We start from the raw sequence: 72,089 nt of genomic DNA on the forward strand, positions 1-72,089 counted from the left end.
AGCAGGGAAGAAGAATGATCAAATTTCCTGAATTATCCCTTGTTTGGACTCCAGACAGGTGTGTTTAAATACAAAATAATTATAGGCCATGATGACAATAATTAAAACTGTGTTTGCCCTATATAAGCATGTTTGAATTCCAGTCTAACATTTTATACCAAGATCAGTTAACACTGTCAGATATAAATCTTTCTGTGCAAATAGCAAAATATGACTTCAACTAATATCTATGGCCTTTGGAATCTAAAGAAAAAAGGAAGAATAATTCGTGAGTTTATTAATGGTTCTTTCCTACTGAAGACATTACCCATTTTTTCCCTAAAATCATAACAAAAACACAGCCAGTCTTAACCTTTGAAATTTTTCACCTTGTGATCAAAGTAATTTAATTAATGATCTTAAAGCAATCCCATATGCTTATTGCTATGTTTCGTGACATTGTTGAAACTTTACATTTTTAGTCACTTTTATTATAGAGCTTCACTATTTATCTTGAGATATGTTGTCTGTAAAAGATGTCATTTGATGTTTGGATGATAAAATAATTTTTTTATGAATATGTTTTAGGAGTGAAGTAAGATTTAGCTTTTCTGCAGTGTTCCTCATCTCTTGAGAACCTGGGATCTACCTCCTTTTGTCCACAAGATGGTGTCTAAAGCAATTTGTATCAGAAGACATGAACAGACTTGCAGAAACACAAGGCTGGAGACAGTTGAGTGGACAACAACTAAGTCAGACTCTTTGCTTTTACACTTACTCTTTTTTACTTTGGTAAATAATTTCTTTCTTGCTAATTTATGTTTTGTTGTTCTGTTTCGTTAATTTACACTTTTCCTCATTTTAAGTATCTTTATGAAGCCGGCACAATAACCTTTGATCTGTTGGCTGTTTCGATTTTATTTCTTCAGTGGATCTGCATGCCTCGTTAACTTGCGAATTTACTGTTTGTAACTTTGTGCTACCCTCGTATTTTAGGGGCTAACATGGAAACCCTTGAGCAATCTTCCTACCTTCTAAACAGGATAGCAAAGTCTCTTTTGACAAATAAAAAGAATTTAGCTTCCCACAAGTAGATCATTTATAGAATTAGACAATGTCCAAATCCCCATATTGTTCAAAGTACTTAAAATTTTACAATTAGATTTGTATAATTTATATCTTTCTAGAAATGTGTCAGTATTCAAAATACCATTTAAATTTTCTTAACATTGGTAACAATATCCTGATACTGAGAATTTCTAGGTTAAGTTTGATGCTTAACTTTTTGCAATTAATTCACAGAATAGCTTTGCAGATTTGTTCATTGCTCTTGTTTTTAAGTTATTTTTCACATTTGTCCATGTCCACCTTCTTAAGACATACAAAGGTTTATTGTCACTGTTTCCCAGTGTTCTCTCTTAATACTCTGGTGTGGACGACTGGACCCCCTTTTATCCCACTGTCTCTCACACAGATTACACAGCCGTCTAGGAGGGAGATGCAGACAGAAATTGAACTTGTGTCTTGGATGCCTGTTAGCTCAAAGCAACTTAGCCTGTTGAGCTGCACTCACTCATTAGTTGGCTGGTAAAGGCAGCAGTCATGACATTAAATTTGTTTAACTTCTGGGAATCTCAGGAACCAAGACATATGGATGACTTCAGTTTCCTCATGTGGTGTAGCTGGAGCTGTAACTCAAACATTTCACTCAACAAAATCACGCCAGAGGAATGGGTCTGTTTAGTCAGACTGAATGGAGAACCAGATGGACCCAGACAAAACTCATCCAGAGAAGCAGACCCAGAAGAGCAAACATTCACCTCCAGGATCAGGCAGGCTCATAAAACCGAGCCAAGCCTAAGAAAATCTGAATGGAAAAACTGTCGTGTTCAGATCCAACAGTGAGTGATGTGGGTTACAACCCCAGGAGTTAGTGACTTGCTTCCTGAATTTGTCAAAAGTGAATATTAATGAAGTAGGAGTCACTACATGTAGGGGGAGGTTCAGTAAGATTGAAGATTCTCGGAAGGGTGTGCATTGTCCAAGCATAATAAGCATATGGGTGTAAAGATGCTAACACGTTACAACGTTTGATTTTGCTGCATTATTTAAAATACATTTTAGGGTTAAATATTTTTCAGTGCATGGATGTATTTAAATTCAGATTATTTTATGGCATATTTTATAACTATTTATTTTAAAAATAGCATTTAGGATGCATTTTTCGGCCCATTCTGTTTGTTCTCTGGCCTCATCGAGCTACTTAAGATTGAATTCAGCATATTCATGCTAAGTGGAGTGGCACTGGTTTTATTCAAAATCGCATGTGGATATAATGCTCTGAGGCCTTGATTCCTATGTTTTTGATGCATAATGAGCTTGTCACATATCTCAGCAGTAAAGGATTTGATCCTAAATCAGGGAATTCTGAGGTGCAGCTGTTAACAGCCTTTCTTCTTTGGAAGCGCCACACTGCGGTCCATTGCGGTGGGTCCCAACCACAGGGAGGCTCCAAACACACTCACACACCAGGGACACCACGCGTGAGCCACACCCGTGTTTGAGGAACATGCAGCTTGGCCTGTTGCAGGGTTTATGTTTATACCATGCTGGCCATTTATACTTTTGTTTATCACATGAACCAGTGCTTAGCTCGAAATATTGAAGTTTATAACCCGTCTCTGTGGCAGCTTATAAAAAGCCTGGTCTGATGATTGGGGATGAGAATTAAAAGCAGAAACAAAAGTCAGAGAGCAGCCAGTCCTTTGTGACTTGTGTCCCACAAAGTGATCTTCTCACTAAACCACGTGGCCTGAGCAAGAAATATTACAAGGAACTTATCTCAAATATAAGCCCTTCCATCGCTAGCGATAAGGCAATAGGCATTGGGTCATTAAATCCATCGCTTTTTTCCTTAACTGACATGAATCACATCGAAACACGCCAGTGGATTTACATGTCTGCTCAGACCAGGAAACGATTTACGTGGTTCTTAACTATTCTCATCCTGGGGTCCCCTTAGGACATAGCGAGTGAGCTGTGTGCTCTCTAGGGAATATTCTGAAGTCTTTTCACACAGAAACTTTCAACTTGGAGGCCAAAGACAAATTCAAATAAGTCTTAGAAAGAGAGTTAGATTCTCGGAATGAAAAGCAAGACGTGAAGGCACGTGCAGGGGAAGGTTAGCCCGGATGCCTGTTTATCAAGATCGAAACTAGGGTCAGTCAGTATCCTCTTTCTGGTAACCAGGTCTAACAAGCACATTATACTCCCTTTAGTTAAAGAGCATTTGAGCACACGTATTTATAGTCTTGTATTCTTATAGTTAACCAATTTTGATTTACAACTTACTGAGCCATATACATTAATACTGCCATGTCCTGGGTCACACGCTCACTAAAAAAGACCAAGCATGCGACTGAAAAGTGTTTCTTTTACTCTATGAAAAGAAAGAGACACCTATATTTACTAAATGCAAATGCTTTTTCTAAAAAGATATTTTCAATAATGTATGTCCATTCCCTGTCTGTAAACAGCAAGATGACTAGTTTGGGAATATTTTTTTCCTTATTGTTGCTTTTTCATGCCTTTTTCCAGGGCCATCAGAAAATGTTAAAAAGCAATTTTCTGGATATTCGGTATGTTGTATGTATTTCTAGTGATCTTCCCTCTGTATTGGTCTGTTTTTAAACTCAGAGACGTTAGACATCAGAGATGCTGTAATAGCCTAATAATAAAATAATAAAATAATAATAATAATACAATCAGAGGTGATCTTCCAAAGCAGGGATTTACACGAAGCTTGATTCAGGTTGCAGATAAATCAGATTTTATGTATGATGTTGAAGAATAACAGTATTTGTTTAGTCAGCTTGAAATATAGTGTCCACAAATGATCAAATCAGTCATGTCACTGATATGACGACTCATTCGTACTCTTCTGCTAGACAAAGTCAATTAGGCCAAACTATGATGGAGAATTTATGTGCTCAGTCATGCTGGGATGTGATTTCCATAATTCTTAACCAATCTGTCAGACATTCGGGATGAAAATCGTATCATGATACCATCGAAGCACTGATTAGAAATAACTCAGAACTCCCTTGCCCTGGAGGAAGTAACCTGCACGTGTCTCGCCACCTGGGGTTGCCCGCCCACCCCTCTGTAGGTGACCTTTCATCCACCTTTGAGAAGTAGCTCAGAGGTTTTGGAGATTTCTGTCTTGCTAAAGAGAGCTATTTGGTCTCATTCAAAATCCACCAGCCCTCTTTCCTGGAGATTTGCGGGCTACTTGTCCTTGCAGTTTCTCAGTCCAGAATTTACTGCTTCTATAAACGACTTCAGCTAACTGGATTTATAACAGATCGTTCCCACCGTCTGGAATCTGCTCATTTTGCACAATCCATTTGTAAGTGGTCGTTTCCAGGATTGCTGTATCTGTAGGAGCCATTGTACTTCCTTTTGTCTCTCAAGTTTGTAAAACAGACAAAGGAACTTTTTCTTTGAAATTTAATTTTTTTTAAATTTTCTTATGAGTCGGATATTACAGAACCGAGAAACATGTATTTGGTTATTGAATAATTTCTCTTCTGTCGTATTTGATTGTGTCACTCCAGTTAAAATAAAACCACCCTGGTGAAATGACAAGGCAGTTTCTTTGCATCTGTTTGTCTGTCACAGGACCTGGAAAGGTCTGCCACCTCCTCTAAAGACCCTTTTAAGCAGTTGTAACAGATACCTCTATTTCAAGGATCATCTCTTCCACGCGCAGGAAGAGCGCCCTTCCCGGTGGTGAATGGCGCTGATCTGTGCGGTCAGGCTGCGCGCGTTCCCCTTAAACACAGTCCACGCCAGAAGCACAGGCCCAGATGCCGGGAGCGGTTTTAAAGAAACCCAAATATATATTATGAAATGATTGATTTGACCAAACAAATGGGACTAAAAATTTTAAATGTGTAGAAAGTACACATGAGGAAAAAAAACACCAAAAACCCTCCCTTCCTTTGACTTGAGAGAACGGAGTTCCCTGAACTCACGGAAGATGCCGACTACTCTGAGCAACGCGCTCTGGCCCAGGACAAGTCACAGGCACCGCGACACAAAATTCATCTATTAAGTCTGATCGACAGTTAATGTAGATGTTGATAAAACAGCAAGCCGACGTGACTGTGTAAACGGTAATGAAGGGCTTTGAGTGGCCAGGCGATACCCATCTTATTGGTAAGAATGCGGCGCTCCAGCTGAGCTGCCTTTATAAGAAAAATGGCAGAAGATAAATCATTTCGCAGCAGTGAAGTTCTAAATAGGAGGGCACTAACACAGCATTGAAATGAAGACTGTGGTTTCTCACCTAGAAACCAAGCAAGGCTAGGCTGAGGGGGTCCATGAGACCTCAGACATCACATGCAAACATATTTATGCATATGCACTTGTGCATTTTTGTGGGATACAGGTTCATATTCCATATGTTAGATTTCATATCCCATGTTTGTTAGATTTCAAAAAAGTCCATGCAGGCCTCCCCATCACCCCGAGCCCCCACTCTCCAACCCCCACCACACACACACACACACATATAAAGAACTTCTGTCATGGTAACACCCTCCCAGGAACAGTAAGGGCTTTTTAATTTCTCCATAGAAAAACAGTATTAATATTACAAGCATGCCTACAGAAATACCAGTAATTGAAAAAATTCTAATGTCTCTAAATCAGCTCAGACTTCTTTTCATTGAATATGACTAAGAAAACATGCAAGGTTAAGAAATCGTATTTATTGCTTCTTTGGTACAACCAGAGATGCTACCTCAAACCTTTAAAATAAATAGTCTCATCAATAAAACTTATGAATGGTAGGATATTAAAATTCCTTCTTTGCTTTCACATAGAAGAGCCCAAAATATTAACAGGTTGGAGATGCAGTACAGTTCAAAAAAATCCACGCCGACTGTGAAAACCACCACAGCTGTAAGGAAGTCACTCCATGTGGTCCAGCCTTCCCTGCAACTCCCGAGCGCGCACACTGATGGGGAGTTTGAGCACCGATTCTATCATCCGTAGTGGGGTCTCTTGGTACCTAGTCCGGTAATCCTCTACAGCGCCGGAACAACATCCAAATACAAAAGGAAAGTAACCACCGCAGTTGAGGTATCCAAACCGTTGTTCTTGCTTCCTGGCGCAGTGGCCCACAACGTGTATGCACGCTAAGGCCTAAGGTCCTGGGGACAGGACTGTAAATTTACTACAAGGGAGGGGTTTTGTTTGTGCCACTGACGGCTCTGCTGGCTCCCGTCCACAGGAAAGGAAAGAGGATTTCTGATTGTCAGGTGGGTCTTCAGAATAAACCTGAAGGTGAGGCACCGTCCCCTTGCCCTCGCTTCGGGCAGTGCTTCTCTCCCAAGCTTCCTCTCCAAGCGTGGTTTACGCCGACAGCGGTGCAGCGCTAAGCCTTTCACTAGTCAGGACCTTTGCTAAATGCCTGCTGACCAGCCTGCATGGTGCAGGAGGCTGGCTCGCAGAAAGCAGGAGGGCCAGGAGGTCCTGGGGAGCCAGGCACACCAGGGATGCCCGCCACCCCTGAGGGGCCTCGCTCACCATCCCGGCCATTCCTCCCATAGCTGGCAGGACCCGGGTCACCTGAAACACACAAAAGGTTGCACACATGAGCAGGACACCCCTCGTGGCTGCAGACTGGCAGGAGGCACTGGACCTCCCACTGTCCAGCAGCGTGTACAAATGGCCTTAATAAATGTTTTTGCAGAGGGCAGGGCATAGCTCAAGTGGTAGAGCACGTGCTTAGCACGCACAAGGTCCTGGGTTCAATCCCAGGTAACTCCTCCAAAAAATAAATAAGAAACCTAGTTACCTCCTCCCCTCCAAAATAATTTTTTTAATGCTTTCGTAAATGATAGAGGATGACTAAAGATGATGATGAAGGTGATGATCCTTAAAGCTATTTGTCTGAGGTTTTGCCCTGTAAAAGTGGCCAGAGGGAAAAACTAGCCTTCCCATAACAGCTTATCAGCTTCTGGTGAGCCCTGACCTGGGCTCCAAGGTGCTCAGAGACTATTCTGTGGGAACCTAATTTTGGGGTGACACTAAGTCACATTCAAGTTACTCAAGAACTCCATTAACAAATATCTAAAAACTGCTTTTCAACTCTTGCGAAGAGAATGCCCAGATCCAGAGTGTTCTCATTCTGCCTTGCTGGCCTCATGGGTGTGTTAGCTACACTAACTGCCTGATGATTTTACAGTTTTCCAAAATTTCAAGGACCTATAAAATGTTATTGCCAAACATTTCGTTTTTCTTAAAGTGAACATCGGTGTCATTCTCTGTACTAACACTAGAGGGCAGTCGCGTTACACTGATGGAGGCTCAACGTGCCAGGACCCTTCCGAGGGCTCTAATGACGCTGCGGAATCACAGGGACTGTGCATACAGGCTTAAAAAGAACATGGATACATTTCCAGCATTAATTAGAGAATTTCTTACATGTCTCACTTTGTCCTGCGCTACCTTTTGTGGTGTTAGACAAAGCACACATGTTTAAGGAATTGGTGTATTTAGTGGTTTGCTCACTTAAGATCCCCAGGACTGAATAAAACAGTGGAAATTGGACAGCTGTGGAAATAGGATAAATGACTACTGCTAGACTTAAGCTTCAGAGGTGCCCTTTGCATTGGGGGATTTTTTTTCCCACTCAACATTCACAAGCAAAGCTCACCTACCTGCAGATTTTGCGCAAGAAATCTGGTCTCGTGGCCTGGTGTGGTGAGCACCACGTTCCTGGTGGTCCACACACGACTGTCATTTCTGACTCCTCTCCCCGGTGTGTTTAAATGCACAAAGAGAAGTCAAGACCCATCCTTAAATATGTTTTCCTAAAATCCCCAGAGTGCCAATGAACTGGTCCCCAGTGGACAAGTTTGGGGCAGCAGGCAAAGAGTAACTCTTGATGGACAGCTCGGTCAAGTGACGCCACGAAGGGTTCTGGTGAGAGATGGAAGGTAGGGGCAGGGATCGGGGTCTAAAGCCCCACAGATCCCGCTCTGTGTGATCTGCACAGCTCTGTGAGAGACAGAAGAGGAATCAAGACACTGAGAAGCTATGGGACACGCCAGTCAGATGATGCCTCGGAGGCAAGACCAGCTCATCATATACCCGCCCAGCCTACCCATCCTTTCATCCACAACGTGAACCTGGGCATACGCACATCTGCCTCTGTCACTCACCTGAGTTCTTTGTTGGGGCCTGGGACCTGCGTTACGTCTGTCTCTCTTCAAATATAAAAGGAGGAATGACAATAGCGGTAAGAGCTAAATTCGCAGAACGTCTGCTACAAGCCAGGCACCATTCTAAGTGCTCTACAGGTACGAACACATCCACAGGTCCTCCCGAATGAGGCCGGACGGTAGATGTGGTTATTCTCTCCCCCATGCAGAGAAGATGCTAGCGCACCGAGAGGCAGCGCAGCTGAAAGTAAGTAAAAGGGCAGTGTGTACACCCGGGCAGCCGGGCTCGAGCCCGCACTTCTCACCTGTCTGCCCTCCTCCCTCTGGCCGCGAGGAACTCACTGATGGTTTCTGTGACTTTAACACAGCAGAGCACGAAGGCCAAAATGACAGTCCACAAAATGGTGATAACAATGACCTGTGGTCCGTATTCGGCAACGGACCAGCACAACCCCAAAGGGCACGTAATCTTTAACACTGAACCAACTAAGGGGTAAGGAGGAGAGACAGAGAACTAAAACTGTCCAGAAAGGATGAAGGAATTCTGACCACTGGATAGACAGTAAAGGTGTCAGTGCCGTTTCTTCAAATCCATCAGCTGTATTAGCACCAAGAAGGACCAAATGGTCTTCTCACTCAACAGGCTGAGTCCCAAATCTAACAACAGGGACAACAAAGGTCGCAGAATACTCTGTTCTGCAGGCTCTTTCCTTTACATGAGATGTATATGTATCTAGAATGTTCTGGACAAGGTCCCGAACAGGGCCCTGCTGAGGGTTCCCTCAGGTCCTGAAGTCCCACCCCTGTTAGGTTTGGGAGAGACCAGAAACCACATTGTAATCCCATTTCAAGCTCTAACAAGGAAATTAAGAATGGCCCAGCCTCTCTGAGGACAGTGAGCTGGTGACACGATCTGCTGTGACCTAGCACTGTGCATTCGTGGTGCGGAGCTGGAGATTTCACGGAGGGAAGGTCTGAGGGGTCAGGAGTAGCAGCATCTTCCTGCTGAGCGACAGCCAGGAAGAGGCCACCAGGGCCGAACCAGGGCCCAGCTCTGCCCCCCACCCACCTCCACACACAGAAGTGGGTTTGCTACGTTTCTAGCAGTACCACGCATGAACCCGGACTGAGCACAGACGGTGGCCAGAAACCGCCCTAAGCACGTCAGGTGGACTGCTTCTTTCCCTTTCATTCTCAGAATTACGCTCTCCAGGAGATGGGACTGTTGATTATCATCTTTGGTAAGTGGGGAAGCTGAGGCACTGAGCAGTTAAGAACTTGTCCGGTGTCGTGAAGCCAGTTAGTGACCGTCAAGATGTGAGCCAGGCGTCTGGACTGTGGGGCCCAAGCTCCCAGCAGCCCCGTTTCAGAGCACTCGCTTTAGGGGAGAAATGGCCCCCAAAACTCTTGCTCAGGGACTTGATGGATTGGGAAACTGACAGCTGAGCATGTTTACGTGCAGACAAGGGGATGTGAGCTGACGGAACACCAAAGCCCCAGCTGGGGCCTCCGGAGAAGTGAGAAATACCCTGTGAGCCAGTGTGCCAAAGCCCTGGGGAAGTGGCATGCTTTGGAAAGCTAGCCTTAATTTAAAAAAATAATAGTAATAATCTGTAATCTGGGGCAGGGGAGGGTACACTCAGTGATAGAGTGCATGCTTAGTGGGGTTCAATCTTTAGTGCCTTCAAAAAAAAAATCTGCTACTCTGATTTTTCACTAAGTGATGTCAAATATCCTCTCAATGAAAATGTAACCAAAACCCCCAAAAGGAAGACCAGATTTCCTAGTGGTACCAGGAAGAGAGGGGCACGGGCTGGTAAAAGGCAGAAAGGAAACCCAAAAGGGAAGGTGTACGAGTCCTGAGATGGGGAGTCCATGGAACTTTTTAACAAATCAGATTTAAGTATTAACTCCAAGAGCGGCCATAACAAATTTTTTTTTTCATCAAGGAGACAAGATTAGGGCCAGGAAGAGCTGCCAGTGACAAGCTTGTCCTACCTTACCGTCTGCCCACACACGGATGGACTGATGTGCTAAAAGGCTCATCAGCGGAGCCCCCTCCCGTCACCGCACAAACCCCAGGTGAGTTACCGCAGGTGGGAAATAGCGCCCCTCGTGGCGGCCAGGGGCACTGCGCACATGCGAGAGGCTCTTTAATCTCCGCATTCTTAAACTTATAATGTGGCTCATCCACAGGTTTTTTTAAAGTAAGGGTCACCAGAAACAATCATATGTTTTTGATAAAGTAAAACCTTGCCAACCGTGCACGTTGCTGGTCCAAGAACAGTTAAGTGATTTGTTAACAAAACGGGAGGAGAAATTGTAAGGCTCTTATGGGATTTATAACCCACAGATAATTAAGTAAATTGCAGTGATGCTATTGCATCAGCTTTAAAACCTCCTATTCCTACTATTGATAAAGGAGAGGAGCACTCAGTAAAGTCTCTTTTCCTCTTCTCTCTTCGAAACGTCCATCAATGAATCCAGACTCTATATTAAAATCTTCTCTTGGCCTCATTTAACTCCAACCAGATTTTCTTTCCTTTTCCAATCATAAAAGCCTCCCTTCCCAATCACAATCATCGATTTGTGAAAACGTCTCGACAGGCCCATGAATCAGTCTTAGAAAAGCAGTGTTTGAGCTCTCTCCAAATGTATTTGTATTAAAAAAAAAATCTTTTAAATGAGAAAATCCCAAGGTGCAATGAAATGGATAATCAGAAAGCAATGATGTTTGGGGTGGCAATTAAACCCATGATTGAATATGCAAGCCACCGGCAGAATTAGAGAACCATCTTTTCTTTCTCTAGATTTCCTTTGACCGAGTTTTCCAAATCCACTGTGGGAGTGTGTACCACCCTCCTCCCTCCTTCAGCACAAGCCCCCTCCCCTGATTTGCCTCCCCGGGGCTTCGGGGACCTTCCTGAGGCATGGCCCCACAGCGATCGGGGAGTTTGCTGGGAGGCTGCATGCCATTCACACTCTTAGGTTTCTTCTGTGTTGGACCTGGAAGTCATCCCCCAGTGGACGAGCAAGCGGCCATCGAGACTACGGCCACAGAGCAACCAGTGTGGAAAGAGAACAGACGCCCAAGGTGAGAATCTGGGCCCTTCACACAGAGGCTACTCTGTCACCTCAGTTGACCCAGCTGGGTATGTACCTGTGTGTGGCTTCTGGTGGCCAGGGTTAGAAATGTCCAGGTTTATTTATTTTTGCATGTGGACTTCTGGACCTTCTGTATGTTTGAAGGAGAAGCTTTTAAAATAACATTTCAGTTAACTCCCTGGGCAACACAAACAATTGAAACTTGGTTTCATTTTCCTGTGGCTCTTTTTAAACAAAGAGGAAATGAGCAGCTGGGGTAGAAATTCACTCAGAATTTTGTTAAGTGCCTTGTGGCTGGACTTTGACACTATTTTTTTCAGTATTTATTCAAGAAAGTTATGTGTCAGGTGGGCAGAGGGTATAGATAGCTCAGTGGTAGAGCATGTGCTTAGCATGCATGAGGTCCTAGGTTCAATCCCCAGTACTCCATTTTAAAATAAAATAAAATAAATAAGTAAATAAGCAAGCCTAATTACCCCTAAAAAATAAAGTGCTGTTTCAAGCCCTGACATGTATTCTCAAAGAATTCAGACATGATTTACAGATTATCTAACTCTTCATTGAAGGTGGTCTTGAAAAATCGATGCTAGCCATTATTGTTATGTGATAAACTCAAGTAATCAAAGAGCAATTCTGTGAAATATTATTCTATTCAGACTACCCACTTGCTACCAATTTCCCCACCTCATACTTACTTGGGAGACCTGTAGCTCTGGGCCCATCTTTGGGACCTCTTCCTGGAAGGCCACGATCACCCCTTTCTCCCATGTCACCTGGATTTCATTAGAGAAATGTCATTTTTCTATGTATCTATAAAAATAAAGTTCCATATTTTTAAACTTAAAGCAAAGCCTACATTCAGAAATCAAAAAGTTACGATGTTGCTACAAACTAGATTGTAGTAAGTATGTAGAAAGGCAAAAATCAAGTTAATTATTTTAAGAGGTCTAAGGGGAAAAAATCAAATGATTATATGCCTAGATGCTGAAAAGACACCTGACAATTAAACATGCATTCCTGATACAACATTCAATAAAATAGGAATCTAGCTACTTCCTCAGCATGATAAAGTATATCTGTCTCAAACCCTAGCTGGCGTGATGCTTGATGCGAAACACAAGGAGCAGCTCCACTCCAGTCAGGATGTTACAAAGATGTCTACTTTCTTACTATTATTTATTATTTGGTATAAGTTACCCTTGTTCTTGGTGAGGCGGGAAGCCCCATAAAAAGACCGGCAGGACCCCCAGGCAGGGCCACTACTCTCCTGCCAACACCATCCCGTCCCCTGGCCCAGAGGCTCTATCTCACTTTTTGCCTCTGAAACGGCTTACTTACCCCTAAAATTCTATTGCTTCCCTGAGCTCACTTCTGATTGGTTATTTCCTTCACTCCTGTTTGGTTATTACTCTCACTTCTGATTGATTCACTTCCCTAACTTCTGATTGGTCCACTTGTAGTACTTCATTTGCATGGAGCTCACTCCTGATTGGTTATTTCTCTCACTCCTGATTGGTCTATTTCCACAAAGCTTGTTCCTGGTTAGCCAACTTCTGTTATACTTTATTTGCATATGATGTTGCAAAGTGTAAAACTGGCAGCCTATAAAGGCCTGTGTAAACCTACAGACAGGGTCCAGAGCTTGGAGTGTTAACTCTTCTGGGTCTGCTGGCGTAATAAACCTGAGTTCTCCAACTCTCCGAGTGCTGCTTGGTCTCTTCCCCGGATCCAGGTTGCTGTCACAACTGAGCTGTAACACTGAGCTATAACACATTTTTCTGCAACATCGGATGATATGACTGTTTATCTTACACCCTAGAAAATCAACTCAAAATCTTCTAGGAACAATAAGGGAATTCAGTAAAGGAGCAAGGTACAAAATTAATATATGAAAATCAATAATTTTCACATATACAAACAATCAGTAATAAGATGTAGTGAAAAAAAGATCCCATTTGTAATAGCAACTAAATTATTAAATAACCAGGAGTAAGTTTAATCAGAAATATGCAAATCCAACCTGGAAAAAAATTTAACAGAAGATTAAAAACAATCTAAATATCCATTGAAGGGTTAAATATATGGTGGTATTTTTTTATAGAGTAGAATACTATGCACCTGTGAAGAAGAACCAGGAAGCTCTTTGACATGATCCCCAAGACATTGTTAAGTGAAAAAAGCAAGGGCCAGACCACTTACTAAAGGACAATACGATTTGTTATTAAAAGGATGTAAGAAAATATATACATTCATTGATCATCACGGATATGGATATTTAGGAAGCTAATAATAGTGATTACTTAATAGGATAAAGGAATTGAGGCAGATGGGAGACAGGGCTGGGAGAGACACGCTTCACTGAATATCTTTTTATACACTTTAAAATTCGTGAACAGTGTAAATTTAGTATTACCAAAAATGAATTAATGAATTTTTGAAATTTAGAGGGTGCTGTCACAAGGGAGTACATTTCAATTCTGCCTCATTATTTACAGGGAATAAAGGAAATCTGGATTGCAACCAACCATGTGTCTTTGCAAGACAGCTGACAATTCGGGGATCCAGCAGCCACAGAACAAAGTTGTGTTAATTAAACTGGCCCCTGCAGAGACCAAACCCAGAATCTTGGCCTCATTAACAAAGTGCCTCAATACCTTAGTTAACTGGTCCTAAATGACTTCTACTGCTCCTAGTAGGAGGCATTACCTGTTTTCCCACCAGTATAGTATTATATTGTTATTTTACTACATTGTTAGAAGGTGCAATGGCATTTTGCAACAAATTCTATACATAATCATTTTTTCCAAATATTCACATCAGCTCAACCTCATCCAGTGTTATCAGGTTCGTTATAATTTTAAAAACTAAGTCACGTACACAACAAAAATAGAGTATCTGTACAACCATCTGCGCATTTGTCAGTCAAAAATCTCAAATTATGAAATGAATCTTTAAATAGTAACCATACTTCAATTTTTAGCTGTGAATTTCCTTGTGTGAAGATTTTTTACGATGAGTCAACCACCTTTTCAAAACAAAGTTTTATAAGTATTGTGTAAGGATTTACAGCTCAGCTCGAACTCACACAAACTAGTTATTTTTTACACTCATCACCAATACGGCCTTACTGCATTAGGAAGCTAGGACAATTAGCATTTTTAAAACTAACAGCTTAAGCTCTCTAGTTAACTTAGCAATTTAAATGTCGTATCACTGCAATTCTCAAGGCTGGCCATAGACTGTGCCTCATTTTCTGAAGCAGTGAGATGAACAGAATAAGTTAAAATGCAGCTTTCACAGGGATGGTGTAATAGGGAAGAACAAACCTGACTCCATATGAGATCTGTTCCCTTAGCTCTAGCCCCTCTGCTCTGGGTCCTGGGCTGAGTCATGCTGGTTCTGCACCTTTTGTAAAAGAATGTTGCCTAGAGCCTGAAATAGACAGGAGAGCCCATTCTCCAGGCTCTGACCTTTAAGGATGTAACACTCTTCCATTCAGATAGAGATAAAAAGTTGCAGAACAGAGAATAACATTTGTCAGAGGCTTGAGACAAGGCATAGTGACATATCTACTTGATTCACACTAAAAAAATCTAAACATACACACAGCCTCACTCAGAGACTGAAAACTACCCCAAACCATGAACATTTAAAAAGTACTTATGACATGAAAGACTGACGTGATCCTAAGCAAGGTGAACACTGGGCCAGTCGGGGGTCTCTCGTGTTTCTGCTCGAGCGTCACATGACATGAACACACATGAAACAGACACACAACAAGGCTGTGGCTCCAACGCGTTTGTGTAAAAGTGTGTCAAGCATGGTGATGAAAGCCAAAACACACATCAACACGACTTAAGCTTTGAGTATGATCTGAGGCCTGTTTCTACGAGTTCCTATTAAAAATGTTCTGCTGTATTTTTCAGAGTAATTTTTTAGAAAGAAAACTGATTTGATTAAGACATAGCCTGAACTATTAGTAAAACTTATTTTAATAAAACTTATCTATGTAGTAATGTCTCTGGAAAAAGGCTCTCAAAGCATCTCCATGGAAACCAGCACCTACACCATTCCTTCTTTATTAAGTGGGGGGAAAAAAGGCAACAAGGGACAATGAAACACATCTCTGATCAGAAGAACAGTTTAGTTTCAAATGATGGAGTGTTTATTCTCAAGAAAAATTTGATCTGTAACCTTTGGGTAGTAGAACACTACGTGTTTTCAACTAAGTAGGACTTTTAGTGTATGTGATGGACAAGAAAGATTCAGTCCACTTATCTAGAATCTTACATTTCCAAATTGTGACAGTATTGACTGATAAGAGTCAATCTGATTATTCCTTTCTGTCCACGCCCGCATTTTAAGAAGTAAAACTGAGAGAAGATGCTGTTTTAAAGGAACCCAATGCCAAGAAAGGTATGGAGGAGGGTGGGGAGAGAAAGTTCTTTAGGGAAAAAAAAACTCTATCACATCCAGATTCTAGGCTATGTCACAAATACTGCAGGAAAAAACAGTCCCTTATATGATCAAACTATGCCTGATGAATGAACTTACTGCTAGAGATCTTTTCCAGGTTCCAAATACAGAAACAGATTTTTCTTCTTTTCAAAATAAGGTTCACCTGCTAGGGCCAACCCAGCCCAACCCAGACACAACTCCATGCTCCAGTTCCAAGCATCCCAGGAAGTTTCCAGAACAGGTCCCCTTTATTTCCAGTGCTTCTCAGCCCTGGCTGCACACTGAAATCACCTGGGGAATACTGTGAAAGCCCAATGTAAATCAAAATCTCTGGGAAGGGGACCCAGACATGGATGTAGCCCAGGCTGGATAGGCAGCCCTCTGCAGACTCTTCCAGGGAAGCAGGTAGACAGACACTTTCCTTTCTTAGGGAATAAGATGGGGCTTCAGGAGCGGTCTTTACTAAGTCAAAGTTAAGCTCTGTCCCAAATATGGAGACTTCGCTTTAGCCAGAGAGGGCTGGCAGCCCTACAAGATGCTCCTTCTCAGTGGGAAGACGGGTGACGCCCCCCACGGACACTGCTGCCCTCACTCCAGGGTTTCTGATTCAGTGAGTCTGGGCCAGCAGGAGAACCTGCTTTCCTAACAGGTCTCTGATGATGCAGACACAGCGGGGGCCACTCTTTGGGAACCACGGCTCAGCAGTGAACTCAGGAAGGCGTGGGCTCCAGCACAACACAGACAACTAAGCCAGCAGTCCGCCCGCGGCGGTGGAGTTTCCTCAAAGAGTTGACACAGGAAACAGGGTCCGACCATGGGGAGAGCACCTCTGGTCAGAATTCCTGAACTGAAGGTAAAAGCAGGACCAAGATGAGTGGCCATGGGATTCTTTCAAACACCCGGTTCTCTTTAAGATGCACTCTGAGCTCGCTCCATATTTGATTGTGTTCAGCCTCTGAAAACTTGGAAATCTGCCAGGTTGACCCGGGGCCCCATTAGGGCTCATTTTTTGTTTAACACACCGCTCTGTGCATGCCAAATAGGAAATAATGAACAACACTGTTCCAGCTGAGGGTGCAGTGAGCCGAACGTGTCAGCAATTCACAGACAGATCCCAAAATGCAGCTGGCTTGACTTCTGACCACTCACACCATAGTATTTATCCCTAATTGGGGCACCCCTGTTTAAAAAACACACATCCTCTCTTGATTTTGGTGCCATGTCTTTCTGAAGTTCCCCGGAGAGCTGTCAGTCACTCATCGTGATACATAAACTCCTCGCTCTCAGTTCTCTCTGTAAATTACCCAGGGCACACCCCCACCCCAAGCTGACAGACTTACTCAGCTCAACTAGCAAACACCACTGGGGGGCAGCCAGCCCTCCTCCAAGTTCTGCAGAATACCTAACCCATTCATAAGCCTATTCCCCTGCAAAATAACTGGTCTCAGGGGCTTAGCTTGCTATCAATAAATGGAGAGGAAACAAACTCTCTCACAGTCTCTCACACCTTAAATAAGGAATAAAGTTAGACTGAATTTCAGAGCTGAACAAAAAAAGTCCCTCACATCTGACAGCCAGTGTCACTCTTTAAAAGAAGAGGGAGGCAAGACAGTGGGGGGTGGGGGAGGCAGCGTTAACTCCTGATGTGACCTTTCTGACGTCCTAACAAACTGTTGGTTTAAGTAAACACGCACAAATCTTCAAGGGCTGGTTGCCATCTCAGAACAACTCTATGATGATTCTAGGGGTCTCAATAAAAATAAAAACCTGAATGATCCTTTACCAGACCCCATGAGGTTTATTTTGAACTACGGTTAAGGCAGACTGTAACTGAAAAACATTGGCACCAAAAGGCAAGGGACCTTAATTCTGGTGTTTGGTCTACTGTTGTCATACACCAAGGTCAAGAAAATATCAAACAACAGTTTTCCAGTCCTGACCATCACCACTGTGAAAAGAGAGCAATCCATCTTATTGCGCAGACAGCTGGTGCTTGCTAGGACACGTGAATTCATCTGAAAAAGGCCAGTGTACGTCCCTGGTTCCACGGGGGCAAAATGCCTTACCTTCAGGTCCCCTCAAACCGAGAGCCCCCAGGGGACCCTTCATGCCTGGGAGGCCATGATGTCCCTTACGGCCGGGAAAACCATTCTCTCCGTGGGTCCTAGGGGACCGGGGGGTCCAGGTGGCCCAGGGGGGCCAGAGGCTCCTGAGTCGGGACGCTTGAGGCTAGCAGCCATCTCAGCAAAATGCTCTAGAAGATAATAAACAAAAGAACCCAGAATCATCAGACACATGCAAGTGATTCAAATGAAAAGAGAGATATTTCAAGTGTTTTTTTCTCAGCGTGTCACCAGAGCTTCAAAACCGGCGGTGAGAAATAAGTAAAGCGGGGTCACAAGCTTTCTGCCAGGAAGCTTCACTGGGGATGCTTTTCTATTCAGCCCTCCCTGGATAAACCTGGTCCTGCTGCTCTGAGACACGGGGGAGGGAATAAAAGACCTTAAACGGCAGGGCTCTGGGCTAAGCGGTGCTCCTCAGGGGTGAGGGTGTCACCTGAACCTGCTGCTTATCTGAAAGCCAGGAGGAAAGTGAGTTTCTCAACACGGGTAGGGAGTGGATGTCCAGGAGCTTTTTGAAAGCCAAGGACATCATCCAGAATTAGTACCAAGACACCCTTTGAGACCCAGGCTTACATTTTTAGCTTGAAGATACTTAAGTCACATGAAATATCAAGAGAATTCATGACTTCCTATTAATAATCCTTCTCAGAAGTTTTTTCATGCTTGGAACAGACGCCAGACATTAGAGCTCGCTCCCTAAGAATGGTCAGTCTGTCTGAAAAATTAGTAACTGCACAGGCTTTTCCAGGAATCATTAAAGAGACTAAGAACCATCCACAGTAACCACGGAGAACAGGAAAACGGTCCCATTAAAACGCTCTCAGGGAAATATTCTAGGGCAATGTTTTTTAAAAGCTTTTAGAGTGTGAAGGAGAATATAAATTGGAAACCCATTTTTTAACCAAGATTTTAAAGTTGTTCAAATACGAGTGTCCTAAGCTGGCCTTCTTTAGGTAAGAGTTAGCATAAAGTCATAATGTTCTCAGTGTGAAATATTTAAAATTGAAATATCGTGTCAAGATAAAACGTCTACAGTATTGGTTTTCAAATACAGAGGTGATGATTCCATTCTGGAAAACTTGATGAACCTACTAGATAAACTTACTACCTCGTGAATGTACGAAAGAACACAATAATTAACAGCATCGCCATAGTTACAGATGAATTTGGAAAAAAAGGCTAACATACAAAAATATATCACTACTTTAGTAAAATTCTAGTTATTGATTTTCTACATACATGGTACCTGAGTAGAAGCAATGTCCTTATGCTTCCTAGAGGCACAGAGTCTGCCAATTACTTCTCACATAATCCACAGAGAGAGTCTAGGTCAGTGCCAGGTACACAGCAGGTGGTAGGATGTTAACAGGAGAAAGGTTCTGAGAATTTGTGTTCCAAAGGGGAAAAAAATGTGTGTGTGTGTGTGTGTGTGTGTATGGGGTGTACTGTCTTGTAAATCAACCCCATTGGCAAAAAAAAAAAAAAAAAAAAAATCCAGGCTAACCCCAAAAGGTAATATTTTCCTTTGAGGCTATAAGCTATTGCAAATGGCAACAAATTGGATAAAACAGAATTGAAATTAATGTTATTCAAAATCTCCCACCTTTATGTCTGTGAGTCTTATGGTTACCAAAGGGGAAGGGGTTGGGAGGGATAAATTGGGAGTCTGGGATTAGCAAATACACACTACTATATACAGAACAGATAAACAACGAGGTTCTACTGTATAGCACAGGGAACTACATTATCTTATAATAACCTACAATGAAAAAGAATCTGAAACAGAATATATGTGTAACTGAATCACTATGCTGTACACCAGAAACTAACAAAAACATTGTAAATCAACTACATTTCAATAAAAAAAAAAAACCTCCCACCTTTAAAGCATACAAAATGTCAAGCCATTCTGACGTATTTACCTTGCATGACTCTCATGCAAACCTGCTTAATGTGCTGATCTGTGGGTGCTCTACCCTGGGACGGAAAAGAAAACAGACAGTTGTACATGGAACCATAAAGGGGACACTGTTAGATGAGCAAGTGTCGGACTTGGCAAGGAGCCAGATCGTCTGGATTTACAAGGGAAATGGCCCAGCTGCTGAGGAGCTGAGGTCTCGTCCTGCCCAACTGCCCCTCTGCCCCCACCCGGTACTGTGGGATGGAGTTTCCAAAGGGAACCCCAGGGACTGCCCATCACTCACTGGAGGGTGCTGGATACCAGGCAGGCCGGTGGCACCCTGTTCTCCCTGCACGCCTCGTGGTCCAGGCGGTCCTCGAGGTCCTTCCTCTCCAGGAAGCCCCCGGGCTTCCTTCAGGCCCCCTCAAGCCAGGCTCCCCAGGGTTACCTGCCTGGACACAACAGCACACTGTAAAACTGGGCCAAGCACAGGGAATGTGTCTGCTTAATACCAACACAGGCACTGACATGAAGCTGTGGGTTGACTTACGTCCCATTACCTAAGAGGTATTTGCTCAGACGCTGCGAACCCTCCAGGTAAAGACACACAAGGCCACACGACAATGCTCCCATCTCTTAAAATTCCAGTTCAAGTAAACTTTTTAAAGATCTGTCTTTTTGGTATGGTTATTATTTCAAAATGTTAATTGGAACAATCCATTTTCAAACCACATTCTTCATACTGAGCCACTTCTAACAGCAAGGTAGTTTTTAATGAAACATGTTCACTTTTCCTGGCCACCAAAAGGCCACTGAGTTCACAAGACAAGTTACGTGGTAGATCAGCAATACAGAAAGCATCAAATAAATATATTTCCAAGAACGTAAGTCATTTAGCCTTTGTTACAGTCTCTGGAGCATTTGGAGAAGTCGCATGTGTCTGGGAATTATCAAATACTAGCAGGAACTAAATCAATGTATTTAAAATACCCAAACAAAAAGTGAGAGTCCATAATTTAAGTGCTGAGGAAGTTAAAAATCTAAATATTAAAGATGTTAAAAAAATAAACCAATTATTTCTTTAGCACAAAAGCATACACCAATTAGATTTTTCTTCTGAAAGCAGACCACTAAAAGCATTTTTAAAGTCCTCATCTACAATGATTGCTTTAAAGACTAAATTTATTCACTCGTTGTTAAACCACCTCTAGTGGAATTTGTGGCATACTAGTTCCGGTGTACAACTGTTCACAGAATAAGAATGAGAAATAAAAAGGTAGGAGGCATCAAGGGAATGCTAGTGCTCAAGACATGAATGTTCATAAAACAACGCAATCCTGCTTCTTTTTCATATGCAACATTTGTCTAGAAAAAGCCTACTCGTTCCAACATTCAAGTGTTTTAAACTAAAGGAAAAAAGGTGGTGAAGCAATGCTTTCCCTAGACACATCGAAATAAAGCTCAGGGAGTGTGCTTTTTCCCAATCTCTCTTTATGCAAAAAAACAAAACAAACAAACAAAAACCCTGACATTCATCAAGTCAACCTGTCAAAATTGCTTCTTTGAATAAATTATGGCTTAAGAGACTTCCTGAAAGTCAGGGTTAGTGGGGAGAGCTGAGGATGGAATGAAGGCTGGGGAACTGTCAGGTGACGAGGATGCAAAACCACAGCAACTTCTGAAAAAATAAAATAAAACCCAGAGAAGAAACCAAATGAATTCAGAATGCACTAAGAACTGGCAGACACATAAGAAGGAATGTGAATGGTCTTTAGGAGAAGAGAGGGACTTTCAGTTGACAGCCAGTGGCCTCAGGAAACAGAGACTTCAGTCCTACAACCACGAGGATATGAATGAGCTCGGAAGTGGGTTCTTCCCCAGAGCCTCCAGATAAGAGCTTAGCCATCCAATATCCTGTTTTTGGCTTTTCAAGATTCCAAGCAGAGTCCAGTTGAATCAACCCCAACTTTTACCTGCAGAATTGAGATTTAGTAAATGGCTTTGCTCTAGGCTGCTAAAAAGAAAGAAGAAGAGGGAGGAGGAAAGGAAGGAGGAGGGGGAGGAGGAGAAGAGAGAAGAACAGAGGAAGAGGAGAAGAAGGAGAGGAAGGAGGAGGAAAAGGAGGAGGAGGAGAAGAAGGAGGAAAAGGAGAAGAAGGAGGAGAAGGCGACAACGACGATGATGATGGCGAAGGAGAAGGAGGAGAGGAAGAACTAGAACTAGGAGAAAACAAAGGAGACCAAATCAGAGGGTGATACCTGGCTGGCAATGTCTGCAATATTGCTAGAACAAGGGGCAGGCAGTTTCGATGAAGATGTCAAGGGCCAACATGGCCAGGACATCACAGGGGTCCCAGGTCTTTGGGAAAGAATTTCTCAGTTGAGGAGTGGGCTGCTGAAATAGAAACCGGGGAACAGACCTCACCCACTTGCCAGGTTTGTCTGGGCTGAAGTCACTGAGGAAAGGGGAAGCCTTTCTCTTAGCAGCTATTTCCCCTGATTCTGGGGCTGTACTTCAGTTTCACCGGTGTTACTCGGGTAGGGTCAGGAAAGACAGGGTAGGAAGGGTGGCGATAAATCAAGAACTAACTCCTAGTATTATATCCAAAATTAAATGAAATGAACTCATTTGACATCTGCATTGCTCACCCACTTTTTTTCTCTTATAACTTGAATTATCACTGTTGGACATCAGTGATTATTTCTAGACAGTAAAGGAGGATTTCCGTTCCCAAATTCTACCAAGGTTTATTCTTTACACTGTTCTCAGTCCTCAGCCATTGCTGTCAGAGATTCTTAGGCACAGAGGTGTTACTTGAAGCCTGAGACTGTCACAGGGCGCTCAGAAGCAGTATGTAAACAGCTGAAGTGACACAATGTGATCATTTCCGTCTCAGTGCTGTGTGACCAGCCCAGGGCAGGGCACTGGGACCCAGCCTGGGCGGGTCCTTCCAGAGAAAGTAGGGCTGAGGACGGTGTTAAGCACTTAAGTAGGAGGCACTGTTCTAAGGAAAGAAGAAGAGCGCTCCAGGCTCGGAGAACAGCACACGGCATGAAGAAACGTTCAGCTGAACTGCAAGCAGATAAAGATCCAGAGAGGTCGGAGATGACCCTGGGGAGGCAGGGACCGCTTTGCTGAAGCCTTTGTGTACACTTTGCTAAGGGTGTGATTTTACTCTATGAAGTGTTATTCTTGAAGGGTTTTGAGCAGATGAGGGACAGACTGTGGGCTTTACCCTTTTTTTTTTATCTAGATGACACTGGCTGCCGTGAGGATAATGTGTTGGACAGGGACAGAGAGGCTCTGGTGGGGAGGGGGTGGTGGATTCCAGGAACAGTAGTGACTTGGAAATTAATGGATCCTGGTGGTAGTGACACTTGAGACTGAAGTCAGCTCCATCCTTTCTCCTTTTATTACCCTAAATTTCTTACTGTAATAAATCTGCACAACTTTTAGCAAATCATCAGAGGTCTGCTACTGATTGATTCTCTAATTCTGAACTCATCTCATCTCTAGGGACATCAGCTGAGTTTCTGTAAAGTGATCAATTGAATGAGGTGACCATTTGCTACCTCTAATAATTATCTGTATTTTCTTAAGCACCGTGCCTGTGACTTACTTCTGCAACTAGAATACGCAGGAGATTAAGAAAATTACTGAAATATTTGCAGTGATATCACTGACAAGGAAATTCAGTTATCCTCTCTTCACTGCTAAGCACAGTTCAGTTCTTGTAAAAGTGACTTATTATGGAAGAAATTACGACATATACTCAGTGAGCCACTTAGGAAAAAAAAAACTTCCCTTGGCATGGTTAGGTCAAAATGCAGTTCCATTTACACTGTTATAAGGTTTGTTTTTTTTTTTCCTTTGGACTAATTCATTACTTAAAGAATAAATTTAGACATTAATTTCCTTAAACGTAAGTCCTTTTAGAATTGAATTTTACAGAATGATTTCATAAAGCAGAACACTGTATTTTCTACAGTTTTATTGATATTTTTATTTTTATACCGTAACTGTTTGTTATACTTACAGATCTCTTTGGGCCAGGTAACCCTATATCTCCCTAAATCAATAACACCCAATTATATTAGAACAGTGTATTCACATCTGATAGTTCAGTAAAAATATTTCAGAGGGATTGTGCTGCTGAAGTCTACAGAACACCACAAACAGAAGAACTCTGGGCCCGTAGAAAAACATTAGATTCAAAATCTGGATTGTGGTCCTAGTTCTGCTACTTAACTTTATGACCGTGTGTGAGCTTTGTAACCTCCCAGCTGTGGGTGACCTTGTCTGTTAAATAACAGGGTTGAAGAGGAGCTCTCCAAGGCTCCATCCAGATCTAAAATGCTAGGTGTCGAGAATTAAATGTGTAAGTCAAAAAATATTAAACTACTATATTGTTATATATAACACAATAGATATTTAAACCAGGTGGCTTCAGTTTTGAAACCCTAACAATATTTTCAGACTTGTCCCCAAGTCTATCCGAATAAATATGCATGCTTTTATGCCTAAAAAACAACCTTGAATATCTCCCACCACTGGTTCTAGGTATGAATTCAGCTTGTTTTAGCATATCAATGCATCTCCACTACAAAAGAGAATAATTTAAAACATCCTCTTAGTGGAGAGGGTATAGCTCAGTGGTAGAGCACATGTTTACCATGAACGAGGTCCTGGGTTCAATCCCCAGTACATCCATTAAAAAAATAAATTAAATAAATAGACAAATAAACCTAATTGCCTCCCCCTCAAAAATATTTTAAAAAATCCTCTTAGCTTATAAAATGAACAGTTTGAATAGAAAATAGAATTAGAATAATCCTTTTGTCATTCACTTAATTGTTAGGAAGCTCAGCCTAATTCAGATGTCACACTTATAGTAACTCTAAATTCTAAAAATCTGAATCAAACAACATTACCAGAGTTTTCTCCTGTACTAAAAGCTCTCTGAAAAGATTTTATGAGAACTCTGTCACCTCCCCACCCCAAAGCACCCAGGGTAAGTTTCCACACTAGGTCATGTTACATTGTGTCAAAACCAGGCAGCTGAGCCCGCAGACCTAGCAGAGCGGGTGGCAGCGGTAACTTGCTCTCATTCTCACTACCTTCCTGGAGATGCAGCTGCAGCCTCCTCTGGGGGTGGAAGTCACTTCTTTGGAGGGTTTTAGACTCAAGAGAATGGCCACCAGGGTCACACTCGTGAGCCACAACTTTCCAACTGTAACAAAACTTTCCTTTTGTGTCCATGATAAGCACTGTTCATGACTTTCTACAGTCATGTAAGAATCACCTTGAATGTCTAGATGGAAAGTGGTCTGAAAATTTGCCCCCTAAGGGGAACACTTTGCCCTCCAAGTGCTTCAGGCTAGGTCTATTGATCTGCGGGTGTTTCCCTCTGCTTTACTTGATCTTGGCTACAATTCTACGGGGTCATCTGCCAGCTATATAAGCAACATCTTAGCCTTTGAAGAAGTCAGCAAGGATAGCAGTGTCAGCGAAAAGAAAACATGTATGCCTCTAATAGAGTTAAAATCAGGAAGTCTCCATCAACAACCAGTAAGTCTCCATCAATAACCAGAAAAAAAGGTCTTACAAGTTCACCCTTCTCCTGCTTCACCTTCTTCCCCAGAGACACCCTAAAAAGTAAGACTAAATGTCACATTGTTTAAAATTCTTAGTCCCTTGGCTCAATTTTCACCAGCCAATACTGCTAAGCATTCCTAAGCCCCCACAGCGCCCCCTAGATCATGCAGAAATACACAGTGCTCTCAGCGGCTTTCCAATCTAGCTGTCAGGGGCTGGTCCCAACCAGAAAACAGCCCAGAGAAAACCAGGAGGTGAGGCTGAGTTTCTGCTAAAGTTAAGGATTATTGACTGTACCAGCAATTTTGTAATTAGGGAAGGGTTAGAAAGGGCTCTGACAGCAGAAAGGAAGAAACAGAGGGAGGTCTAACTCTAATTCACCTGCATAGTTTATTTGCTAAGGTCTTGGGTAAAGAAAAAATAAATCATATGGCTCAGGAGGGCATGATCAGCCCGGAGTAAACCAATTCAGTGAATAAGAGAGCAGGACCACCCTTTTCAAAGGAAGACAATGTGTAGTCTCGAAGGCAAAGCCTTCATTAGCTCCAGCTTGTAAAAATAGTAGATCAAGCGACAGACCAAATTAAACCCTGGGTGTCACTCACAAAGCACATTCAGAGAAACTGCCCACAAATCGGCCAGTGCTGGTGAAACTCATCAACGCACATTAAACCCTGTATTTCACACTATTCGGACGATGGAGCCTACCTGTTCACCCTTTGGACCAGTTTCACCAACCACACCCTGCAATGAATACAATACTCTTTTTAGTATTTTGAGATTTTTAACTATATAATTTCAAGTGAACCAACTCCCCTTTGGGGCTGATGGGTAAGAACAAGTGTGGATAATGTGTCAGAAGAGAAATGCCATCTTCTCACCACCTAGCAAGTGTCACGAATGACCTGGAGAAACAAACAACTGTCCAAAACCTCACTGGCCACTTGAAGTGATCTCTGACCACATTCATGTAAAATGTGGCGAGTAGGAATGTAAATTTACAACTAAATAGGAAGTGTGACTACAGTTAAAATTTTCACTTTACTTGGCTTTTATTTTTTCCCTTCTAAAAAATTATTGCATTAGTAGATGTCTGGCTTCTTAACCTCCACTCTCAGTACTTTAAGATATCTTTCTGGATAGATGTCTATGATAATTTCTAGAAAAATTCTCCACTGGGCCCAAAGCAAGCCTGGTTTCTCAACATAGCAGAAATCAGCCTTCCAAACAAGGAACTTCCTGGACGGCTTGAGAGCTCACCCTGTCACCTTTCATTCCTAGAAGTCCAGGGGGGCCAGGAACGCTGGGGAGGCCAGCGCTACCGAAAGAACCCTGAAGGACAAGCACAGAGTCCCCAGAAGCACAGTTACTGCAACACAGAAAACACACAAGCCAGACACGGCCTCAGGTGTGTTGACTCCTGAGGGCTGGGCTCGGTTTAACCCTGCTCCTCCCACCTGCCACGTTCTCAGGAGAAGAGAGCCCGTCCCCCCTCCCTCCACCCCACCTCTGAGGTCTTCGGTCCCGTGCTTTATGCGCCTCCCCAGCTGTGGGCTCTTTCACAGCCCCGCTCGCTGCGTGAACAAGCCTGCTTGGGGACAAGGCAGCATTCACGCACAGTCCTCTCCAATTCCAAGAGCAACCAGAGGCCACACGGAGCCCTCCACATCTCCCCCAGTTTTAAAATAAATGCTACCAGCCATGTAGATTGAAATACCCTCTGGGGGTCTCCTAGATTTAACTGGAAATCTCACATTTACCTTTTCACACACTCACCCAGGAAGAGAAATCAAGGAAGGGTGACGAAATCACCCTCTGTAACTTGTTTTTCTCTCCTGGATTTTTTTTTTTTAATTTATTGCATTTTATAGGAAGCAAATAAGCTGCTGGAGACTAGAAATATTACTTACCAGTTTACCTGGTGGTCCTGAGGGTCTGACTGGCCCTACTTCACTTCGACTGCCCTGGAAAAACACAAACACGATGGTCAACCGGACAGTCTACCAAAATGCACATGTGTAATCCCTGCATCAGTAAAATAACATTCGACCTAGGTTTTTGTTTAAGTATAAAAGTCATCAAGGTATTCCCCAATCTTCAACCGAAGGAGAGACCTTTATATAAAATGCCTGCAGCCCCCTCAGTGTTCATCCTTCCATACATATTCGAGGGCTGTACACTGTGGTACAGACCTTTCAACAGAAGTCACATCCCATACCTCTACAGGAAATGGCAATCAGGAATTTCCAGCGTCCAAATCACAACCTAACTTAGATCATGGTTATTTTGTGTACATGTTTTATCCTCTCGTTTAGACTTATGTGTTCCTGAGGTATAGACATATTAAAACTTTGAATTCTACTTTTATGTCTAAAACACAGAGCAAATTTCAGGTCTACAGTAGGCTTTAAAGCAATACCTGACAAATGATCTTGAACCTCAAAAGAGTGAAAAAACAGGCACAGGACAGAGATGTTTCCCTATAAACTACTACTTCAAAAAGACACAGAGAGTAGAAATGTGTCAAGTTTCTGAAATAAAAAATGATTCATTCTATTCGTGCTTGTTCTAAACATGCCTTAAAAGGTTAAACATATTTTGGAAAGTACAATTTATAATGAAGATATACCAAAAGCGACACTTTTGTGAGCCAATTTCAGTTTTTTATTGGAAACTCCAAGCCCTTTGAGTAAAGGAAACACATGAACTCTTCCATTTTTTAACCTGAGAACTTCATACACTTTTATGCAGGCTGATAAAAGCTCGTTTCATTTCAAAAGACTATGAAAGTAGTCTTTTGAGTTTGTTTTCCTTTTAAAGGACATAACAATTTCATATTAATGCTTAATATTTGTAAATGCTCCTGATAAGATTATCCTGACCTGACCCATATGCTAGTCATTTGTCTATAAATAGAAGGAAATGTCAAGACCCATAGGCCTTCCAAAGTTTCAACTGCTCTAAAGGATTAAGAGGTGTTTGTCAAGTTATAAGTCTCTCACTATGAGCTGTCATTTCATGGCAGCTGATTCTTATGACTTACAGCTGATTCAAACAAGATGCTCTTGAATGCTTTTCAAAATCTTTTATATACACATTCTGCCTAATATATGAGCCTGGATGATGACATTGGTCCTTAACCCTGTGAGCAGCTTAGGAGCCAGAAGCCATGCCTGACAAGGATGGATGCTGGGAAGATGTCAGTCACATGGAAACCAACCTCGGTGATAGATTCTTCAATCTGTCTCTACCCATAAAGACTGGGTTCCACCGCATTAATTCGACCCAGCAATTCAAAGTTCAAGACAGAGTTTCTCCAGTATATCTGCTCTGCTGGCATTTCCAAATAATTTCTGAACTGCATCATGACTGAAATCCTAAATGTCACTGTGCTAATGTGACTTTAATCCACAGAACAATTAATAGTCCTTGGCAGGAAACGTCATTAATCCAATCAAAAAAAGAAAGAAAGTTCTTTGCACAACCTCAAGTATTCATTTCTAAACAAATGAACTGTTATGCCATCGTATCCAAAATGAAGATGATTAATACAGTTTTTTTTCTCTTCCACAAACCAAAGGGCTAAATTAAAATAAAGGATTCTATAACCTTTCATTCACTTTGGGAGAGATTAATTTTCTTCCTAGTCAAAGGCATAGATTTACTCTGCTGGAATCTCATTTTCTCCATCTTTCATGAGCTCTTACTATTCAGTTCAGAAGTCTTTCCCAATCCCTGGCAGGCCCTTGGTAACACCTACGAATGGCTCAGAACCCAGTTTAGACAGCCTGCCCTGCTGAGCTTCTTCAGCCACGACACTGCCACACACACACAGGACCAGGGAAAAGACCGGTGAAGTCATGGGCATTTACTCTGCCGTCACTGCACACATAGACAGCATGTGGGTCTTCATTTTTATTTCACTTCCATCCTATAATCCTTGGCTAGTATTTCTATAGAAATCAACTCGCTGTGAAAAAGGGGAATGCTTATTTTCACAACAATAGTCAAATAGCTACGAAAAAAGTATTAGGACAAGATTTTTCTGATGGCCATCTTATGATTTCTATATGTTCTAAAACCATGCATATTCTTTCTCTAAGTTCTGGAATTCCACCTGGAACTAAGGTGAGCATGAGGAATCAAGACGTAAATAGTAATCTCTGAAAACGTACATCTGATGAAATACGTCCTGCCAGGAGCAATTCACCATAAACTGGTAACCACAAGTGTGCTAAATAAATGATAAATCTCCTATGTTTCAATAGCTGTGGTGAAACCATATTCTCAGATGTGGGCAACAGAGGCTGGTGGGGAAGTGGCGATCCTGCCCAGTGGCTAATATTTACAAATTCCAGGACAAAAGTTTTGACCTTTAACAAAAGAATTGGAAGGAACCAGGAAAAAAGGTAAAATCGTATTAAAAATGTGAAGACCATAAGAAATGCTCTATTTTTCTCTTGGATGCTCTGTGTCACCATGTATATCCCCAACATGTTCAGACACATCTGCCAAAATTCATCCCTATTTCAGAAGCCGATCAAGGCTTTTTTTAAAAAAGATGCAGACCCTCTACCAGTGATTCCCAACTCTGGCTGTGCACTGAAATCCCCTGGGGAGTTTTCAGAAATATATTTCACTGGTGTCTTCCACCCCTCCACTCTCTCTCTCCCTCCACACCCCATCTCTTTGCCCTGATCCTGATTCAGCAGGTCTGGGGTAAGACCCAGGGATTTGTTGGGGCTGATGTTCTGTTGGTGTGTCTTCACCAGCTCCACTTAGACTTTTGTTAAATGCTTGTTGTGAAAGTTCCATAAATACTGACATGTAAAATCTGTGAAAGATATTTTGTGCCGTTAGAATTTGCCAAGCTAACTTCAAATAAAAAACATTCAGCGGAGACTTGACTTATGGAGGCATCAGAGGGTGGAGAGGAGGACATGGACCCAGAGCCCTGTGGCCAGGTCTGAAGTCTGGCTCTGCTATGCAGCAGGGAACTCCAGGCTCACAACTCAATCTCTCTGGGCCTTAGTTTCTTCATCTGTAAAATGGGTTTTTTCGAGGATTAAGTAGTCACATGATGCACTTAGAACAATGTCCAGCTCATAGCAAGCACTGCAGACGTGGTAGTTATTATGTTTACCCAAGGTTTTATTTAAGGTTCTATCCAAGGAATAGAGAAATCAATCAAAATTACGTGATTTAAAAAAATTTTTGTTTTGTTTTCTGGAGGAGGTAATTAGGTTTATTTATTTGTTTGTTTGCTTACTTAAATTTAACAGACGTATTGGGGATCAAACCCATGATCTCATGCATGCTAAGCATGCACTCTACCACTGAGCTATACCCACCCCCTCAAAATTATGTTTTTAATCAAATGTTTAACTGAATGTTCTTTGCCTTCCAAATCTCCCAAAACTCTTTAAAAGCACAAATCATGCTTGCAAAAAACAAGTCTCTAGACCTCAATTCTTGAGCTTCTGTCAAGATCACTGATAACGAGAAGGCACCATCTTTGTAAACAAATACTGAGAGCTACTTTGTAAAACTGATTTCAGTAAATACAAATACTTCATTGTGGATGTCTCCCTTTTAAAATGGAACTACTATATATATATATATATATATATATATATATATATATATATATATATATATACACACACACACACATACATATATATACACATACATAAATGAATAGCTTTGCTGTACACCTGAAACTAACATGGTAAATCAACTACACTTCAATAAAAAATAAAATTAAAAAAATTAACGGAACTTCTAAAATATCACAGAAAGCATAAACTTCATTATACTTGTGTTGTCATAATTATTTCACCAAGAGAAGTGAATTTGATTTCACTGGGCTCTAGACTGTGACGTCTGATTGTCATTGCATTTGCCTGATTACCAAACATGCTAACCAGCTGAAGAATGAACGTTATCCTTACTTAGCACCTCGCCAACTTTAGAAGTGGTTAATTATAAATCACTGTACTTAGTCTGTATTATACACTGAATGCCTCTTTCTGGCAAAAAGGATGTTCAACCCAGAAGGTCAGTTATGATTTCTATAGACTGTTGCTTCTACAAAGCCATTTTCATATTAACACTAGAAGATCATATTAGTCCTACTACAAGGATACTTTTTAAGTTTGCCACGAAGATATTTTAAAAAGCGATCCAATGTTACAGCACTGTGTCATTTGTATTTCCCTCTGGTGTAGGGTTAAATACTCCCTCTCACACTGAGGCAGACCACAGTCTGTTCGCACCATAACCATCACAGCTGCATCACAGGCCGCTGACCGGGGAGCACTCCAGGGCCTGGCGGGGCAGGGAGCCAGCTCAGGCCAGCAGCGGCACGCCAGGTGGGGCCTCTGAGTTGAAGCTGCTGGTGACGGGTTCGGGATGGGGGGCTTCAAGAGAAACGAGAACTCCCGGATGTCCCAGACCCCGGGGGGGTATAACCTTCAGAAAACCGCGGGTCGATCAGCATGGCACTCATCTCAGTCAAATCACAAGGGCAGAGCAAGCAGAACCCATACAGCAAAAGCCCTGGCAAGTTCTGAGAAGCCCGGAAGAGGAAAACGGGCCAGGAGCCGTTCCACGGTAGGACCAAATCAGAGGCTCCAGCCACCTGCCAGCTCTAAACCAGGAGCCACCCAGACCCAGGTGTAAACCCCATGGAGCGTGATGAGGAAAACCAGAAGCACAGTCCAAATGGTAAAGATACGTGTTCACAGGTAATCACTAGAGATGCCCAAAACACCAGTATGTTTTGCTGTGTCATTGGCAAAATTTGATGGATTAATGGTTGGGGGGGGTGTCACACTTAATTTCAAAGACGTGCTTCAGTTACCCTTGGCCATTTAGTAGGACACCTTAGAAGCAGGTTTCATTCCTTCTACTCAGCTTCTCAAATTGAGATTGCAGGAAAAACAGATCAAACTCGTGATGAAGAGTTGAAAATGTGTGAGCTTACTACTAAAAGGAGTTTAATGATGTAAAACGAAAGAACAAATGTATCTTTCAGAACAGAGTAGATTTGGCATTAAAACTTCACTCTGGAACTATATATATAAAACCTCTCATGACACTTCTCTGAAAATTTTATAGTAGGTGGGTGAGAAGTCAATTATCATGAACAGAGGCAGCATAGCAGGATTCACTGGACCTTCCATTCAGTTTATTTCGAGGAGTATTTCTTGAGCATGACCTTACGGCAGGACCGAGAACAGAGATGCAGGGAACACAAACGTGGATCAGACTGTCCCTGTCTCCCTTCAGTTTCCACACCACAAGGCAAAAAGGGAGATTCCGAATAAGGAGAGATCCCTTCTTATCTGGGAGACAGGGTGTGATCAGGGATGGTTACACTGCAGAATTAACATTTCAACTACATCTAGGAGGGCATAGGAGACTTTGAGTCAGAGAAACAGACAGAGGCCATCTAAGAGCAGGGTGTGGCAAAAGCAAACAGGCGGCTGAGAAGCACAGAAAGTACTGAGCACAACCTCCAAGGCAGGCAGAAATGGGAAGTAAAACTGGGGGATAAACAGACAGCTCTGTCTTCTTCACTGTCAGTGGAAATCCGCTGAAGATGTTTAAACGAGGAAGCAAAGGGACAACGGAAGCTGTACTTGGCAAAACCCAGTGTGGAGGTATGAGCAGACTGGGAGCACGACCATTCCCCAGACGTTTGTGTCTGTCACCAGGACTGTGGGAACATGGCTGCAGTTCTAGGGGGAGGTCACAGATGGCAGGCATCCTGCTATTTGCAAGAATCCTGGAGAAAAAAGAACTATCCCAGTCCAAAGATCAAAAGTGCCCTGCTGGGAGACACAGGTACAAGGAGGATAGACGGGAGCTAGAAGGCAATGATCAAGCAGCAGTGAACTATCGTGAGAGCCAGGGAAGTGAACGTGGGCTGGGAAAGAAAGAATCAAATCCGAGGCTGTAAAAGAGAGGAGGTAAATGACTAACAGACCCAGGAAAAGATGCTCAACATCGCTAATTAATAGAGAAATGCAGATCAAAACTACTATGAGGTATCACCTCACACCAGTCAGAAAGGTCATCATTCAAGTCCACAAAGGATAAATGCTGGAGAGGCTGTGGAGAAAAGGGAACCCTCCCACACTGTTGGTGGGAATGTAGTTTTGTGCAGCCACTGTAGAGAACAGGAGGGAGATTCCTCAGAAGACGAAAAACACACTTGTCAAAAGCTTTGGATCTCGGGGGCAGGCTAACAAGCTCCCAAAGGCCGGGCCTCGCTCCTTCTTCTGCCGCAGCTCGCTGGTGCCCCACAGGGTCCGGGGCGGCCTCCGCTCCCAAGGCGGGCCCACCTGCGCGGGAAGGCCGTGGCCTGAGGGCCAGTCTGAGGTGCTCCGGGGCCGTCCAGCGCCCTCCCACCTCCCGGGGCTGCTCCCACTCTCCCAAACCCGCATATGAGAGGCTGCCAAGAAAGACGCGGGGTTCAGTGAATACTAATGTTGAGGGGGGGGGGACCCCAACCAGGGCGGCGGGCCTGGGACCCGCCTCAGGGTCCTAACGGGCCGCGAGGCCTGGGCCTCACCTCCGCAGCCCTCCCTGTGCGCCTCCCCAGCTGCACAGCCCAGGCCTCACCCGCCGACTCCCGACCTGCGCGCCCGCACCAGCGCCCCCTTACCTGCCCGGCGACGGCAGCACAGGCGACAGCAGGCGGCGGGCGGCCCAGAACCCGGGCCGCCTTCCTCCTCAGGAAGCTGGTCCGGGGGCACCCGGCTCCCGCCCAGCTTCCACACGCTCTGGGCGCGCTCCCGCGTCCGCGCGCGCCGGCGTGCGTGTCGGTGCGCGCCCCTCCCCCTCCTACCCTCAGCACGGACGCTAGGCTGCGGCTCCTGCGGCAGGGTCCCTGCGAGTGGGGCGGCGGGGCGGCGGGGCGGCGGGGCGGCGGGGCGGCGGGGCGGCGGGGCGGCGGGGCGGCGGGGCGGGCCCACTCCGCGGCCAGGGCTGGCCAGGTACCCAGCCCCAACGCCCCCACCCCGCACCCCACAGGGTCCCAGCACCCAACTAGAACCACCACCGCCCCGGGCCAGGCCACATTCCCCAGCCCCACTCCCCCTGCTCGCCCACCCTAACCCAGTCACTGCCTCCCCACCCCCTGCCAGGCCCGGTCCCGGACTGATCGGACCCTCAAGACAAGGCTCCTTCTCCTCACCCCTAAGTCCTCGCCCCCGTCTGCGCCCCGCTACGTCCTAAGCTACAGTCCCCACAAACCAAGCGGACCTCTCCTGCGTCACCCCAGGTCCCCCCACCATCCAGAAGTAGTCCCCTCACCCTTCACCCAGGAATTAGCCCCCAACCCTCAGCCCAGTCACTTCCATTCCCAGCGACCCCTCACCGCGGCATCCCCCACACCCGGAGTGCACCCATACCCCAGCGGACCCCCTCACCCCTCACCTCGCGGGGGCGGGGCGGTCCGGGTTCCGATCACCTCGGCGACAGCCGCCAGACAGGGATACCGGGCAGAGTGGGGGCACACAGCCCTGTGTCCCAGGTTCCCGGCCCGGGCGGGCGGGGGCTGCAGGCCGTTCCAATTCCTGCCCGGGTGTCCGGCCCCACCCCCACGCCCCCACCCCTCTCCCCGTGCCCAGTGCCTCTTCTGAGCCCATGGGTCAGGGTGGTCCCGGGCTGCAAACCTCTCGCCAGTGGGCCTTGGGTGCTTGATGGTGCTGCCGGGAGGGAGGGGGCAGCCCCGCCCCGGGATGGACAGCAGGCGGCGGGCTGCCCTGGGAGAGCCAGTTGACTTGCTCCCATCTCCCCCGCTGCCTGGCTTGGGGGCAGCCTCTGCTGCCCCAGCTTCCTGGAAAGAATTTCTCTCTGTCAGCCTGCTCCTGGGAGGCAGTCGGGGTGTGCTCAGGCGACGGCAGGATTGGGGCTGCCCCATGCTAGAGCGGGGATTTGCTCCCATTTCCCACTGTCGGTGTCGCTGCCCCCGCCCATGCATAATAGTCAAAACAGTTTTCTTAATATAAATATCCAACTATATTAAATCCCATCCCTAGGACTGCTTGGAACAAATGTGAGCTATTTGAAAACAAAGAAGACTATTATGGAAATAGAAGAGGAGTCTGAAGGGATTCAGTTTCTTAAGGGCAGTGGAACTTCTATCTTAAGGATTGACAGCTTAGAACCCACTGGTAAGAAATGTGAGGGCCATGAGTTGACAGGTTACTATGCTTATAATTAGAATTTTTAGAGAAATTAATTTATAACTATTGTGGAGCCTCCTTTACTGAGGTATGTAGACAGAATTAATATCTTCCTAGAAGGTTTAAAATTACACCTCTGGAGAAGCCTTATATCTTTACATGTTGTGAATGTAAAACTATACTTGGTGGGTAAGAGTAAAATATGTTTTAAAATTTTTCAAGTTTTTTTATATAATGTCAATAGATGTATCATTAAATTAATTTTATCAAAATTCTGTATGTTAATAAAATATATTTGTGCTTTTCGTTTAGATATAGTAGTTTCTGAGCTCAATCACGGTGTTCTTGGATTAGGATTGGATGCAGTAGAAGAACAAGAGGAAAAGGAGCAATTTTTTGAGAAAGGCTTAATATCTTCCACGGATTATTCAAGATTAAATAAGGAATACGTGCGTAATATAAGTATAATATACACTAATCATTAAATGATTTTTGTGTCTTTCTGTATTTTTCAAAGGCTGGTCTATGCATGGACTTAAATGTGTTGATATTTTAACAGGCAAAAGTTAAACCTTATTTTTAACTCTCTCTGTTCATTATTTTGGTTGGAGTTTCGTGTGTGTGTGTGTGTGTATACATACACATATATACGTATACATATATATACATATGGAACATGTTGATTTGTATTTGTATTTGTATTTGAGAGCCTCCAAATATCTGAAATTTCATGCCTGAGATACTATTTAATCTAATAGCACTTTGCCCAAAAGACCTAACTAAGAAAGTAATTTATTAAGTGATTTTCCACATATAAGGTAGATAAGAGAACCCAGGTAGCTCTTGTAAACTCAGGGGAGATCGGACCAGAAAGGGAAGGAGGAACCAGGCAGTGAAGACTGACTGGGCTTGTGTCCTGCCTTTGTGTGTGGTCGGCCCTGACGCTGATCAAGAGACCTCATCTGTCTTGGGAATCCTGCTGGTTGACTGAGCTGGTGCTCTGAAAGTGCCGTAGACCTTTGGCATTCTCAAGACTTTGGTGAAACCTGATCTCTTTAATTTCCTCAGTTTCAGTTTTTCATTTAATTTTTTAAAATATAAATGGAAGTCAGATTACAGTTTAAGATTTTAAGAACACCTTTAAGAACACCAAACTATAATTAGACAAAGTGGCAGGAGACTCACAGCCTCCGGTTATGAGAGTGCCTGTTCTCACGACGCGTAGATTTTTTACACGGTGGACAAAGCAATGACTGTCATGAACTGTGTGGGGTCTGAGGTTTTTACTCTTCTTCCAAGCCAACAAGTCAGCCTGCCAGTTTTGTGGCTGCTGACAGTAGATGCAAGATTTCTGGGGCAGAAGCAAAAGGATTTTATTTCTTACCACAAAAGAAGTACCAGAATGTCACGGTTTTTTGCCTGGGTTTCCCATGCCCCCGCAAGGTTCACGAGGTCCGTGGTGGCTGTCCATCTGTGCGGTGGGCTGCTTGACAGGAGAGCGTCACTGAGTCTGGGCATCTACTGCTTTATTTTCAAAACAGTTTCCTCATAGCTTCCAAATATTTAGCTTTTGACAGGAGTGCTTGGGAGGACATTTGTATTGTTAGAGACGTTTTTTAAATTTCCACAAAGGATTGCACGGAAATGTACTGTTAACATGCAATGCTCAGTTAAGTAAATTTGTTTTAGTAATCAAGCTAACATGGAACTAACTGAAGATAAACAAGAGAATGAATTAAAACACTAAGAACTGGCAGGTAATTTCACTGGGTTTAAAATTTAAAGTATTTGAAAAGATAATATAGCTTTCAGTAAGGACATTGATAAGAGAAAAATACTAAAAAGGAAAATTGTATTACTTTGGAAAGAGCTTGAACAGGTAGGGTGAGTTGCCTATGTTACAGGCTGAACTACTAAGAAATTGTAAGTGCACTGCTGCCTCATCTGTTGGGAGTGGGTAATAGACCCACGGAGAAGACAGAAAAGGGATTTTTATGCTTGGACCAGGGGAATCTGTAAAGCCAGGACAAGTATCTCCAAAGCATGGTTGGGGAGGGGTATCTTTTTCCATCTTCCAACTTTTAATGTGTCTGTTTTTATATTTAAATTGGTTTTCTTGTAGATAGCATATAGCTGAGTTTGCTTTTATATCCAATCTGACAATCTCTGACTTTCCATTGAGATGTTTGTACCCTTTGCAAAAATATACTCACTGGTATGGTTATTTCCTGTTTTGCCATTAATTTTTATCTTTCCATCTTTTTTTGTTATTCCTTTTGTCCTGCATTTTTTTGGATTTGTATTTATAGCATTCCGTCTTAGCCCTCGTCTTGGCCTGTCAGTTGCACTTCTCTGCTGTGTTTTCTCTTAGTTGTCCTTTGATTCACAATATGCATCTTTATCTTGTTAGAGTCTAATTTCAAATAACACTATACCACTTTATATGAGTCTTAACAACCATCAACTACCTCCAATCTTTTTGCTATTTTTGGCATACATTTTTCTATATATCTTAGAAACCCCATGATGTATTATTATTGTTGTTATTATTATTGTTGTTGTTGTTTTTAACAGTCTGTTACCATTTTTTTTTTACTTTTAAGGAAGATTAAAAGTTTATGCTTATATAAAAATTTATATTTATCCACATATTTACCATTCCCAGTGACTTGCATTCCTTCATGTAGATTTGAATTTCTTTCTTGTTTTACTTTTTAAAATAAGATATAGTTGGTTTATATAGCATTGTATTAGTTTCAGGTATACAATATAGTGATTTAATATCTCTATACATTGTGAAATGATCACCCCAATAAGTCTAGTTAACATCTGTCACCTTACATAATTACAAGAAAATTATTTTTTCTTGTTATGAGAACTTTTAAGATCTATTCTCTTAGCATCTTTAAAATAGTTGCTATCTAGTATTATTTTAAGTTTCTATCTAGTATTTTTCTTCAGCATGAAGAACCTCCTTTAACAAGATTTCTTATAGTGCGGGTCTACTAGGAATAAATTTTCTCAGTGTTCATTGTCTGAAAACATATTTTGCCTCTGTTTTTGAAGAACATTTTTGCTTGATTTAAAATATTAGGTAGTTTTTTTTTCTTTGAGCAACTTAATTATCTCATTCTCTTGTCCCCTAACATTATTTCTCATGAGAAGTCAGTGGTAATTCCTATTATTGTGGTTTTGTACATATTGCGTCTTTTTACCCCACTGTTTTGAAAATTTTCTCCTTATGCCAATTTTGTGACAGTTTGATTATGATGTATCTTGGTGTGCTTTTCTTGCATTTATCCTGTTTGGAGGTGGTTGAGCATCAATTGATCTCTGAATTTATAGTTTCCATCAAAATGAAAAATGTTTTTGCCATTAATTCTTCAAGTATCATTTGCTTTCTGATCCTAACTACAAGTATATTAGAAAGTTACATTTTGTCCCTCAGGTCACTAAGACTTTCATTTTTTTAAAGCATTTTTTCCTCTTTGCTTCAGTTTTTATTGCTATGTCTTCAAGTTCACTGATTTTTTTTCTTTAATTTTTTGTTAATTCATTGAATGATTTTTTTTTCTTTCTCTATGGAAGTTCTTTTGGATGTTTTTTCCCATCTCTTTAGTATGTTTGCTCATGTTCTTTTTTGTTTGTTTTTTTTTCAGGTCTTCAACGTTGTGCACATTCTGCTGATCCCAGTATTCGTTCATTTCTGGGTCTCTTTCTATTGACTGCTTCTTCTCCTAATTGTGGTCACTTTTTCCTCCTTGTAATTCTGGTGATTTTTTAAATTGTGTGTTGTATGTATTGTAGATTTTTACATTGTTGAGTGTCTAGATTTTATTTCCTTCTTTTAAAGAGTGTTGAGCTTTGTGCTGGCAGGTGGCTTGATCCTTTCAAGGCTTTTCTTATGCTTTGTTATGGGAAGTCTAGAGTAGTTTTTATTCTAGTAGAACTTGACACTGCTTCCAACGCATAGCTTCTCAGAGGTTTCTACTGAATGCCTCTGCTGAACAACAAGAATTTTTTTTCCACTGAAGTTGGTTAGAGCTTCAGAGTCTCCTTACCCGTGTGAACTCTGGGAATTGTCCAGCCAGCAGCTTTTCAGACGTTCTTTGCTCAACCTGCGTATAAATGACTTAGTTTTCAGGAAAGACTCAAGGGGACCCCATGCGGATTTCTAGTGCTCTGTTTCTACATAGGTGCCTCCTCTCTTTATTGCTGCCCTGTGGATTCTCATCACCTTATCTTTTCTGTACTCTTACCTCTGTCTCCTTAACACGTGAGGCTGTCCTAATCTCCCCCTCCCTGCTCAGCGCTCCAGAGTATGCATACCTTCAGGTACTCAGCTCACTGGTTTATCTTTGCTTAGGAATCACATTTTTGTGCTGCTGGTTGTCCAGTGTCTGAGAACAGTTGTTTCATATATTTTGTCCCGTCGACTCATCATTTACAAAGTCCTTGAAATTCAAGATGGCAGAGGAGAAAGTCCTCTGGATTACATCATAGTTAAATTAAAACTTTCAGCCAGATTTTCCAACAGAGAATGAAAATGTTTCCAAGTGTATCTTTTAGATCTTTTACATTGAGTATTATTTAGTTATTTACTATTTATGCAAGTAACATTTTCAAAGTTGCAAGGGTATAGAATATAATAGTAGACATAGTACCTTGAATGGGTGACAGCTTCCTGTCAAAAAGATCAGAACAATAAAAATTAACACTCTTACTATTTTCCAGTGTTAAGAGCTGGGTATTATTATCTCTGTTTCTCATACGAGAACCAGTTTCTTAACTGGATTTTTTTGTTTCACTTTTCATGTGAACACAGCTTGCCTTCATATCCCTTTCTGACTCTCTGACCCGCTGCTTTCCTTCCTTCTGTTTCTTGTCTATCTCATTTCTCTGTGTGGCGACCAATGACATTTTCTTGCTTCAAACCTAGCTTATTTATGACAGATTCCTGCAGAGGGGGTTCATACAGTGGACATACAGTGTTTGCCTGTAGACTGTTCAGTTACTAAGTGCAACTAGCAAAATATAGTTTTAAAAAGTGTATATTAGATTAACACTTCACTTTTCTTAATCAGAAGTAGTATTTGGCTTTATTAACTTTTGGTTCAGAATAAGTGTAACACATGCAATAATAATACTAACAAAGATAATTATTATTACTAAACATAATCAGCAACCCTCTGAAACATATACTACGATCATCCCCACTTTACAGATGGGAAAAACGAGGCAAAGAGGGTTTGTGACCTGCTGACGGTTCTATAACTGACAGTGATAGAACCAGGAATTGAATCCAAGCCTTCTGGCCCCTGGTTAGGCTCCTAAGCATTTTGCTGTCCCACCAGAGCTGTTCTTACACTGCTTCTTTGTAGTGACACAAACACTACCTCCCCTTCCATTGACTTCAGTTAGTTCCCAAACCCTAAGTAGTTGTCTGAGTTTATGGTCATACCCTCCCATGTCTCCTCTCTCCTTGTTTATCATCTTTACTTAAGCAAAACTAATCGCTGAGGTTCTTAAAATTCAATGAGTCTCACCTGGACTATTAGAATCTTAATCATTTGACATTGGTCCTAGAGCCTAGGATTTGTCTAATACAAAGTAATTTCTCGGTAACTGTTTTGAATTTAATTATGTCTTCTGATACTCAGAAAACCCCAGGCAGGGTTCTTCCACATATGGAAGAGAAAGGAGGTGAGCTTCTCAGCCTCAGAATATAGACATTGACATACTTAACCAGCTACCCTAGCTTACCCGCCTAAGTCGCAGTGCCCGTGCTGTTCCGCCCTTGTATTCCCTGTGAACTAAAGTGGGGATGTTCTGTTAAGTAGGTCTCACAGAAAGCATCTGTATTTAACTTACTCATTTGCAGACTTTCTTTGCTAATTACACTCAAGTTGTCCCCTCCATTCTAAGAGAAGACTGAAGGACAGTCATTCCAGATGCAGACTCTCTAGTACCTCCTGCAGTCTTTCTCCCATCAGGCCATCCTGTCTCTGAATGTGATCTACTTTTTGAGATACAAGTAAGATTATGTTTATTTCTAGCATGATCAGTTTCACTCTGAAAAGGCCGTTCCTCATCTACAGCCCACTGCCCACTTCAGTCTCAGTCAATCCTTTGATTGAAGGGCTATAAACAGCAAATTAAAAATGGATGAAGAGGTCCTGGCCGGATAGTCCCTGCCCACTCTCACCACAAGTAGTCTGATGGCATCATGTTGACACAGACACAGCTTTTCCTTCTGCTGCAAAGCCATCGAGATGCAAGCTGGGACTTGAGCTGAGAAGTGCCTGGGAATGGGGAACAGTAGAGGTCATTTAAGGCTCGTATTCACCTGAGAGAGGGGTCAGAGACCAACTTTTCATGAGCACTGCTCACGGGTTACAGTAGAGACACCTATAAAGACCCCAAAAAATCAACTTAAAAAAATAAGCAAAATCCAACCTTTTGTTTGAGTGTCTGGATTTCACAAAGTGCTGCCTTTTGTAAGTAAGCAGTATGAGATTTTTGTCTTTAAAAATCAAGTAATTAAAGTGTCTTTTAAAGATATGAAATCTTTTAAATAACACTAGGAATTTGTAGTTGGTTAATGCAAAATATTAAAAGATATAAAGCTCATAACTATTTGAAAGTACCAGACACAAAATAAACCTAAATCTTATGAATTGTATTCTCATTAAATCTTTGCCCCCAAAAGTATGTTCTTAGAAGTATCTTTATGTTTAACTAAATCACTTTTCTGCAGACTTATTTTGGATGTCAACAATCTTTTCCTGGAATTTGACTTGACACTATTTGACAGTCCTTGTATTTTTTAAAACTATTTTCTTCAGAAAATTACATTTTCTGATTTTGAAGATGAGGAAGAAATTAATGCACCTTTGACTCCTAAAGAAGAGACTAATTGCAAAGAAAATTCCAAATCAGAAAAGATAAATTGTACCCAAACAGGTGTGTATCAGTCATACGTCTGACAGTCTGGAAACTTCTTTCATCGCCTTAGCTGGCCGTTGCTGCATGAAGAACCCTACTGCAGAGTTCTTCATAGTCTGCTCATTGCTGTGACGTTACAGGTCTCGTCACACTCGATTAGACTTGTTCTTAACTCAGGACGTCAGTGTAAATCTTAATGAAATACATGGCAGTTGGTGATTTTGCAAAGGTTTTCTTTCGACAAGTTTCCTGAAGCTTTCGAACTTGAAAACTTTATGAAGATCTCGAATCTGATTTCTGAGCAGGTGTATTAAGTTACACTTTCTTCGGTAGGTCTTAGTCCTGTGAAGTGCAGCACGTACCCTTCCTCAGTATTTGTGCTAGTAGTGACATTACTGTCTAAAACTCACTTGGCTAGGATCATGAATTCGATTATTGTGTTCACATTCGATGTCACTGTACCCTAGTTCTCTCATTTCTCAGGTCCTGCCAAGAACCGGCTACTAGGCCTGGCCAAGGGCGCTGCTCCACGCCCCCTGCCAGGCAGAACTGACCCTTGAAGCTGTCTGATAGTAGCCAGTGGGGCAGTTACTATTCATTACGCTGGTCTTGATCTGACGACAGTCTCTCTGGGGACTGTGTGTTAGGACTAGATGTTTTGAACATACATGAAACCATGTATTCTCTAAATAAAAGCAAGGATCCCTTACTGGGTGTTAAGAAATACACTTTTTTTTTTTGAGTTTGCCTAATACTTTGTCCTTGGGTGTCTCTATGTCACTCAGTTTGGGGGAGAAGAGAATATGACCTTAGAAGTACATGAAGATTAATGTGATCTGATGATTGGAAATTTAATAGGATTCACACTTAGAATACAGTGATTACAGTATTTTGTATTATGATCATTTCTGTTGGAAAAATAAGTGGGTCAGCAGAAGGCACAGTAGTTTGGTGTGTTAAGAAAATCTAGCCTGTGTGAAAACGTGTCGCCTGAATGTGGAAGCCTAGCAGAGAGCCCTCTGGGTACGCGTCAAAGCAGGAAGGCACGGGAGCCCTGCGGTCGTGGGCCACTCCCACACTCTGCCTGTCCAGGTGGGGGACGCAGGGGACCCTAGTGACGAAACTTGCTCTAAGGGAAAGTGTAGTTTTGATAAGTTTCAATTATTGCCCTTTGATGACCTGCCTTTTGAAGATTTTTGTCTCAAAATGTAGATGAAACGATGAGTACAAGTACTATTTGATTGTTAATTTTGAACATTAAGGGGAAATGACTGGTGATGTTAAAATGACAGGAATCTCACATGAATCAGACATCTTACCTTGGAGTTCAAGAAATGGGAGAATTTCTGAGCAAGGAAGATGCACAGATGGCGTCTAGATACTTCAAATAAGGCTCATGAAGGCCTGAGTTATTCCCTGGTAGTTGCCGAGGTGCTGGGGAGACTTTCGGAAGCTCTCTCACAGCTACATTCTCTAGTCTTACAGGGTTATTGGTGAATGAGAGCAATGAAAGTAATCTAGAAAGCACATTTCTTGATCTTTTCATGTTAGAGTAAAGCACTGGCTTTCAAATTTTGTTACTGTTTGCATTGTGGTTATTTTATGTAACTTTGATTTCAAATCATATAATCATTTTCTTTTTAAATTAAAGAAGAAGAGAGAACTGGCATGGTGGCTAATGACAGGTTTAACCAGTAACTTTCAAACCGCCTTTAAACGAATTATTTTATAAGATGAGAATTACAGAGGCTTCCATGGGTTGCTTAGAGGAAAAAAGAGAAAGGATTCAGGTTGAACTAGGTTATCAAGGACCTGGGAGTGTATGGTTATATATTTAATAGATAATAGTGTCTGTTAATTCCAAATTCCTAATCTAGCAAAAGACTGAGCTGATTACTTTTTTTAAAATCTTTTTTCTTTTTAAAGTAGGGTTGTTTGAGATCTCTTCTTCTTTGTTCTTTTTCTTTTAAAAAAATTTCTTTGCTTTTTTTTTTTTAGATTCCACATATGAGCGATCTCATATGGTATTTTTCTTTCTCTTTCTGGCTTACTTCACTTAGAATGACATTCTCCAGAAACCAGGAACTTCCATGTTGCTGCAAATGGCATTATGTTGTCAGTTTTTATGGCTGAGTAGTATTCCATTGTAGAAATACACCACATCTTCTTTATCTAGTCATCTGTTGATGGATATTTAGGCTGTTCCATGTCTTGGCTATTGTACATAGTGCTGTTGTGAACACTGGGGTGCATGTGTCTTTCTGAATTATATTTTTCTCTGGATAAATGCCCAGGAGTGAGATTGCTGGATCATATGGTAAGTCTATTTTTAGGTTTTTAAGGAACCTCCATACTGTCCTCCATAGTGGCTGCACCAATTTACATTCCCACCAACAGCGTAGGAGGATTCCTTTTTCTCTACACCCTCTCCAGCATTTATCGTTCGTGGACTTATGGCCATTCTGATTGGTGTGAGGTGATATGTCATTGTAGTTTTGATTTGCATTTCTCTAACAATTAGTGATGTTCAGCATCTTTTCATGTGCTTGTTGGCCATCTCTGTGTTTTCTTTGGAGTAATGTCTATTTAGGTCATCTGACCATTTTTTAATTGGGTTACTTGGGTTTTTTTTATATTAAGGTGTATGAGCTGTTTGTATATTTTGGAAATTAGCCCTTGTCGGTCACATCATTTGCACAATATTTGTGAATATGTTCTCCCATACTGTAGGTTGTCTTTTCGTTTTGCTGATGGTATCCTTAGCTGTGTAAAAGCTTTTAATTTCAATTAGATCCCATTTGTTTATTTTGGCTTTTATTTCCATTACTCTAGGAGCTAGTTCAGAAAATACATTGCTGTGATTTATGTCCAAGAGTGTTCTTCCTATGACTCCTCCCATTTTTTATGCCAAAGGCAGCATACTGTGTACAGCTGTATCTTACATTCGTTCACTTAACTATATATCCTGGAGCTCTTTCTAAATCAGTAAACAGAGATCTTCCTCATTCAGTTTTTCAGCTGCGGGGTACTCTGCTGCATGGATACACACAATTAACCAGCCTTTTCAAGTGGGATACTTTATTTCTACTCTTTTGCTATTGCAAACAATGCTGCAATGTACATGTGACATTCCATGTATGAGCAGGTGTATCTGTAGGATTCACCTGGGCCACATATCAAAGGCATCTATAATTTAAGTAGAAATGGCCTCCATCTCTTTCAATTAAAGAGAAAGGGTTTAAAAAATAAATTTAAAGGCACTGTGTACACATATTTTTATTGTGATTAAACATACAGAACATAAAACTTACCATTTGAACCATTTTTAAGTGTACAGTTCATTGGCACCTAGTACATTTACATTATTGCACAACCATCATCACTGTCCATCTCCAGAACGTTCTCATCCGTCCATCCTGAAACTCTGCAACCTCTAAACGCTAACTCCCTTTTCTTCCTCCACGCTAGTCCCTGGTAACCAGCATTCCACTTTCTTTCTGTATGAATTTGACTATTTATTCTAAGTACTTCATATGAATAGAATCATACATTATTTGTCCTTTTGTGTCTGGCTTATGTCTTCAAAACTTCATTCACGTTGTAGCAGGTGTCATCATTTCCTGTTCAAAGCTGAACAATATTCCATTGTATGGATAGACCACATTTCGTTTATCCATTCAACCATTCATGGACATTTGGGTGGTTTCTAGCTTTTGATTACTGTGAATAAGCACATTTTTAAAAACAGAGGTACGTTTCTCATTCACCCCGTCCCCAAGGCCCTTACCCAAAGAAATCTGATGCCAGTATTTTTGTTTGTGGTTCCAGAGTCAGTCTCTGAAAATGTAAGCATTCCAGATACAAAAAACAGCTTCCTGTGTACATTGTCCTGAACCTTGTTTTTATCTCCAATGGACAATACATCTTGGAGGTTGTCCATATCAGTACCTATTGATCTGCCTTGAAATTTTTTCAAGTATATATTTTTAATTTGAGCTGGAGCTGTCTTCTGAGTGCAAAAGCTTTTAAGTTTGATTAGGTGCCATTTGTTTATTTTGGCTTTGATTTCTTTTGCCTTGGGAGGCTGATCTGTGAAACTATCACTACAATTTGTGTCTAAGAATGCTTTGCCTATGTTCTCTTCTAGGAGCTTTTTTAGTGCCATGTCTTATATTTAAGTCTATAAGCCATTTTGAGTTTATTTTTCTGTATAGTGTGAGGGAGTGTTCTAACTTCATTGGTTTACATGGGGCTGTTCAGCTTTCCCAGCACCACTTGCTGAAGAGACTGTCTTTTCTCCATTGTGTATTCTCACGCCCTTTGTTGAAGATTAAGTGACCATAGGTGTGTGGGTTTATTTCTGGGCTCTCTATTCTGTTCCATTCATCTATATGTCTTTGTGTGTGTGTGTGTGTGTGTGTGTGTGTGTGTGTGTGTGTGCACGCCAAAACATACTGTTTTGATTACTGTAGCTTTGTAGTATTGTCTAAAGTCAGGAAAGTTTATGTCTCCAGCTCTGTTCTTTTAGCAATGTTTGTACAGCTTTAGCAATTCTGGGTCTTTTGTGGTTCCATATAAGTTTTAGGATTATTTGTTCTAGCTCTGTGAAAAATGTCATGGGTAACTTGATAAAGATTGCATTAAATCGGTAGATAGCTTTGTGTAATATGATCATTTTAATAATATTAATTCTTCCAATCCAAAAGCAGGGGATATCTTTCCAATTCTTTGTATCATCTTCAGTTTCCTTTATCAGTGTTTTATAGTTCTCAGCATATGGGTCTTTCACATCCTTGGTTAGATTTATTCCTAGGGTTTTTTTGTGTATTTTTTTTTAGATGCAATTTTAAATGGGATTTTTTTTTATTTCTGATATGTCATTGTTAGTGTAAAGAAAGGCAACAGACTTCTGTGTATTGCTCCTGTATGCTGCTACCTTGCTGAATTCGTTTATTAGTTCCAACAGTTTTTGTGTGGAGTCTTTAGGGTTTTCTACACAGGGTATCCTGTTATCTGCATACAGTGACAGTGTTACCTCTGCCCTTCCAGTTTGGATCCCTTCTATTTCTTTTTCTTTTCCGATTGCTGTGGCTGGGGCTTCCAGTACTATGTTGAATAGAAATGTTGAGAATCGGCATCCTTGAGTGCTTTAACAACCTTTAACAGATGTGCTGAGTTTTCATATGAAGATGCCAGGCCTCAAGTAGAATTTGGTAGTGATACAGGGAAGACCCAAATCCTTTTCAGCACCATGAAAATGGATCCACTGAGTCTAAAGGACTAGACATGCAAATAGAAGACAAATGGTTTAGGCTGAATGGTCTTCGAAGAAAACTATTATCGTCTTTGTCTTATGTGTTTTTCCATAGGTGCCAGCCTGAGGCCCTTTATGATGGGGAACTGCAACAAGACCCCAAGGACCCAAAACCTCCAGTTTGCATGACGAGAGCCCATCCTCCCAACCTGTGATACTGAGCAGAAGAGAACGTCTGTGCTCATCTGAGTGGACCTGCTAGGCATTCTAGAACATGGGCAGGAACCAAGAGGTGCAAACCTCCCCGTAAAGAAAGGAAACTGTTTCTCAGAGAAAGAAGATGGTTTTCAGGCTGAGAGGCTTGCAGAGGGGATTGGATAAAGGCAGAAAGCAAATCAAAGGTGACAAAGCCAGGAGTGGGGAAGGACAGATTCAGGGAGGGAAGCATCTATATTAGCTATACCAGGACTGACCAAGAAATGAAATGTAAATTTTTAAATTGTCTTTGAGAAATATGCTATTAAATTGTTCAGAAATTTTTTGAAGATAATTATTAACATTAAATTTCATATAAGCCAGGCACAATATCATCTTAAATCTTCTGGCAGCCATAATTTTAAAAAGTAAAAAGAAACAAGTAAAATTAATTTTAACAAGATATTCAAAATATTGTTATTTCAAAATATAATAAATACAAATATATTAATTAACTATTTTACATTTTTGTACTAAGTCATTTGAAATCCTATGTGTATTTGGCACATTATTTCTATTCATATGGTAAATTTTCATTGGTAATATTCAGTCTCATTTAGATTTCATAAAATTCACAATTGAAAAACTAGATTCATGTGTGCAACTTATTTCAAACATATTTAGAAGTTTTCCAATAACTGGATTGTATATGTCTTTTACTTAAATTTAATTAAATTTAAATTAAACAAAATTTAAAATTCATGTCCTCTGTCACACGAGCCACGTTTCAAGAACTCCTGAAGAAAAAAAAACATAGGTGAAGGGGTGGCTGTGCTTATTCTAAAGTTGCAGTAATTAAGGCAATGTGGTATTGATGTTGGGACAGAGAAACAGACATTAGAACAGGAACAAATCTAAACCTAAAACAAACATGCATACACGTGAAATTTTTAACCATTTTTAAAATTTGTTTATGTATTTATTTTGCAATATCATATTTTTAATTGAAGTATAGTTGATGTACAGTATGATATGTTACAGGTATACAATATAGAGATTCACAATGTTTTAAAGGTTATAGTCCACTTACAGTGATTATAAAATATGGGCTCTATTCCCTACACTGTACAACACGGCCTTGCGGCTCATTGTGTACGTGATACTTTGTACCTCCTAATCCTCCACCTCCATCCTGGCCCTCCCCCTCCCCTCTCCCCGCTGGTAACCACGAACTAGTTCCTTCTCTACATCTGTGAGTCTGTTTTCTTTTCTGTTACATTTCCTAGTTTGTTGTATATTTTTTAGATTCCACATATAAGTGATATTTTACAGTATTTGTCTTTCTCTGTCTGACTTATTTCACTTAGCATAATGCCCTCCAAGTCCATCCGTGCTGCACACCAGAAACTAATACAAAATATTTAATCAACTGCACTTCAATTAAAAAATAAATAATGAACCAACCGAATCATTTAAAATATGAGCAGAAGAACTGAACAGACATTTCTCCAAAAGAAGAAATGCAGATGGCCCACAGGAACATGAAAAATTGTTCAGCATCACTAATATCAGGGAAATGCAAATCAAAATCACAGTGAGACATCATCTCACACCTGTCAGAATGGCCATCACCAAAAAGAGCACCAATAACAAATGTCGGCAAGGACGTGGAGACAAGGGAACCTTTGTACACTGTTGGGGGGAATGTAAATTGGTGCAGCCACCATGGAGAACAATATGGAGGTTTCTCAAAAACGTAACAATAGAACCACCATATGGCCCAGCAATTTCATTCCTGGGCATGTGTCCGAGAAAAACAAAAACATTAATTCAAAAGATACATACACCCTACTATTAACAGCAACATTATTTATAATCGCCAAGATATGGAAGCATCCTAAGTGCACATAAATACATGAGTGGATAAATAAGATGTAGCGTATATATGTAATGGAATACAGCTCACCCATTAAAAAAGGGTGTTTTGTCATTTGCAGCCCTTCATTCATTTTTTTTTTTAACTTCAAAAACCAGAATTTTAGGGGGGAGGATATAGCTCAAGTGGAAGAGTGCATGCTTAGCATACATGAGGTCCTGGGTTCAATCCCCAGTACCTCCTCCAAAAATAAATAAATAAACCTAATTACCCCTACAGAAAAATAAATAAAAATTTTTTAAAACCCAGAATTTTATAACTTGCATAAATAAACATTTCCATTGCATCAAAAACAACAAAATATCTAGAAATAAACATAACCTATACTCTGAAAACTGTAAAACTTTGGTGAAGGAAATTGAAGATGATACAAAGAAATGGAAAGATATCCTGTGCTCTTGGATTGGAAGAATCAACATTATCAAAATGGCCATACTACCCAAAGCAATCTACAGATCCAATGCAACCCTTGTCAAAATACTCACATGTTCCACAGAACTAGAAAAAAAATTCCAAAATTTATATGGAACCATAGAAAACCATGAACTGCCAAAGCAATTTTTTATAGGTCTATTTTTTTCTCTTTCTTCTTTTTGTTCTCTTTTCTTAGGGTTTGATGACTAGAGAAGTTCCTTTAACATTTGTTGTCAAGCTGCTTTGGTGGTGCTGAATTCTTTTAGCTTTTGTTTGTCTGTGATGCTGTGATTTCTCCATCAAATTCGAATGAGAGCCTTGCTGGATAGAATATTCTTGGTTGTAAGTTTTTGCCTTTGATCAGTTTAAATATATCGTGCCACTCCCTTCTGGCCAGTACAGTGTCTGCTAAAAACTCAGCTGTTAACCTTATGAGAGTTCCCTTGTATGTTCTTTGTTGATTTTCTCTTGATAATTTTAATATTTTCTCCTTATCTTTAATTTCTGTCAGTTTGATGACTATGTGCCTTGGTGCGTTCTTCTTTGGGTTGATCCTGTGTGAACTCTCTGCACATCCTGGACTTGGGTGACTGTTTACTTTCCCAGGTTGGGGAAGTTTTTGGTTATTATCTCTCCAAAATTTTTCTCTGGTCCTTTCTCTCTCTCTTCTCTTTCTGGGACCCCTATAATGCAAATATTAGAGTGCTTCATGCTGTCCCAGAGTTCTCTTAAACTAGCCTCATTTCTTTTCATTCTTTTTTCTGTTCTGCAGTAGTGATTTCCACTAATCTGTCTTCTAGCCCGCTGATCCATTCTTCTGCCTTATTTAGTCTATTCTTGGTTCCTTCTAGAGTGTTATTCATTCAGTGATTTTATTCTTCAACTCTGTTTGGGTGTTCTTTATATTTTCCAACTCTGCTAAGAACTTCCCTCTGTGCATCTGTACTCTTGAGTTCTCTGAGCATCTTGGCCATCATTACTTTAAACTCTTTCTCGCATAAATTGCCTGTCTCCTCATCAGTTATTTCTTCTGGGAATTTATCTTGTGCCTTTGCCTGGGAGATATTCCTCTGCTGCCTCATATTGTCTGTCTTTCTATTTGTATTTTTAGGTAGGTTAGTTACATTTCTTGACCTTGGAGAAGTGGCCCTCTGGGAGACGTCCTATGTGTCCCAGCAGCACACTCCTCTCTTGTCACCCAAGGGTCAGGGTCCAGCTGGTTCCAGGGTAGAGTCTGGCCTGTTTGTGGATTCCTTCCACAGGCTTTGGGGTTGTTATTTTCTTACTTTTGATATCTGCCCCCTGGTGGATGAGGCTGGACTAGAGGCTTATGCAGGGTTCCTGGCGGGAGGAGCCAGTGCCTGCCCACTGCTGGGTGAAGCTTGGTCCTGGACCTCTGGTGGGTAGGGCGCTGTCTAGAGGTGTTTGTGGCTCGGGAGGTCTGCTGATGGGTGAGGCTGTGTTCCCACCCAGTAAGTTGTTTGGCCTGAGGCTTCCCAGCCCTTAAACCTACAGGCTGTTGGGTGGGGCTAAGTCTTGGTGCCAATGACGCAATCAAGATGTCAGCTTCCAGGAGAGCTCATGTGGATGAACACTCCGGGAATGTCCATCACCAGCTTTTATATCCTCAGCATAAGCCACAGCCACCCCCTACATCCTCAGGAGAACTTCTAAAACAAGCAAACAGTTCTGACCCAGGTTCCTATGAAATTGTTGGGCGAGAATAGGTTCTTGCCTCGTGCAGGACAGAATTCAAGAGCAAAGCATGGCAAAGTGAAGGCAGGTTTATTTAGAGACACACACACTCCATAGGCAGGGTGTGGACACTCTGACTCAGAAGGGAAAACAGCTTAGGAGATACACACTCCATAGGCAGAGTGTGGGCCACATCAGAAGGCAAGAGAGAGAGAGAGAGAGAGCACATCCACGAGGTGCGGAGTTGTTAGGTTTTGTGGGCTTGGTTATTTCGTATACTAATGAGCAGGACGATTATTCCAACTACTCTGGGGGACGGTCGAGGATTTCCAGGAAATGCCCCCACCCACTTTTTGACCTTATATGGTCAGCCTGGGAACTGTCACAGCACATGTGGGTTCACCATGAGGCTCAAGGTCAACTGGAAGTCAAATCTTCTGCCATCTTGGTTCTAGCCAGTTTGTCCTGTCCTCACTTGCTATGTAATTCCTCCAATGGTTGTGCCCTGTCCCCTTTCCTCCCACTTCAAAATCACTGACTCTGCCCTTGGACCTAGTGGATGCAAGATTCTGTGTATGCTTCCCAAGAGAACGAAGTCTCTGTTTCCCTGAGTCCTGTGGGCTCCTGGGGTTAAGCCCCACTGGCCTTCAAAGCCAGATGTCCCGGGGTCTCATACTCCTCCCAGTGCCAGATCCCCAGGCTGGGGAGCCCGACATGGGGCTTAGAGCTCTCACTCCTGTGGGAGGGCCTCTGCGACTCAACAAATCTTCAGCTTGTGGGTCGCCCACCCAGGGGTATGGGGCCCAATTATACCACGAGCACACCCCTCCTGCCATCCTGCTGTGGTTCCCTCTTTATGTTTCCAGTTGAATACACAGGAAATTTTGATGTGACAAAATTTACATTATTAATCAGTGTGGAAAGGACACACTATTCAACAAATAGTGCCAGGACAATTGATTATCCAAATGCAAAAGAAAGAAAGAGAGAAGGAAGGAGAAAGGAAGGCAAACATTGGATGCTCCCATTCCTGGCACCACAGAGGACTAATTATCACAGAGACCGCCCCTGATGCAGCGCAACCATAAACGCTGGATGCAACGTTTCTCACACACACACACGCACACACCTGTTTATTTGTGTTGTCTGAATGAACTGGTGGGAAAGGAAGGGAAATCCTCAGAAGCGAGAGAAAATATGAAATTATGATTCCCAAGGCACAGGTGACAGCTAGAGCCAGCATTTGTGAAGCCAGCCCCTGGGGGCCTGAAACCAGGGTTTACAAGGCCATAAACAGGGGCAGGAGACAAAATCTGGGGTTGAGTAGAGAAGGTTGGCATGAAAAACTATTCCCCATACACATAAAGTAAAGCCTGGATACTCAAAGAGTAACTCCCCCCAGAGAGTGAACTTCAGACAGAAAAAGGGCCCTGCAGAGGGAAACGGTGAGGATAAAAGCCCACCTCATCCTTATTTCTGGGTGTAGTGGGGGAAAAATCCTCACTTACAATTCAAAATAATAAGTTTGTACCCACACAAATTTGGGGGCAGAGTGTGTACCATGTGAGTGGGTGAAAAGTTCCAAGACAAAAATGTCAGTTAAGGTGGTCCAAGTCAGTACAGCACTCCTGGAAACCTGGCCAAAGTAAACGTAAACTCTCTCTGGGGAAAGTAGCTTAATCCTAGGAATCTAATCATTCCTAGAGCTACACCTCCAAGCACCATGAGGGCACAAAGTCACTAAACACACAAAGAAACAAGCCGCTGTAAACTATTCAAACCTGCAAAGATGACTGATATTGGGAATTTTGTTACAGTATATAAAATGAGTATGTTTCATTTATTTTTAAAAACAGAAAAGGGGATTTAAAGTATAGAGAAGGAACAAGACAGCAGATTCCCCACAAAGTAACTGTTAGATTAGTATCTGATTTCTCAACAGCAACGATGAGAGCCAGAGACAAAAAATACTATCTTCAACAGAAAAAGAGACAATAACTTTCAACCTTTGCCAGCAAAATGATTCTTAAGCAATGAGGGTGAAATAAAGACATTTTCAAACAAATAAAACTGAAGGAGTTTGCTATTATTAAATGCTGTATTTGTGACCTATTTCTGGATAAGAAATGACTGCAAACTCAGTGGCTTTAAAGAAAACATGTGTTGTCTCGGTTTCTATGGGTCAGGAGTCTGGGTGCCGGTTGGCCGGGTCCTCTGCTCAGGACCACACTCAGTAACGTACGTGTTAAGCAGCGTCTGCTTTGAAGGAAGCAGTTACTCCCAAACACGCTGTGCTTCATGGCTGCTTTGGCGCAGTTCGTCAGTTTGCTGTGCCATATTGTATTTTGAGCATTTTGTTTGTTTTCCAGTGTAAATAGCACACAGCCCACATCAATGAGCCAGACTCTCACCATCTGAGAATCTTTGATCGATCTTCTCGACTTGCTCTTCTTCGCCCACTCTGAGCCAAGATCTGTGTGTGCGTTACACTCGGCATGATTCTCGGGATTTCCACCGAGGTCTTAAATGCTCGATTGGCATTTTGAAATATGCTCCCAGGCCTTCATTCTCAAAAGTGTGGGGCATGATTGGGCGCAGTTTTGCGTTTTGGGGTTTCAAGTTTGCATTGCAAGGTAAGGAGTGAGACATACAGAGATGTGGGCACAGAATCGTCAATCTTTATAGATCACCCCATTAAACAAACAGAAAGATTGAGCTTCTTTGGATGGCAAAGGAGCCTAGAAAGATCTCAGCCGGAAGCCCACTCTAGCCAGACTCCAGAGTTCACATCGGTCACCATGTGAGCACGTGACCCCTGGGAGGAGGCACCTGCAGGCACAACCTCTCTTTACACCGAAGGGCCGGGGGCGGCATCTGCCCTTCATCAGCGCCGCCCTGGCAGCCAGCCTCCGGGGGCTCGCGCGCAACCCCTCCGTTCTACGTCCCTTTGGCTGGGGGGACTGGACACCTAGGCTGCACCAATGAGCAAGCTATGTGCACAGGGGGGCCAAGAGTGTAAAAGGACAAGGAGCAGGAGGCGAGATGCTCGTGTGGGCTCTTGAAGGCAGCAGTGCCTGGATAGCGGGGAGTGGGAGCAAGGGACTTCTCTCCATAGATTTCCAGACACCATGACAGGGCCAGGTCCCCACTCCCACTGTAAATGTGCACCCCAGGCCCACTGTAAAGGTAACCAAAGAGAATGGCCCCCTGGGTTACAACACGTGGCTGCGTTGGAGCTGGAATTCTAAGGTAAGTCCTTCCAGGGACCCCATTGCGTTTCCCACTTGCTGGATTCCCTGCTAAATTCTCCAACAGTAACTGTGCGCAGACTCTGGAGAGCCATTCTGAATGAATCCATGTATCTGAGTCAGATATAGCGCAGCCTTAGCTTAGGAGGCTGGAATAAACTAGGCTGGCCCTGCCACCTGGGACGCCAAGGTTTATAAGTGCTTTGGGGTGGAGGTAGTTAAAACAGCCAGTGAGCAATGGGGGAGGCGTTAGTGAGTGGCACAGGGCTACGCGCTCTTCTGTGTAGGTTGTAATCAGAACACGCGTGGACCACGGACAGTATAAATTACATGGGTCAACGTAATAAGCCAAGAATGCCTCTCAGACACCCCCCTGGGGTTGAATTAGCTCTTGAACCTTGACTCTTGCAGTGAAATGTCTGCTGGGTGATGCGTTGCAGGAACGGACACAGAGAGGATGAGGCCGTAGGAAACCCTCCTTTATACAGTCAGTGAGTTTCGTCCTAGGTGGTCTTCCTCTTAGAATAGAATCCTCTGGAGGCCTGGCTTTTTACAATCAGCACCGAAATATTTTGCAAAACCAAATAACTCCCCAGGGGCTTCACTCTTATGTGGACGCAAACTCCGCTGTCCCCAGTGGTTAGGTTTTGTCTGATTTCTGAAAGTCTGCAGTCAGCTCTTCGGTGTTGACATTCACAGCTTCTGGACTGGTGAGCGTCAGCTAGTGCCAGTCTTCCCGAATTGTGTTACGTTACTGCCTCCAGAGAAGCGGGGAGAACTTTGGCCGTGGGAGAAACTGGAGCACTGTGCCGTCCTAAGTGGTTTGGGGTTTTTGGCATCATTATCTACCCTGAAGACCGGTTGCCACTAAAAGCGTAAGATGGGGGAAACTTTGAGGACCCTCAATACAATTGTTTCAAATCATTATGCAGGACGGGGGAGGGTACAGCTCAGTGGTAGAGTGTGTGCTTAGCATGCAGGAGGTCCTGGGTTCAATCCCCAGTACCTCCATTAAATAAATGAATAAGTAAACCTAATTATTTCCCCTCCCCAACAACATAAAAAGCAAACTAACTAAAAAAAAAAAAATCATTACGTAGGAAACTGCAAAGGCAAACATCATTGTGCCAGCCTTCTGGACTGATGTCCCATCTCCCAAGAGAACCACGCCATCCTTCTCCACTCTTCCATGATGCCAGGCCAAAAGGGACACCCCCTGGGGAGGGGGTGCCGCTGTCCTCTGGTGGGTATGATGATGCTAAACATTATCTTACGGTGCACGGGGTGGCCCTCAAAACAACTGTCAGTCCCAAATGTGGGCAGTGCCCAGGTGGAAAAGCCTGCCATCACCTTCAGAGGATGCAGGCTGAGCTCTGCTCTGCTGGCAGGTGGGGGTTCTGCTCCCCTGAAGTGGATTTAAAGGTCTCCCAGCCCCCAGGCCCTCGGGCTCTCAGACCAAGCCTGATAAAGCAGGGACCCTGAGGCAGTCCCCTTTTTCAGGGAAGTCCTGTCTCTCAGCACAGCGCATTCTGCTCCTGCTGGCACCTGCCTGCATGCCCGCTGGGGTCTCCCGTGTCTGGGATCCCTTGAACACACTACAGAAGTCACACACATCATCAGCGGTCCCAAGACACCAGGAGGGAGGGCACCTGGCTTGGGAGGCCCTAGCCCGGGGGGGGAATGTGGCCCAAGCTGGACCCAGCACCTCACCCAGCCCACCTGCCTCCAACCACTCCCTCCCCAGTCTCCAGAAATGTCTCTGCGGAACCATCCACCTGCTGCTAAGTTTCCTGGCCACTCTTAAAGTGCATCCATTGCTGGGGCCACTGACCAGCATCCGGAAGATGGGAGGGAGGGAGACAGGATTCCAGGGCTCCAGGGATCAGGCAGTGCAGATGAGCTGACCTGTACCCCAGGACCCCCACCAGAAGTCTGCCGACTTGGGGAAGTGAGGGCTCAGCCATCTTTTCTTAAAAGGAAAACACGTTCAAGGATGCGGATGTGCCAGTGACTGGAAGCAGCGGGTGGAGGGTGCCCTTCACATCTGAACGAGCATCACCTGCCTCTAATTCACTCAGGAGAGCGGGCGGCGCTCCGCCCCTGCCCTCGCCCCATGTCCGCTGCGTGAGCCATTTACCAGTTGCCTCGTCCAGCACAGGACCTGTGGGGAAGGACGTGCTTCTGTTCCATCCTAGCTGTGAGCCCGGCCTTAGTCTCTGCTCCTTATACGCCCGGAGAGCATCCGTTTGTTCCTGAGGCTGTGAGCCAGTGGACAGCTGCAGTGGCCACGGGCTCCCCAGGGGAAGCCTCCCCTCAGACAGTGAGGGGCTGAATGCCCCGAGACACACTGACAAATGGGAGACATAACTGTCTTTAATAAGCAGGAAAAAACAATACCACTTCAGTCACTTAACTGACTTAAACAAATCAACAGCCTGGATGCCATTAAAATAAACTCAATTTGCTAGCCAGTGAGAGGGGGAATTTGGGCTTCTGGTGTCCATTTGCTAGTGTGTAGAGCACTTGCCTTTGAACTGAAGCCAAGAAAATCAAGACAGGGTCCCAGTATGGCTGAATACATTTGGCAGAGCTGAGCCAGACGGCTGTCCAAGGATGCAAGCCCCGCAGAAACCTTCTGGTGCTGGATGGTGGCTGGAGAGGCTCCCCACTCTGTGAGCATTGGAGGGACATGGCATGTTACACAGGATGTCATCAGCAAGTGTCCCCACCAACTGTAGGAAGGATGGAGAGGCAGAGAGATATGTTTTCAGGGAAACCAGCCTGACTTTGCTCTGCTCTGTATCTGCCCTAAAAAAAAAAAAAAAAAAAAAAAAAGAGGGGCCAGGAGCAGACAGGAGTGAATCCAGAAGGAAGGTTCAGGGTTTTCCTCCCCTGCGGAAGCCAAGGGTCTGGAGGGGAAGGGACAGAAGCGGAGGATGGGGGTATCACCTTTCAGTTCTGAGGCAGCTGAGCTTCTGCTGGAGGCCCAGCTGGGCTTTGAAAGGAGAAAGGACTTCCTTTTAAAGTGACGGCCCCTAGAATAGTGTTTGCATTTGGTTTCAGGTTGCCAGGTAAGGGTGAGGCAGATGCCACGGTTACAGGCAGTAATAAGACTTAGGGGGAAAGGGGGGGACTCTAAATACTTAACTCTCTGAGCAGAGAGCAGCTGCAAAGGAGGAGATTTGCCTCATTTTTTTTCCTTTCTTTGCATCTGTGATTCCTTACTTCTGTTTCACGTCTCCCCAAAGCCCTGTGCCACTTGTCTGGTTCCTGCAGCAGCCCCAGTGTCCAGTAGGACACACTGCATTGGTACAGGGAAGGGGCGGCAGTGGCTGGCGAGAGAGGCTGCTGGTGATTTTGCCTTGCGACCTTCCCAGCATTTCTCCCTGGAACTCACCTTTGCAAGAGGGTCTGGACTGGAAAGGGCTCCTCTCCCCTCTGATCAGTCCACACCCAGCAATTTACACTGGCTCCTCTTCTCCACATCTCTCTCTGAGTTTCCTAAATATTCAGCTTTGAATTTGGCAGAAATGGGACAGCAAAATTTCCAGCCTTCAAGGTTGTGGTTCTCCAGGCTTGCAGAGTTTCTGGGAGCGAGGTGAAATGCGCCAAAGCAGGAGGCGGAGGTGAGAAGGTGCAGGAGAAGCCGTGATGCGGGGCAAGCCGCCAGTCGCCCTGCGCTGGTGCTCCCAGCTCTGCTCAGACCCCGTCCCAGGGGGTCCCGGAGCTCTCCGTGGTGCTGAAGACGCTGCGCGCACTTGTTCTCTCTGGCTTGACAAGTTGTCTTGAGAAGAATCAGCGTGTAGACGTCCTGCTGATAGTTTTAGACAATCACCCAGAGTGTGGTCACTGAGGACACTTCTACACAAACAAGAACTTCTTGGAAACTACATGATAATGACACTTTCTTCTTCTTTTTTTCTTTTTTTGGATAGTGACACTGAATGTTCTGTAGACGGGCTAGGCCTTCCTAGGACCCCAGACCACCTCCGACATGGCTCCTTAATACCAGCAGGCTTCACGGGGCTGTCACCCCGAAAGCAGCTGAGTCAGGAGAGCACCAAGGGGTATCTTCCCCTAGTCAGCAAGGGACCCCCCCCCCCATTATGCTAGATCACTTTGGGTCACAGAGAAAAAATAATACTGAAGTATTATCACAGGCATCTGGCTAAGCTTTGTTCCTCCTGTGAGAAAAAAAAAAAAATCACATCACAGTCACTCCAAGAATGCGGCAGACACCTGATTCTGTAGACCGGAACCTTGCTGGGCTTTGAGACTGTACTGTGGTGAGTAATGGCTGGATGTGAGCACTTCTCAGCCCTAGTCCTTATATATGATAACATCATGCAGAAAAGTAATGAGAACCATTGAAAGATTCTGCTCACTTTGGGATTGAATTACCACTTAAATCAAGCTGGCAGTGGGCAGGGGGCTTGTGGGGTGAAATTAGGAAGGAAGCTGTGACTCAGGAAGGTGCTTCCCAGGAGAGTGGGACTCCTGTAAGTGAAACACAGCCCTCAGCTCCCATTCTGTCCTCTGTGATTTATCCGAGCCTAAGGAGCTTGTTTGAATGGTTCCGAATGTTATTTTCAACGACCAAATGAACATCTCATTCTGGAATCAGTGACACACAGGAAACAGACCTGGAAGGAGGTGGCTAGGGGAGAAGACAGGGACAATGCAGAGCTCTGCTGAACTCCACATTTCAACCTCAGTTCAAGGCAGGCTGCAGGGCGGGTGGATTGGGGGTCTTGGCCAGGCGGCAAGTGAGAGGCCCGGGGCTTTTCCTCTGAAGGTCAACAGACAATAGTCTTGTCTCCCATGGTCAGTGTGGGGGTGCACGTGGCCAGGGACAAAGGTGCACCGCCAGGGAAATATGAGAGAGAACAGCCAATGTCAGACCAGGTCATGTTCCGTGGGTCCCAGACCATCTCAGTGCTGGATGCATCCCACCCTCCTCTTCCTGCCTGCCCACCCCAGGTGGTAGAGTCTTCCCTTGCAAATCAGAACTTGTTCTGCTAAGGTGGCCAGAGACGCTGCTGTTTCTGTCCTATTGTCTGGGGCTCTTTTGGATGATCCAGCCAAGCTTCTGCCAACCCCCTAAAAGGTGTGCTTACCCAAGCAAGCAGCCACTTTTCATGGCTAACTTCATCTTTTGCACAGCACGAACACATACGAGCACATGGGCCGATGGGCCCAACCATGGGTCCCAGCCTAGTGCAGTCTCTAAGCCTGTCTTGGTGGCTTTAGCACAGAACTCTGGAGAGGGTCACTCTAACCCAGTTCCCATGATTACTTTTAACTTTCCTGGACATGAGCGTTGACTAGCAACATAACCGGTGTGAACTTGCACTTGAGGGAGACTAAGCTGCAGAAATGGCAGAGTGGAGGTGCTGGGGCACATTCACTGCCGCTCAGCACGTGAACACGAGGAAAGCCAGGGAGTTCTTCCCACCTGTGGGCCATTTGCATCCAGTACCCAGAAAGCTGGAATTCCTCCGAGCTCCACTTCCCGCCCAAGCTTTCTATGCTCTCTCTCCTCCCCCCTCGCCACCCCACAACCAGAGCATCACCTTCTGTCCTTTGCAAGGGGCTACTTTCGTGAATTTAAGGAGGCACTGTAATCCTGCCTTGAGTTCAGCCCTCCTCCTTCCCTGCTGAGCTTTACTGAGAAACTACAATGTGCTTGGTGGGGCAACTTGCTGAAAGTAAGGAGGGCAAAGGCCTTGGAGACAGAGGGTGGGCCGCCCGCCTGGGAGCCCCGGGCCTGCTTCTCCTTCACGGCACCATCGCAGGAGGCTGTGGGCTCCCTCCCACCACACCAGCCGCAGATCTGTGCCATGCACACTGCTTGCATCACATTATTTACTCCTCACGGCCATCCCAGCTTTACAGATGAGGAAACTGAGGCAGAGAAAGGCGGACTTGTTTTCCCAAGGTGTCGCAGCCTGACTTGGACCAGGTGGTCCTACTCCAGTGCCTGCACGCTGGCCACTCAGCCAAGCCACCTGCCTGCCTAGAAGGCCGCCTGTTGGTTGGTGGCCAAGCACTCTGGTGGGAGGGTCTTCTTCAGCCAACACTCCTGGAGGACTTGTAAGCTCTGGGAAGGAGATTCACCATCAGGCGATGAAGGGAAACTGAGTCAGATACACAAAGTGGAAGGTCCAAGGCAGTGTGTACCTCACACACAAGAAAGCACAGATAACAGGGCCTGGGGGGCCCAAGAGGGGCTCTCAGGAGTGAGGATGCCACACCCCGTCTACTTGCCCTTCTAGGCCACGGGACCCGGGTTTGCTGGCAGTGCAGTTGATACCCCTCCTGGAAGACCGGTAGGCACCAGACACACCCTTGCTCAGGGAAGAGTCCAGGCTCTGAGGTGGAGAAACTCCCCATGAGCACTGTCACCGCTGCCACAGGTGGGCCACACACTCAGCGAGCTGCCTGCTTGAGCAGCCGAACCAGGGCGGAGCTGTGCCTACCCCCCTTCCCAGACGGGGCTTCATCCCACCCCCTCCCCCTCCCCCTTTCAGGGGCGGCACAACCTGCTCGGCACTCACGCACGTGGCCGCTGCAGGCGGAGGGACGCAAGCGTGCAGGCCGTGGCTCAGGCTGCACGGAGAGCGCACACCTGTGTCTGCTCACCTGCTCGAACAACACAGCACGTCCGGGTGCCCCTGTGGCCACACAGGACACTGCTTCCTCAGAGGCTGCCAAGCCAGGCCAGGACCTTGAACCTGGACGTGCACAGGAGTTAACAACTCCTGGGGCAAGCTTTGAGAGAAGGAAGAAAGAAAGAGCCGGGGGATGAGCTCTTCTCCTTCCCCCTGTGGTGGACTCTCCAAACAGAGTGTGGCCGCAGAGCCTCCTGGAGGGGTCCCGACTGACCGAGCAAACCTGCCTTGTGTTCTGGGAGGCCTCAGCCAGCACAGACACCCCCGTACACACACCTTGCATTTGTCTTTCCCATTCTGAGCTCGCCTCTTCCCCCAACTGTTGTGTTCCTAGAGTTTCACTCCCTCCACTGAAGAATTGGCACAGAAGTGTCCCCTCAAGCTCAGGTTTCTAGGGAAGCAAAGGGAAACAGAGCTGGGTCCCAGAAGGAAAGCACGACTCCCGTTTACGGGGCGGGTGGGAAGGTAGCCAGGGATGTCGCTGACTGGCGGCAACACCTGGGAACCTGAAGGAAACCAGTCTGCTCCAGAGGGTCCATGCAGGGTACAATCTGAACGAGGCTGAAGAGACAGGTCAAAGCCTTGAAGGATGGGTCCAGACATTCAGACTTCATTCTGTGGACCCGTGGGGAGCACAGTCTGTTGTCACACTCTGGGTCACCTGGGCAAGAGGCTCACGTTCAGACTCAGTGGGTCTGGTTTTGAAAGCATGCCAGGCGAACCAGATGTGCCCCACTGGAGCAGAAGCAGTTTCTCAGGTGGTGAGGAGTCACTGTTGCTTTTGAGCAGAGGGGTGAGATGAATGGGGCAGTTTGGGGGAAAAAAGCACGGGCAGTGGGTTGGATGGAAATGAGGCCAGAGCCAATGCTCAGAAAGGAGACGTGAGAGCAGTCAGCCAGAGGACAAGGCCACCAGGGCTGACCCAGGACCCAGGGGGAGGGTCCGGGGGGAACAGAACACACAGCTGTCTCCATGAACATCTGTGGTGCCTGCCAGAAAGCCAGTTGTCCATGCTGGAATATTTCCACACTCAGGGCTGTTCCAGGCACAAGTCCCAAAGGTGGTAGGGTGGGCAGAAGTGGACAGTCTTACGGGGCGGTCTGGGAGATAGCAGGCAGCAGGACCCCGGAGAGGGCCATTCTCCCACTCTCCCATAGGGCGGCCCTGTGGAGGAGGCACCCAGTGCGATGCCTGTCTCTGCCTGGTGGGAGGGTGGCAGAGAAACACGTGCCAGTGAGTGAAAAAGGGACTTGGGGTGAGTTCTGGTAAAAGAAGATGAGGGGCCGGAGCAGAGCTTGGGGGCTGCCCGGTGCTGAGGAAGGCAAGGGGGCCACCCAGGAATCACGCGCCATCACTAGGGAAGCCAGCTCTCCCCACAGGCCTTCCGTTCTTCCTTGGCAACGGCTCAGAGCCCTCCTCACCATCCTTCCTGTGTGGTTCTGGTCAAGCCTTGCTGCCCTTCCCTCCATCCATTTGTATCACCTTCTTGTTGGTCTGTCTGCCTTCTCACCTCTTTTTCTCACTCCCTGTCACAAAGCTGACCTCAGGTATTTTCTGCACAGAATTTCTATCGGCCCAAATACCTTCACAGAGCTTCCAGACCCATCTGCCCTCGGTCTGTGTGTGTGGTAGTCCTGGGGAAGGGCTCTTCTCACTCCATCTACTCACCGAGGGGATGGACATCCTCGAATTCACTTTTTGCTTAGAAAAGAGCAGACTGGCAACTAGGGAAAGGCTTATTTTATTCAATGGAAGATAAAACTTAATTCTCTTAAAGGTATGTTCTACCTTCCTCCTGATGGTGGGTTCTCACTTCTCAGTTGCATCCAGATTTCCTAGGTCAGCTTAAATTATGGTTAGACCAGTGATTTTTCTCCCAAAGCGAACCTATGGGTGTTTTCTGTCTTCTGTGCCCAGTGTGAGGGCTGACCAAGGTGAAACCCACCACCAAAAGGGGGTTTCTTTCTTCTCCTTTCATTAAGGTTGGCTGGTGATTAATGTAAGAAGATCAAACATCAACAAAAACCATGCAAATCAAATGGCTAGACACCCGAGGGCCCTTTGCTGGGTGCTTGGGAGAGACAACCTGCCTCTGTGTTACTCTTTCCTGGCTGTGCTCCAGAAGCACAAGCACACATCCCACAGAACCCTGCCTGCAGCTGGGGATGCTGGGCTGCGCATGGAAGGAGCTGGAAGCAGCGTCTACCTGAGTAAGACCTTACAATGCCAACTGCGGGAAATACGGTGGGACCATGGCCACAACAGGTTTTTATCTTTTACTGCTTAGCCCTTCTGTTAGCATCTCATAAATCCCCTCTTCATTCTTGACATAAGGCACTAGGGCTATTCCTCTTTTTTTCCAACACTTGGGTAAGATAAACCACAGAGAAATCAAATAAAGGTGTGTCCAAACCCTGGGTATTTCCTGCCAAGGGGAAGCTGTCCTTGTCCTGCAACAGGCATCAGACTGGATGGTCTACTTCCCCCCTTCCCGGGCTTTTGGCCCCCATCCCTTTGACCTATGTTACAACCTCAATGCCTAAAGCATTTGTCCCCCAGTATGACTTATTCTTTGGGGTCCATGCTGAAGTGTTTTTGCTCGATCTGAATTGTTCTTCTCCCAGGAATAATATTTCAGACCCTCTAAGACAGCGCTCGCTCCCGTTTCTCCTCCTTCAGAACACTCTCATCTCCAGCCCTCCACACGCCCTGGCTTGGGGTTGGTCCTCTCCTGCCCTGTGCTCCTGCCATCTTGGGTCTGAAGTGCAGCGCCCATCAGTGTCAGAGCAGTGCTGGCGGCAGTGGTGCAGCAACAGGTGACGGCTACTGAGCACAGACCTGCGCCGACGTAGACCAGCGTCTCCCCGACTCTGGCCTGAGCGGCCGATGAGGGGTGTGAAGGAGGATTAATCAAATGGCAGCACTTAGGCTAACAGATTGCTTATTCTCATGCTCGCCCTTAAAACGGTCAATTGACCTGACTGACCGGTTGCTACTCACGGTTCCAGGCCCATTGTTAAAACTAAAGCTGTTGATCTCACTGTTTCTACTTTATTCCAGCAATCAAAAGCTATAGCCATGCTTGGACTCCGAGTGGATCTCCAGGGAGAAGGTCACAGAACTGTAACCTTACAAAGTAGGCTAAATACCAAGAAGACCACGCCTTGAGTGCTTACGAGATAAAGAGATCAAAAAAGTGACAACCGCTGGCCTCTATGGAATTGGTCGCCTGGAGTCATCATGACGCCATTCTGAGGCTTCTGATGAGAAAACAATTCTGTTGATGGTCACCGATGCTTTATTGTTCGAGCTATGGCTATATAACCGCCCTACTCCATCCCCAAGGTGGGCTCACAGTTTTGAAGGCACCACCCTGCTGTGAGTCCCCTTTGCCCAGCAAAGCAATAAAGCTGCCTCTTCTTTTCTAAGCCCTAAGCCCCGGTCTCTGAGTTATTTGGCTCCTCAGGGACAGGGGCCGATCTTTCAGCAACAGATGAGGTCTGATTGTCACTGTACAAGTCATCCCAAAGTTAGCAGCTTAAAACAAGAACTATCAATTTTTTTTATCTCTAGCTCTTCTAAGCGTTGGCTGGGCTTAGCTGGGCAGTTCTCCCTCAATGTCTGTCGCCTGGTCACCATCGGATGGTAGCTGGAGCTGGAATCCTCTGAAGGCTCCATTACTCATGAGTCTGGAGCCTGAGCTGGGGAGAGTCAAACAGCTGGGATGCCTACATCTCGCTGCATGTGATCTCCCCGTGAGCTCCTGCTTTCTCCCTTCTGAAGTGGTGCTGACAACACGACCTATCTCAGGGGATTGCTGTCAAGTTCAAACGAGCAGGTAAACACTTGACAAACACCAGCTGATGCAGTGACAATCGTTATCATTATCAGGAAGGCTTGGGAGCTGCAGGAAATCTTTGGAGACTTAACAGCTGTTGTTAGAATGTAGGACAACACTTGTCCGCACAATTCTGAGGGAAGACAGAGGCCAACGGATGGAATTTATGCAGAAAAAGATTCTGGTGCAACTTCTAACAGTAAAATAGTTCAGAAATGGAACAGGTTGCCCTGACAAAGAGTAAGTTCCCCACTACTGAATGGGTTCAACACAGCCTAGTTGACCATTTACTGAGGAGTGGAAAGGGGGTATGTTCACCAAACGCAAGATTACACTAAGGTATTTCTAGGACTCTTCTAACTCTGACTTCCTAGAGGTGTCTGATTCTGTTGTTTCTACCAACATACAATGCAAACATCACCCTTATTTCTTCACTCAGGCATTCATTTATGCAACAGATATTCACTGAGCATTCCGCAGGGCCAGGTCCTCTGCTAAGCACTGATGATAGTGTGGTGACTGTAACAGTACCCAGAGTACATGGAGTACGTGAACCTCATCCTAGAGTCTAACGGAGGATACACACAGTTAGAAAACCATGTAACGGGAGAAACGCTCTATTGGGAAAGAAACCCAGGCCACCAAACCTCATCAGTGGAAAAGTAGGGAAGGGGAGCTTTACTGAAAGAAGGAATGTTTAATTTGAGAACTAAAGGGTGAGTAGAAGTTTAGAGGCAAAGCATGTTTGGAAGGAAGAGGTGGAAAAGGGAATAATGCATGGGAAGACTCAGAGATGAGAGAGAGCGTGGCGGAGGGGGTGAATAAAGCTCTTTAAGTCCCTGGGGCACAGGATGTGGAGTAGACAGGATGTGACTGAAGAGTCCTGTTGATTACTGAGAGGTATCATTGTTCTTCTGGTATATATGCTGTCACCCAGCCTCCTCCACAGTCTGTCATTTAGAAAAGCTATTATTTAGCTGATGACAACCTGTCCCAGTAAGGTTGCAGCAGAAGTAGACAGAAGGGGATGGATTTAAAAGACCTTTGAGGAAAAGCTGGCATACCTTGAACCTGGAATTGATTTTTTAAAAAAGAGATGGGTAATTAAGTTAATGTTTAAAGATGACCAACAGACTGAGCTTAGCAGACACAGGGGGACCGGAGGGAAGAGCTGATGGGAAGGTAAAGATAGGGAATTCACTCTGACTCAGAGACAACGGCAGGGCAGGATGTATTCTAGGTAATTAGAGATGGGAAGCCAAACGCTGAGTAAAAGGCTGGGCTGGGTTTATTGACTCAAAAGTCACAGGAAGATACATCTTTGCTTCCATCAATCGAGAGGCAGTGGTAGCAGAGTTGTACTCCCATCATAAGCAACTAGAAGCAACCAGAAAACAACCAGATTGCTCATCATAAGCAATGCTTCCTATATCTCATGTATGAAGCATTGTGATCTGTGAGGGAAGGAACAAATGAGGTGACTTCTTTCTCCCTGGAGGTACTTTTCATACTGTAGCAGAGGGAAAGGGAATCCAGGCAGACAGACAAGCACAGTCTCATTGAGGGGAAGAGAAAAGATTGGATTTTGGGGAGACTGAGGCTGGAATTGATCGGAGTCCAACACTGGGAGGAAAGAATCATGTTGAAAAAAAAAATAGCTCCAGAAATCTACAAAGAGGTTGTCAGGAGTCTGTTGTTAAATACTGAGTAGCATAGGGTGACACTTCATGGGTCCTGGTGGAGAACTGCCAAGGAGCTGTCAAGTAGGCAAGTCCTGAAGTCCACACGGGAGGCTTTGCTTAACATTTGTGGCACTCAGGAGAGATCCCAGGGAGTTCTGCCTTACTAGGAGGGCTCAACTGCCATGGATTAAAGTCTACTCCAGGTTTGTCCCCCCAGAAAAGTCTCAAAAGGGTCAAACTGGTCCACAAGTAACTTAACTGCACGCAGAACAAAATTCACAGTATTCTAAAGGATAACAAAGTGCAGGCACTCAACAATGTAATATGCAAAATATCCAGCATCAAATGAAAATTACTAGACAGGTGAAAAAGCAGACCAAGTGACTAACTACAAGTAGAAAATTTATTTAATAGAAATAGCCCCAGAAATCACAGAGATGGTGATATTAACATATAAGGTCTTTGAAACAGTTATTATAAATAAGCTTAAGGGCAAAAAGGGGGATATAAAAATTAAGAAAAAAATTAAAGATATTAAAAAGCTTCTAAAGCTGAAAAATAAAATATCTGAAGTGAAAAATTTCCTGGATCAATTTAACAGTAGTTTAAATGCTTAAGAAGAAAGGGTCAGTGAACTTGAAATATAAAGATAGAAGTTATCCCACTGAAACACAGAAAGAAAAGACTTAAAAAAGATAAAGCTTTAGTGATTTGAAGGGTAAAAGCAGTGTAACACATACATAATTGGAGTCTCAGAAGGAGAGGATGAAAAGGGGTCAGAAAAATATTTGAAGAAACACTGACTGAAATTTCCCCAGTAGGACAGAACCACAGCCCACAGATCCAAGAAGCCTCATAGACTCTAGCAGGATAATCATAAAGAAGACCACAAAAAAGCCCATTATCACCCAATTCTTGAAAACTAGTGATAGAGAAAATCTTTAAAATATTCAGAGTAAGAAAAAATACCTTCCATATGGAGCCACAAAGGTAAGACTCACCATAGATGTCTCATCAAAAATAACACAAGACAGAAGACAGTGAAAAGACATCTTTAAAAAGGGAAATAAAGACTTTTAAAGACAACAAAAGCCAAGGCAACTTTGTGGCAAGCAGCCTTATACTAAGAAATGTTCAGGTTTTTCAGGCTGAAAGAAAATGATGTCACAGGAAACTCAGACCCACCCAGCGCGGGGAAGGGCACCAGCAGCACTGAACGTGTGGGTCAGTGCAAAGCAGGCTCTTTCCACCTTGACTTTCAAAAAGATAAATCGCTGTGTAAAGCAAGAAAAAAATTATAGTGTTCTTTGGAGTTCAAATAGGTAAAATATCTGGCAATACTAATCCAAAGGGTAAGGAGGGGACACGGAAGTTTATTTTTGTAACGTTGCTACAGGAGACACAAAAGGGCGTAATATTAGCTGAACGTAGACTGTCATCAGTTAACATGTGTATGATGAGTCCTACATAAATCACAAAAATTAAGCAAAGAGGTATAAGAGGGGATGGAGGTACAATGAAATACTAGACGGTAATCTGACATAAGGCAGGAAAAGGGGAGAAAGAAGAGCAGAGAACTGACTTGAATAGAAAGATGAGAGACCTGAGCCTAATCATATTGATAATTACAATAAGTGTAAATAGTCAAAATATTCAAAGTAAGGGCAGATATCATAAGACTGGGGAAAAGCAAAGTCAGTGTTCTGCTGGTGAATGTTTAACTGCCAGCTCTCTGGAGAAATATGAGTGCTAGTCTGTGTCAACTGCTGATTTGTGTGGTGTAAATACTCCCATTGTGGCTAATTTCAAGCTACAACATGACACCCACCAGCTTGCAAAATTCTTATAAAGTTAACAATCAACTTTTTTTTTTTTGCATGCTTTTTAATTAAGTATAGTCAGTTTACAATATTGTGTCAATTTCTGGTGTATAGCATAATGTTTCAGTCATGCACGTACATACATATGTTCCTTTTCATTTTCTTTTTCACTATAGGCTACTACAAGATATTGAATATAGTTCCCTGTGCTGCACAGTAGGACTTTGTTGTTTATTTATTTTATATATAGTAGTTAGTATCTGCAATTCTCTAACTCCCAATTTATCCCTTCCCACCCCACTTCCCCCTGGTAGCCATAAGTTTGTTTTCTACATCTGTGAGTCTGTTTCTGTTTTATAAATAAGCTCATTCGTGTCTTTTTTTTTAGATTCCACATATGAGTGATATCATATGGTATTTTTATTTCCCTTTCTGGCTTACTTCACTTAGAATGACTATCTCCAGTTCCCTCCATGTTGCTGCAAATGGCATTATTTCATTCTTTTTTATGGCTGAGCAATATGTCATTGTATAAATATACTACAGCTTCCTTATCCAGTCGTCTGTTGATGGACACTCAAGTTGCTTCCATGTCTTTGCTATTGTAAATAGTGCTGCTGAGAACACTGGGGTGCCGGTGTCTTTCAGAGTTAGAGTTTTCGCCAGGTATACGCCCAGGAGTGGGATGGCTGGATCACGTGGTAAGTCTACTTTTAGTTTTTTAAAGAACCTCCATACTGTTTCCATGGTGGCTGCACCAACTTACACTCCCACCAGCAGTGCGGGAGCATAACAACCCTCGCGAGGCAGTGTGGGCTGGCTCCAGTATGTCACTGGTGAAAAAGCGCCTAGGTGTGTACTGTCTACCAGAAACACACTATAAGTACAAAGACACTGATAAAAAAAAAAGTAACTGATAGGTTAAACTGAAAAAATAAAGGGGGTGGGGAGATACAGCATACTACAAATAATAAAAAGAAAGCCCAAATGGCTACCTTAATTTCTGACACAGCAGATTTCAGGGCAAGAACTATTACCAGGGACAAAAAGAAATAGTTTATAGTGATAAAAGGGTCTATTCATCCAGAAGACATAACACTTCTGTGTATGCAACTAATAACAGAACTTCAGAACTCCAAATCACACTAAGCAAAAACATACAGAACTGAAAGGAGACATACATATTCACAATTATAGCTTCAGTGTCCTCTTTCAGTATGGATAGGACAGTTGGACTGAAAACCAGGACAGTAGGAGACTTGAACGACGCTGTCAATGACTTTGACCATTTATAGGAAGTTACCCCAGTCAACGGAAGAATACATTTTGTTTACAAGCGCGTATGTGATCTTCACCAATTTAAGCCACATGTTGGGCCATAAAACAAGCTTCAATAAAATTAAAATACCAAAGACATACACAGCATGTGTCTGATCATAGTAACATTTTATTAGAAATTTTTTAAAAAACCAAAAAGGCATCTGGATTATATCCAAATCTTTAGAAATGGAACAACATTCTTCTTAAAAAAAAAAAAATCTCTCAGAGACATTAGAAAATATTTTAAGCTGAATATAATGAAAACATAAGGAAGAAATCACAAAGGAAGTGAGAACACATTTGTAAATGAGTGATAATGAAAACACAATATATGAAACTCTGTGCAATGCAGCTAACATAGGGCTTACAGAGAAATTAGTAATTTTGAATGTTTATATGACAGAAGAATAAAGTTGTAAGATCAGGGATTTAGTTTTCCCATGTTAAGAATCTAAAAAGAAAACGGTAAATTAAACAAAAGTAAGTAAAAATACTGAAAACAAGAGTGGAAATCAATGAAATAAAATATTAAGAACAAGAGAAAAATTAATTAAGTTAAAAAAGCTGGTTCTTTAAAATATCCATAAAAATCAAGTTCAGCTAGACCATTGCAAACAAAACAAAATCAGCTAAGCCAGCACATCAGAACGAGAGTGGGACCCAGATTGCCCAGAGGGTAAAAGGGAAATGTAGAGATGTAGGAATAAGTTTGTGAGAGTAAACGCAACAATTCAGGTGAAAGGATCAAACTTCTTGAAAGCTACAAGTTACTGCAACTGATAAAAGAGTAAGAAATTGTGGACAGCTGCGTGTGCATTAAAGCAATTGAATTCACAACTGAAGACAGTCCACAGTGGAAACTCAGATCATTATGGCTTCATACTGGTGAGTAATGACACCAGTCCTGAAGAAATTATACCAGCCCTACACGACCTCTCTCACAAAATAGGAGAATAAACACTTCCCAGCCTATTTATGAGTTGACAATGAAAGACATAACAAAAAAATCTACAGGCCAATATCCCTTATTAAACTAGAGGCAAAAACCCCTAATACAATTTCACCAAATCAAATTCAGATATAAAAGGATAATATCAGTTGGTGCTTATCCCAGAGGGGGAAAAAAAGGGAAAAAACACGATTATTTCAATGGATCAAGAAAAAGCATTTGACAAAATTTAACAGCCATAATGTTAAAAACTCTTAGCAAAGTAGAAATAGAAGGAAACATTGTCAATTGATGAAAGACATCCAAAACAACACAGAAGCAAAAACAAGTTTTATTGCTAAAAGCCCTTGCAATGGTGAGAGCCCGTGCACTTCCGGGAATGTGACGAGGATGTCTGTTTCCACTTTATTTACTCACCATTTTACCGGAGGCCCCGGCCAGTGCAATAACAGAAGGAAAATGAATAAAAGGCCTGCAAACTGGACAGGAATCAATACAACTGTCTTTATTTGCAGATGATTCGATCATG

At 43.5% G+C, this 72,089-nt stretch overlaps 1 protein-coding gene and 1 long non-coding RNA gene across 2 annotated transcripts; one reads left to right on the forward strand and one right to left on the reverse strand.

Annotated features, from left to right (window-relative positions):
* Window positions 1–5,733: 5,733 nt before the first annotated feature.
* On the reverse strand, window positions 5,734–34,859 carry LOC135323006 (collagen alpha-1(IX) chain-like; the record flags this gene model as incomplete). The annotated part of the gene is given in 10 exon segments (XM_064494249.1): window positions 5,734–6,615; window positions 12,014–12,091; window positions 17,843–17,935; window positions 17,938–18,030; window positions 19,822–19,876; window positions 20,104–20,208; window positions 20,210–20,251; window positions 26,103–26,138; window positions 27,305–27,358; window positions 34,842–34,859. Coding segments are annotated over 10 exon segments (756 nt in total), but the record flags the coding sequence as incomplete, so codon positions are not given.
* A 215-nt stretch (window positions 34,860–35,074) lies between these two features.
* On the forward strand, window positions 35,075–48,379 carry LOC135323047 (uncharacterized). The gene is made up of 3 exons (XR_010384150.1): window positions 35,075–35,581; window positions 35,906–36,042; window positions 47,908–48,379. It is a non-coding gene; the product is annotated as an uncharacterized LOC135323047 (long non-coding RNA).
* The last annotated feature ends 23,710 nt before the right edge of the window (window positions 48,380–72,089 follow it).

This window comes from Camelus dromedarius, chromosome 15 (genome assembly GCF_036321535.1).
Source record: "Camelus dromedarius isolate mCamDro1 chromosome 15, mCamDro1.pat, whole genome shotgun sequence".
NCBI classification, from domain to species: domain Eukaryota; kingdom Metazoa; phylum Chordata; class Mammalia; order Artiodactyla; family Camelidae; genus Camelus; species Camelus dromedarius.